Source organism: Anolis sagrei, chromosome 1, assembly GCF_037176765.1.
Source record: "Anolis sagrei isolate rAnoSag1 chromosome 1, rAnoSag1.mat, whole genome shotgun sequence".
NCBI lineage: Eukaryota > Metazoa > Chordata > Lepidosauria > Squamata > Dactyloidae > Anolis > Anolis sagrei.
The window spans coordinates 235,722,862-235,783,294 of record NC_090021.1 but is presented as its reverse complement, the minus strand read 5'-3'; the positions used below and the strand labels follow the sequence as shown (position 1 = coordinate 235,783,294).

The 60,433-nt window shown below is 42.8% G+C and overlaps 3 protein-coding genes across 3 annotated transcripts; 1 reads left to right on the top strand and 2 right to left on the bottom strand.

The window, feature by feature from the left end:
- Positions 1-13,515: 13,515 nt before the first annotated feature.
- On the bottom strand, positions 13,516-23,102 carry TMEM109 (transmembrane protein 109). Its single transcript, XM_060771129.2, has 4 exons — positions 22,860-23,102; positions 18,773-19,023; positions 16,797-16,899; positions 13,516-14,844 (listed from the first exon to the last, which is right to left on the bottom strand). Exons 2-4 carry the CDS (start codon positions 18,989-18,991, stop codon positions 14,462-14,464), a joined length of 705 nt encoding a protein of 234 aa, XP_060627112.2. The 5' UTR covers positions 18,992-19,023; positions 22,860-23,102; the 3' UTR covers positions 13,516-14,461.
- Positions 23,103-29,028: 5,926 nt separating this feature from the next.
- On the top strand, positions 29,029-42,885 carry PRPF19 (pre-mRNA processing factor 19). Its single transcript, XM_060771141.2, has 16 exons — positions 29,029-29,195; positions 34,093-34,242; positions 34,929-35,005; positions 35,709-35,850; positions 35,959-36,032; positions 36,119-36,181; positions 36,369-36,410; positions 36,578-36,652; positions 37,863-37,938; positions 39,433-39,542; positions 39,774-39,929; positions 40,331-40,400; positions 40,552-40,637; positions 41,757-41,927; positions 42,184-42,289; positions 42,421-42,885. Exons 1-16 carry the CDS (start codon positions 29,177-29,179, stop codon positions 42,516-42,518), a joined length of 1,515 nt encoding a protein of 504 aa, XP_060627124.1. The 5' UTR covers positions 29,029-29,176; the 3' UTR covers positions 42,519-42,885.
- A 6,835-nt stretch (positions 42,886-49,720) lies between these two features.
- On the bottom strand, positions 49,721-58,776 carry ZP1 (zona pellucida glycoprotein 1). The gene is made up of 10 exons (XM_060771155.2): positions 56,762-58,776; positions 55,617-55,760; positions 53,687-53,871; positions 53,493-53,590; positions 52,173-52,300; positions 51,896-52,085; positions 51,643-51,793; positions 51,098-51,182; positions 50,405-50,527; positions 49,721-49,990 (listed from the first exon to the last, which is right to left on the bottom strand). Exons 1-10 carry the CDS (start codon positions 58,509-58,511, stop codon positions 49,869-49,871), a joined length of 2,976 nt encoding a protein of 991 aa, XP_060627138.2. The 5' UTR covers positions 58,512-58,776; the 3' UTR covers positions 49,721-49,868.
- Positions 58,777-60,433: the final 1,657 nt, after the last annotated feature.

Sequence of the window (60,433 nt, the reverse complement as noted above, 5' to 3'; positions counted from 1 at the left end):
GCATTGCTTATTTAAAAATAGTTCCTTATCTCTTCTGGCTAACCTCTGGAATTGCGCATTTAACTGGGCATATCTCCCCTTACTATCACTGTTTCCTTTTGCTTTCCTCCTTTCTTGGGCTACTTCCAGTGTCTCAGCAGACAACCATTTTGCCTTCTTGGTTTTCTTTTTCTTTGGGACGTACTTTGTTGCCGCCTCCTGAACAATGTCTCGGACTTCTGTCCATAGTTCTTCTGGGACTCTGTTTACTAAATCTAGTCCTTCAAATCTGTTCTTCACTTCCACTGTATATTCGCTAGGAATGTTAGTGAGATCATATCTAACTGGTCTGTGTATTTTCCCTGATCTCTTTAGTTTTATTCTAAATTGGGCAATAAGAAGTTCGTGATCTGAGCTACAGTCAGCCCCAGGTCTTGTTTTCACCGACTGGATGGATGCCCGCCACCTTTGGCTGCAAAGGATGTAGTCAATCTGATTTCGGTGTTGACCATCTGGTGAGGTCCATGTATAAAGCCGTCTTTTAGGTTGTTGGAAGAGAGTATTCGTTATACACAGTGAGTTTTCCTGGCAAAATTCTATCAGCCTGCGTCCCGCTTCATTTTGTTCTCCCAGACCATGCCATGCTTGCCTGTGATCCCTGTTGTCATTTGACTTCCCACCTTGGCATTCCAGTCTCCTGTAATGAAAATAATGTCTCTTTTTGGTGTATTATCCAGTAGGTCCTGCAGATCCTCATAGAACTGATCTACTTCTGCTTCTTCAGCAGCTGTGGTTGGGGCGTATATTTGGATCACTGTAATGTTGAAAGGCTTTCCTTGCACTCGAATTGAGATCATTCTGTCATTTTTTGGGTTGTATCCAAGCACCGCTTTAGCTAATTTCTTATTAATTATGAAGGCTACTCCATTTCTCCGATGTTCCTCTTGTCCGCAGTAGTAGATCTGGTGGTCATCTGATGTGAAGTGGCCCATTCCAGTCCATTTCAGTTCGCTGACCCCCAGAATGTCTATCTTTAGTCTTGACATCTCACCAATAACAACATCCAATTTGCCCTGGCTCATAGATCTTACATTCCAGGTTCCTATGGTGTGTTGATCTTTAGAGCATCGGATTCGTCGTTCACCTCCAGTACCGTCGGCCGCTAGCCTTCCTTTCGGCTTTGAGCTAGCTGCGTCATCACATCTGGGGCTAGTTGAACTTATCCTCTGCTCCTCCCCAGTAGCATTTTGGCCATCTTCCGACCTGGGAGTCCCATCTTCCAATGGCATACCGACATATCTCTGGTTGTATTGGTCCATTTAGTTTTCTTGGCAAGGATACTGGAGTGGTTTGCCATTGCCTTCCCCAGGGATCACACTTGGTCTGACCTCTCTGCCACAACCGTCCCGTCTTGGGTGGCCCTTCACGGTTTCGCTCATGACATCATTGAGGTGCTCAAGCTCCAGCGCCCCGACAAGGCGGTGATCCTTTGCTGGAGCAGCAAGACTGACATGATGGGAATTAGGTGGCTCTCCAAATACATGGCCTCCAACAAGGGGACAGGAGAGAAGCCTCCCACAGGATGGTAACACATCCGGGTGTCCCCTGGGCAATGTCTCTGCAGGCGACCAAATCTCCCCCAAAAGAAGCAACTTATAGTTTCTTTCGTTGCTCCTGACATGATTTTTAAAAACCCTGTTGTATTCTATTTGGCAATGGCAGTGCCAATTTAGTCTCTATCATCCTACCTTCTCAGCTGCATCTTAACTATCCTAGTTTCTCCTTTTCCCCCTTTCCCCCTCTGCAGTCCATCATGGGAGGGCAGCATTGGACTGCACCAGGTGACACCATTTGGACAGGGGATGATATATCTATAACATTGTTGTGCAGTTTTGCATACATGTATTAGATTTTAATAAATCATCTATACATGGATGTAACTTTTTTTTTCATAATCTCAGCTCATAGTTACGGTAGCATAATTACTGTAGCATGTGTTCCTGTGAAAACTGTTATTATTACAGCAACACTTTGAATAATGTGCTTTTTTCTGCATGCACTTCAAGCTGGTTTTTGTGGTTGCTTATAGAGGGAGGGAGGGAGGGAGGGAGGGAGGGAGGGTGTGTTGCTGATTTGGGCAAATGTTCCAGTATTTTAGCTACATTATTGCAGCTTATCCTGGTATGGGAGGAGATCCATGACACTGACACCATGAGGTAACATGTTGGGTGACATTAATCCTAGTGAAGCCACTGCTCTTAATTTGGACTTATATTTTAAGAGATTCCTCCTAACTCTATCCTGCCACATGGAGTTGGAGCTACCACTTTATGAGAAAAATTGTTCCATGAGCACCTAAGAGTTGTTTTATTTTTGATCAGCACAGGCATGGTGATGGATCATCTCCATGTCACTGCCGCCATTCCTTGCTGGCAATGGAGCTGCCTGCAAGCACCTGGCCAACACCTTTGTGTCTACTGATATCAGAATGGGGCGCCTACAAAATAATTAAGAATGAAAGAACCCTTTCAACTTTATATCAGGTATGTAACAACTTCATTATAGTCAAGAAAGGTGAAGGTGCTGCAGAAGAAGGAGTAAGAGGACCGGAGAGTTATGAGAGATATACACTACATCAAAAATTGAACACCAGGGGACAGTGGATCCACATACATTAATGCGATTAAAAAGGAATCTGAAAAAAAAAAAGAGTGTGAGACTGAGTAGAGAAGATTAGAACATAAGCATCTTTTAAGATCAGAACATGCCAACAATTGCCTTTCCAGAAACTGTCTCCAGGGGTTAGGATGGCCCATATGAGGGATTGCTGAATGTAGAGGATATAAAGCTTTTCATCTGCGGAATGCTGGTTTAAATCCAACTAGGGCAAATCAATATCTAAAGTCATTTGTATATTCAGCACATTACTGTTGGGCATTTGTTGTTGTTGTTCTTGCCTCAAATTGCATTTGGAACCCATTTGAAAATGAATTTCACAAAAAGAGCTGTGACCTTTCATCTTCAGCCAGATGTTTGCCAATAATTGTTTATCTGAGGTTCAATAATGAGCCAGTTTCATAAAATGGGACTGGCTGTATATCATCACATGGTATATTATTTTATTTAACAGAGGAGTTAAAAACAGGAAAGGTTAATTAGGTCTCTTACATGAAACTGGAACAATTTGAATGTAGATGCTTTTCAAATCAAAAGATTGGCTCTGGTGCAATCATTTATGCACTAATTAATCCATTTACTAAAAATAGAACATCTGATTTGTTAAAGATTTAGCAAATATAAAATAATGTTTGACATTCAAACTGGTAGATCATGACTGGAAATGCATCTTCTGAATTCAAATGAGCTATTAATCCAAGGATGCAAGCAAGCAAAATTGGTTCCCATCCAGTAAGGGTCCTCTCGGCCACTTACAAACCCAATATTAAAAGCTACGCTATTGATAAATTAGGAGGTAAAGGTGAAGATTTTCCCCTGACATTAAGTCCAGTCGTGTCTGACTCTGGGGGAGGTGCTCATCTCCATTTCTAAGCCGAAGAGCCAGTGTTGTCAGTAGACACCTCCAAGGTTATGTGGCCAGCATGACTGCATGGAGCGACATTACCTTCCCACCGGAGCGACGTTACCTTCCCACCTATTGATCTACTCACATTTGCATGTTTTCAAACTGCTAGGTTGGCAGAAGCTGGGATTGACAGCGGAAGCTCACACCGCTCCCCGGATTCTTTTGGAAGGTCGCAGGTTCAGTACTACAATGCCTTTATAGAATTATCCTGAAAAAGCAATGAGGAACATGTGACCTGACAAATTTTGTTGGGCTACAACTCTCATTAGTCTTTGCTAATATGATCAATCATGGGGAATGATAGGATGTGAAACCCCACAACACATCACCTCCATCTCTGAACTGGAAAGTTCTATGCCCTGTTATGTCCTAACAGTAGGTAGCCTCTTGTTTTTTTGTTTACATAATTATGCTACGTCTTCCCATTCTGGTTGTGTAGCATTCCCACTCTTGTTTTAAAATTCCTTTTGATTTCTCAGATCTTGTAGATATGATTCTGATTCTTCCTTTTTATTTGAAGTCATTTTTTTCTTTCCATGCATTAATTATTATACAGTAGTTCTCTTGTCTCTGTGCACAAGTTACTGAACAGCTGCATTCAAGGTTCTGCCCCTGTTTCTGTCACATTTTATTTTTGCTTCACCTCATCCTTAACTGATTGAATTTTTATCTATCATGCATTAGGACTTCTCTTTCTTTTTAGCTGCATATAGTCTTTTTGCATTCCTCCCTAACAATGTTCCTGGCATCAGTCCAGAATTATTATTATTATTATTATTATTATTATTATTATTATTATTATTATTATTGTGTATCTGACTTGATAGTTCAAATCTATTTTTACATTATTTTTAAATTTTATGGGAATGGTCTTCAGGTTGTATTTTGGCATGATGGTTGGTTTAGTGTTCTTCTTAGTTTTACTCTAATTGTTGATATTAGCAGTGCATGGTCTGTGCCACAATCTGTTCCTGGCCTTACTTTTGCAGAGAGAATTGGGTTTTCCCATCTTCTGCTTCTAATTATATAATGCATTTAGTTTCTATATTGGCTACTAGGCAACAACTGTGTCCCTCTCCTGCTTCATTTCTTGATTCTAAGTCAAATTCTCCTAGAATTCTCCTGGTTGTGCTCTGTCTTCTACATTTGCATTCTAATAGCTTATGATCATATGCTTTTGTGGTGTGTGACCTGTTTCCTCTTGGATGCTCTTAGAATATCAGTTGTTTAGCTTGTTTGATGGGAGCATAAATATTGATTAGGATTGTAGTGGGTCCTTGGCATTCATGGGGGTTAAGGATGTAAACTCCTTTCACCTAGCTGGTCACTCCTTTTTTCTTATCTTTCAGCCTGAATTTAGCCTTCCCCACTTCTTTCCCACTCACTCCTTCTCATCCTCTTTCTTTCCATCTCCTCTCCCCCAGGATGTCCACAGACTCGATTGCCTATCGTTGCATCACAAGCCTCAGCCTGTGATGGAGAACCGAAGATGTCAGTGGGGGAAGAGGTGGATCAATGAATTCAGCTTTAAAGTCAGTCTGAGGCTTGTAGTGGGATGATGGGCAATGGAATGTGGGGAACGGAGAGATGAAGTAAGGAGTTGCAAATTTGGATTACACTTTATTGGGAAGTTGGGGAGAGGAGCAATGGGGAAAATGTTTAAAACCTGGAAGTTGCTTTGATTGCAAGATGGGGACTGCAGCTTTCACTTAGATTATCTCTTGTTGTCCGAGTGTGATGGCCTTCCAAGTGTAGTGTCTTGGCAGTCTAGGATATGTAGGTGTCTGTAGAGCCCTAATCTTGACCCGCATGTTCTTCCACAGTGAGGACATCGGTTTCCAGGTAGAAGGCAGTCCTGGTCAGGGTTGACTTGATGTGCCTTTCTCTTGGTACATTTTCCACCTTTACTCTCCATTTGAGCCTCTTCAAATTCCACAGCACTGCTGGTCATAGCTGTCCTCCAGCTAGAGCACTCAAGAGCCAGGGCTTCATTTGGAAAAATGCTGCACTCACAGAGCTCAGGTAGTGTTGTATTTCTGTGTCAATGCTGACTTTTGTGGAGCAGTAGCTGCCAAGGTAGCAGAAATTGTCAATGTTTTCTAATGTTACACCGTTAAGCTGTATTTCTGGCATTGCAGAGGGACTGGCTGGTGACTGCTGGAAGAGCACTTTGGTTTCTCAATGTTCAATGAAAGGCCAAGCTTTTTGTATGCTTCTGCAAAGGTGTTTAATGGCTTGTAGATCTTCTGAATGCACACCAGACTAAGTTATCATCGGCATATTGGAATTCTAGAACAGATGTTGTTGTGACCTTGGTTTTGGCTTTCAGTCTGCTGAGGTTAAATAGCTTGCCATCCGTCCGATAGACGATTTCATGGAGGAAGGAATTTAAAACCTAGATTTTGCTTTGAAGGGACGATGGTAAAGGAAGTGATAAAGGGAGGAGTTTAAAATCTTAACATAACTTAGATGGGAAGATGGGAAAGGGAGTGAGGGACTTGGGGTATTGGAGGTATTGGAGAGCTGGGGCAGCAGAAAAATTGGAGTAAGAAGGTGAAGCAAATTAAACTAAAAAAACTTGCGAATAATCAAATTCACAAAAGTTAAACCCATGAACCCTATATTAACACATTTTCCCTGGAGTCTTACTGATATTATTTAATCAAACTTCACAATATATCACTGTATAATTAAAAATCTGTTTGAAAATGTCCTATTCTTCATCACTTTACTTTGCTGAAACCAAGTATGATTATGTTTCTGCTTTATTTCTTGTTTTACAATTTCCACTTTGCCTTGATTCATGCTTCTGATGATTCCACTGCAGACTGAATATCTATATCTCTTATCCAAAATGGTTAGGACCAGACATGTTTTGGATCTCAGATTTTGGGATACTTCTATTTGCATGCATACACATACACTTACAAAGCCTTTGTAGCTGAGGAGCAAGGTAAAAATTATCTAAAGAAAGAAAGAAAACCCTATATGCATGTTTTTACACAACTTATATACATTGTAGTAAGGTAGTGTTATATACATTGTGTTCTCAAAGGCTTTCATGGTTGGAATCACTGGGTTGCTGTGTTTTTTGGGCTGTATGGTCATCTTCCAGCAGCATTCTCTCCTAACGTTTTGCCTGGATCTGTGACTGGCATCTTCTAACCTCTGAAGATGCCAGCCACAGATGCGGGTGAAACGTTAGGAGAGTATACTGCTGGAAGGTGGCCATACAGCCCGAAAAACTCACACCAACCCAGTTTATATACTGTTTTTAATCATGTTGTGCATGAATTAAAGTTTGTGCAATAAACCATCAGAAAGAAAGGTGTCACTTCCACAGTCACCTGACATGAGGCTGACATAAGGATTGCAGCAAATTAAGATGTGTGAAGGGCTCTAACACTTGAAAGGTAGGCATGGTACCGCCGGAATCTTCATAATTCAGAATAAAGTCAGAAAAATCACCTTTTTGAAGCAATTTTGAAGTTTTTAAGAAAACCGGAAGTCCCTTTGCCCTTCCGAAGCTTCTCTTGCCATTTTTCTTTCAATTCAGGAAGTGAGTCGGAAGTGACTCAGTGTTTGGAGGCAAGCAGCTTTTATGCTGGGATGCTTGCCTCCCAGCCAAAGAGGGCAGAAGTTCTGGGGAGGGGAGGGGCGTTTTGGCATGGCAGCCATTGCACTATATCAAGAGCAGCACATAGCCCAGAGACTCATTGCGAGCCTGAGAAGGGAAGGGGAAAGAGAAAGGGAAGGGAGGTTGGAAGAAGAGCGGTTGGAAGAGCAGGGCAAGCTAAGAAGGGCTGGGAGTAGGGCTGCCTGCCTGCCTTGCAGCCACTTGTGTGTTGTTGCTGTTGGGGGGGGGGGGCGGGGAGCAGGGCAGCAGAGAACCAGGGCAGGGAGAAGGGCTGTTGCCTGCCTGGCTAGCTGCCTTGCAGCCGCTTGTGTGTTTTTGCTGTTGGGGTTTGGGACGGGTGGGTGACTTGTGGGTGGGTAATATTGGGGTGTGAGGGTGCAGTTTGTTTCTTCAGTTTGCCTTGCATTGCCAAATAGTCAAAATATTATCCTTCCTAAAGTTGTGAAATCAACTTCAAAAAGCTCAAAGGCTTTTCTCTGCTCATGTCCTTAGGGGCTTTGCTACTGAGGAGACACTAGAAATCTCATACTTGTCAGGATTGGTCTAAAAATGAGGGAGAGAGAATCCCCTGAAGTTTGCTCAGTGCCATTTGCTGTTTTTCACTTATTGCGCAATTGCATCCGCCATTAACGAAGTGATTCGGAAATTTTGGAAAGTTCTGCATTTTTTTGGGAAAAATTCGCAATTCAATTCCAAATCGAACCACCAGCGCCCCCTACATCTGAAATGAGTTTTGAACCATTTTTTAAATCAACCAAGCCTATTGAAAGGATTTTTAAAGTACTCACAGCATGTGTTTTTGGAATAACACAGCACTGTCTTGTAATTTCAAATTACAATATCCCTTGTGAACTTTTCTATGAACATTCCCCCCTCCCAGGGAATTATGAAATGATCACTCTATGCAAGATTGCCAGCAACTGGGCAACTCACCAGTTTAGTTTCATTTAGACCAGAATTAAGAAAGTTGGCCCTCACAGATGCTTTGTGTTATTATTATTATTATTATTATTATTAACTTTATTTGTACCCCGCTAGCATCTCCCGGAGGACTCGATGCGGCTTACACAGGCCGAAGCCTCAAACACAATACAATAGAGAATATAACATCACAACAACAAGGCAAATCAAACAATAAGCAAAATAACAACTCTCAGAAGCACAAATCAGTCAGTGATAAAGTATGGGAGCTGCAGTCCCTACAGTAGATTTAGCAAGTAGAACAGTAGGAAAGAAAGAGTAAACCAAATAGCAGAGGGCAACAATTGCTTTTTCATCTCTCTCCAGAGGGACTAATAGATCAATTTTATCTGTAAAAGGGAGCCCCTGGTGGCAGAATGGGTTAAACCCTTGTGCCAGCAGGACTGCTGACCAAGATGTCAGTGGTTTGAATCCGCGGAGAAAGTGAGTTGAGCCTCCTGTGTCAGCTCTAGCTCCCCATGCAGGGGCATGAAAGAAGTCTCCCACATGGATGATAAAACATCAAACATCCAAGTGTCCCCTGGGCAACATCCTTGCAGACAGCCAATTCTCTCACTGTGCTGGTACAGTTGTACCAGGAGCTCCATTTCTGTTTGCTTTTGCATTTAATGTTTGTTGCAGTCCTAAGTTTCAGGGACTCTGAAACAGATAGGTGGCTTCTTTTGGCTGCAATCATAGGGCAAGCCACCTGTCAATTATAGTTAGGTTCCCTGGTCCCGCTCCTTTTTGAGTTTTAGTGGGAACAGGAGCCATTTTGAGTTAGTTCTCACAGAGAAGCGTTTCGCACAGGGCATAAAACGAAGTGGCTCCTGTAGAAAAGCTTCGTCTTCTATAGCTTGGCTGGGGTCATACAGCCCTACAGCTTGGCCGGGGTCATACAGCCCTACAGCTTGGCCGGGAGACATACAGCCACAGCTTGGCTGAGGGACTTCAGCCGGCCATCACAGCAACCTGAACTCCTTTTTCCCTGGAGGTCTACAAAGCTCTGTTGAGGCAAGGGTCGCTCGCAGAAGCCAGACGCAGTTGGTACCGGGTCAACAGAGGCAAGTACAGACTGCCCAGATTAGAAGTTAATTACAGTTAAGAAGACAGTGCCTGTTCCCAGTGAACAAGATTGCAAGAGCCAATAGACAGTTAAGAAACCTTTAAAGTACCTCTTTGTTTTTATCAATAAATAACTTTGTTGGACTTACTTTAAGCCTCTACAGAACTTTGTTTGGGGGAATCTAAGGGCCTTTAATCTGAGGCAGCCTTGGCGTCCCGTTGGGCACATGGAATTTATGTCCTGTCTACAGTCATGCGCACAGGCCCAGCGTGCGACAGCACACTCACACCAGAAGCAACTTGCAGTTTCTGACACACAAACCCCCCCTGTAAAAATAGACTTCCATGGAAAGCTGAGATGATGCAATAGATCTGAGGGGGAAATGGGAAACAGTATCCATGTCCTCTTCTCGTTCAGTTTAATCCCACATGGCCTTCTTTGGGAACAAGTTAAGCTTCAAGAACCCAATAAGCTCAGAACTATTTGCTAATGCAGCCATGTAAGCAGGATTGGATTTGTGGTTGTAGGTAGATTTTAATAGGAACTGGGTTAAATTTGATGATGAGGGAGAGATTGCTATACTCCATAGTGAGCACAGTGGTGGTACCTGAGATGCCACTGCACACATTTCTGTTTCCATTGCAAAAGCTAAAAACAGCCGTGTGGAACTGGCACTGCTCCAAAGAGATATCTTTGAAATGCCAACAGGCAGGGATAAGAAGTTCTTACATAACACTGAGAAGGGCTGGCATTAGAAATGAAAATGTTTAGAAGCCTTAGCATCTTTAGCTTACCCGAGAAGAACTGTGAATTGCGAGAATTAATCCCTCATTAGCAACATGAAATGCTAAGAGGAAAGAGCTCAATTTCTAGGCCAGGAGCTTTGACTGACTGATACTGTTATCAAATTCACTGGAGCTTTATATGAATGTGAAACAGGAATTCACTTCACTGAACATTTCCTCTTGAGGGCGGCAGAAGCCGTCAATTACACACCCGTCCAAATGAAACCCTTTTCTTTCATCCAAACAACCACACTGCCTCCTGTCTTGGATCACAGAAACCCTGCAATTGGAGCCGTTTGTATTCCATAAGCAGCTTTCTCAAACAGGGTGGCACCAGCAAGAAACTCAAGAGTCCAATTAAAAAGGAACCGTAACATGCAGTGCTTTGCAGAAGTATCCCCCTTCTGACACACACACTTTGACATTTTGTGGTATTACAGTCTGGAACTAAAACTGATTTAATTGATTCTGTTTCCACACAAGGTACAATGCTGTGAGGTTGCAAAATATTTTTATTTTGGTAGCAAAGTTAAGGAAATGAAAAAAAAAAACCTTTAAGTTCACAATTTGCAGAATCCCTCAGCTAATATGGCTAATGGGAGTTGTAGCCCAAAGTATAAGGTAACGGTAAAGGTTTTCCCCTGACATTAAGTCCAGTCGTGTCCAACTCTGGGGGTTGGTGCTCATCTCCATTTCTAAGCCAAAGAGCTGGCATTGTCCATAGACACCTCCAAGGTCATGTGGCCGGCATGGAGCACCCTTACCCTCCCACTAAAGCAATACCCATTGATCTACTCACATTTGCATTTTTTTTTTAACTGCTAGGTTGGCAGAAGCTGGGGCTGACTGTGGGGGGTCACGCCGCGCCCCAGCTTTGAACCTGTGATTTTTCGGTCAGCAAGTTTAGCAGCTCGGCGGTTTAACCCACTGCGCCACCGGGGCTCCAAAATACGTATGAGATAAACAGCCATAAAAAGAAGTGTGTGTCTGTGGGTTAGAGAGAGAGGCTTGTTGGCAAGCACCCTCCTTTAAAGTTATTTTCCAAATAAGTCTTGTTCGTAGATGCAGGCAAAATGTCAAAAGAGAATGCTTCTGGAACATGGCCATAGGTAAAGGTAAAGGTAGTCCCCTGACACTAAGTCCAGTCATGTCTGACTCTGGGGTGTGGTGCTCATCTCCATTTCTAAGCCGAAGAGCCGCCGTTGTCCGTAGACACCTCCAAGGTCATGTGGCCGGCATGACTGCATGGAGCGCTGTTACCTTCCCGCCGGAGCGGTACCTATTGATCTACTCACATTTGCATGTTTTCGAACTGCTAGGTTGGCAGAAGACATGGCCATACACTATGATTTTTTCGTGGAGGTGGTTTACATGGCCATACACCACAAAAAAATCACAACCCAGTGATTCCAGCCATGAAAGCCTTTGACAATACAAATCTTATTCATTTTGGTCAAAGTTTGTCTGTAAGTAAGGAAACTTCAGGCAACAGATTCCATAATCCATACTCACAGTAAACAATTCAATTATGGAAATCACAACCTGGACCCCTTTCTGCAAAGTGGGTCAACTAACAAGCTACAGGCCAGGTCTATCCATGTTTACTCAAGCACTGGTATTTTTATATGAACTTCCTTTCCAGCAAGCTTACTCCGGAACCATTATTTAATAGGGATTTCCTTCCAAGACTGCAGGAAAAACCTGCTAATCTGACCTCAACAGTTTCTCTCAACTTCAATATACCCAACTGGTTGAACTTTTTACAAATTGCTGGATAACCCTTTTCTCCTTTCAGAGTGGATATAACGCCCTGACAGAGGCAAAAAGACAATTAAAGACCAATGTTATTGCCTTTCCTGCTACAATCCACTGCTGTTTCATGAAAGAGTGAACATAACAGCCACAGTTCATGGAAAGAAAATTGTACAGGAAACCCCACAAAAACCAACAGGACAAACCAGTTGCAAGTAAACCTGTCCCTCTGGTTTAAAGACAAGTCTAGTTTAAGCAGCTTTTTGTGAATTTGAGCCTTAGAAAAACAATCTTTTGTTCCCATCATGAAAGAATAGGCATTCTACTGCTGTTTGCGTATCAAGAGCAAATGCTAGTTTTGAGGGCTGCTCCCACATTGCTTAGATGCCTTAAGCAAAGATTGTGCCTATGTCACATAGACAGGCAACTGGGCTGGGAGCCGAATCGTGCTTCCACAGCAGCACCATGAAAGCTTTCTCCATTGCACTAAAGCACTGCAGGAAGGCCAAAGGGAACAGATCAAGCTGTGTCACATGAGCCCCTATTTTCCCAACAGAAATGAATGACTGGTAGATTCCAGGCAAAACAATCTGGAGGCTGTTACTGCTTCCCTGTGCTTAGCACCTGCTGCCTGAGGCAGCTGCCTCATTCTGTTTCACAGTAAGATTAGCAATGTGGCTCTTGCATGTTTATAAACTTTTGTTTATAATGTCCTTCTATAGCTTGGTAAAAATACCGGAGGCACCTACTTCCACTGGACCACATATACTGGGCAGAGAGGAGGGAAATTTTTGTATGTTGCTTGTATCCATTGAACACAACTCCCCAAAAGGTGGAGGACAGGAGGCATGTGGACTAAACAAACAGGTGGCAAAGCAGCAATGCTGTTATTCCACCATCTTTAAATCTCAAAACAAAGTACCTAGTCATTTCAATGTTTTATATCCAAAGTTGCAGCAGTCACATGGTAGGGTCACAATAAAACCACATTTGAGAGACCTGGTGAAGTTGTTATAAGAGTCCTTCTACATTAACAGTCAGTATCAATTTCTGCTGTGTTATGAGTTGACTCTTGGTAAAAATCTACTCCACTTTGTGAAAACAATGGTTTTACACACACTGACTTAGAAACTGGGACTTGCAGACTAAGACAACCGGCACATGTATGTGGAAGCACACCACAGATGAAGCGATTTTTAAAACACTGTGAAAGTGATCAAACAGCTTCAACACCCACCCTTTTAAAAAGGTTGGGAAATGTCCAGAAATTTAACTGCAGTTGCCATCATCCCTCACCAGCCTAACCATCAGTATGTTGGTAAAAAGGTAACGGTTTCCCCTGACATTAAGTCGTCGTGTCATCTCATCTCCAGTTTTAAGCCGAAGAGCAAGCATTGTCCATAGAAACCTCCTAGGTCATGGGGCCAGCATGACCGCATGGAGCGCCGTTACCTTCCTACAGAAGCAGTACCTATTGATCTTCTCACAATTTGCACGTTTCAATCTGCTAGGTTGGCAGAAGCTGGGCCTAACAGTGGGAGCTCACCCCATTCCCTGGATTTGAGCCACCAATCTTTTGGTCAGCAAGTTCAGCAGCTCCTCTGCGCCACCTGGGGGCCTTGGAATGATGGCAATAGTACTAAAAAACTATTGCTATCTACTAAGTGACGCACACAAATGCCTTGTATCAGATATCCTATGTCTGCACCCATTTTCTTCAGAAAATAATGAAATGAAAGAAACCACTAAAAGCTAAGAAATGATCAAATAGCCTTTATTTGGAAGGTTATAACAAAATATTCCATTTGTTTAAAATGGACAGCTTAAAAATATATATATATTTGGCAACAGACATGAAGTTCACACCACTGAGTATGTTATGCCTCCTTCCCAAAATAGGCAGAAAAGGCAATTGAGTCTGGAGGTCTTATTCCATTTGCTAATGGCACAAATTCCGTTTGGAGGGAAGAGCTGTGGTACATTCACTTTGTCACCGGGCTATGGCTTATTTATATATACATGTACACACTACCTGTCATGACACTATTTAGCACCCCCTCCCAGAAAAGCTAGTTTGCATAGGGAAGAATCATGAGGTCTTTATTTTAAGGGCATCTCTGGCTCACGGGGAGGCAGGGCACACAATCCTGATTTGCTGTACTGTCACAAGCACAGCCATCTTCTTTAGTTTCAGAGAGGCACTTGGCTTTACTATCGATATGTTCTGGAGAAAAGGATAACCAATTTTTTCAAATAGGATCAGCACCTGGTCCCATCATCCTTAAAGACACAAAGTAGTCTACCATGAACCCGCTGGAAAAGAAGAACATTAAAGTTGGTAGGTCTAGACTCTAGTACAGAGATATTCGAAGGGGGTGGAAAAAAGACACCAGATGTGCTGAAATTGCTCACGGCAGCTCTGGAATAAGGGAAACTGAAGAACCCAAGAAGAAAGCAAACAAGGAATGAGAAATGTCTTTTGAGTAAGATACTAGAGCAGTGATTGGGAAGCTGAATTATCTCAGATGCATTCATTATCCTCTACAGAAGTTTGCTTTAGGGCTTACTTATTCCAGCATAGTGGTGGACAAAAAGCTACCTGAGAGCATCTATAGTCTAGAAAGCAGTCACATAATACAAGAGGGAAAAAGGGGTTGCCTTTTAGGAAAGATACACTGGCATCACAGACTCCTCTGAGCTCATTCGTCATCCAGATGCTTGGGCGATCGCCTCTGCCTGCGCTGCAGCTCCTCCACCTGGCGCTCCAAGCCGCGGATTTTGGCTTCCAGTCGTGTGCCAGAGTTGTGGGACCCGCTCAGCCAACCCAGGAGGACATAGAGTGTGAGCAGGGCCAACAGAAGAAGTGTCTGCACAGAGCGGTCAGGCACTGAGGAGACGATGAACATAAAGCAGGCCCCAAAGAGCACCACTTTAAGGCCCCACATGATGCGGCTCAAGATGGCAACCAAGAGGCTCAGCACCAGCGACAGCAGCCAATAACCGATCAGAGCAGCCAAGCCCCAAAGCAGCAGCGTCTGGACCTCATCCGGGCTCCGTTTCAGGAACTGGGTCAAATGGTCGCCTGGAAAACAATGCAAACAGCCAAGGGATTATATGGACTCAATTTAGATGGTGCCATTCCAATTCATGGCAGGTTGTGATGAAGTGTTACCAACAGCCAGAGCAAAACATCTCTCCTGTAATGAACTCCCTCTCTTACTATAGCACTACTATTGGCCAATACTAGAGCCTCACATCTTTCTTTCCAAGAAAAATTGTATGGTTACTTCAAATGCTAGACTGTCAAATGCAGGTGGGGAAAATGTCTTCATGGTTTACTAGATTATAGTTCCAGAAATAAGAAGCCATAGCAGCTGGGGAAGTCTGAGTGCAATAGATAAAAAAATAACTTTTCTAAGCTAGGCATAAAACCAATTCTGCTCATACAAATTTTGCTCTCCTTGATGCATAGCATAATATGTATGGAATCTGGGGCCCATTCATGTTACATAAATGTATTCCACTTTAATTGCCATGGGAACATCACGGGAAATCCCTGGGCTTGCAATTTGGTGAGACTCTAGAGTGCTATGGCTGGGAATTCTAAATACCAGCCCCTAAACCTCCAATCGCAGAATCCCATGAGATGTTCGCATAGCAGTAAAGAGGAATATATTACTATAATTGTATTGTATGAATGGGTCCCAGGGGCTTTCATACATTTTACAGCAGCAAATTCAAGTACAGTACTGAAACCACACACCTTTAAGTCCAGACCCTTTAGTGATCATATTAACTTGTGAGAAACACTTACTGGATGGTCACTATAACAACAACAATAACATTATTCTTATACAACAACAACAACAACAACAACATCATTATTCTTATATCCCGGCATTATCTCTCTGAAGGGACTCGGGGAAACTTACATAGGGACCAAGACCACTACACAGGCATATCTAAACTTACTGGATAATCACTACATGGGCATATGCTAAAATACATTGATTTTTTTTATATTCTCAAGGAAACAGGGCTATAATAAAGGAAGCAGTTGCAAGACTGAAATTAGCCCTGATAAACTAGAGGAAATTCCATTTAGAGAAATGTATTTAGCATTGGGACACAAACTGGAGAACAAGGGACACTTTTCTGCTGAAAAAAGGAAACATCAAGACTATCTTTGGGAGATCATAAAACAAAAACCGCTTCAGTACAAATCACTGACAATCATAATTATTTTCTAAGCCAAGGACATTATAACATGAAAGACAAACACTAATGCTGGATTAAAGAATGACCCTATCAACCTCTAAGGAAAACTTGTTGGGATGCATACAATTTGTACAGTAGATGTAATAGGCTAGGAGAAAGTGAGTACGAAGAGCTGTCCCCTCTTCTCTCACCTTGTTATCGAGAGAATCTGAGTGGTAGGAGAATCAGGACAGATAAAACAAAGCACTGCTTCACACTACACATAATCAAACCACACCGCACATAATTAAACTGTGGAGCTCTCTGCCACAATGTGTAGTGACAGAGCCATTAGTCGCTCTGAATCCCTCGGTGAGGGGAAAATGGTGGAATATAAAACAAAGTTAGTTAATTAATTAACCCAGCCAGCTTTAAAATGCGACAATGCATCAATCACTTCTAGTTATGATGGCTAAGTATTATCTCTGGGATTGGAGACAGTGTTCTTCTCCATGCCATTTACTGGGAAACATGAAGTGGAAAGACGGCACTGCACTCATGTCTTGCTTATGGGCTTCCCATCTGGTTGGCCACGGTATAAAATGGAGTACTAGACAGATTTTTGTCTGAGCCAGCATGGCTTTTCTTATAATCCTCATAGGATTATGTGGACACTCTGTTTTAAGCCTTGGTTACTTCCATGAGAATCTCCACTGAATTTAACAGGACAATTAGGAAGCATAGATTTATGACCTGATTTATGTTTGCAGTGTAGGTAAACAAGTGAGCAGGAAGTGTCTCATTCAACTCTTTTTTCCTATCTTCTTGGTGACTTACCTGCCATCCCAAAGGAAGTAAGGAACTGCCCTGAAACTCGAGCCACAACCAACAAAGCTGAAGAAATACCAGAGGACACTATCCAAAGGGCGGAAGAGAGATTCTGCAAGAAGATAGACACAGACACAGAAGAATACTGAATATAATTTTTAAATGTTTCATATGTATTATTTTTTATTCAATTGATTTTAAGCTTACTGTTTATATTTAAGTCATTGAAGAATTGCCATATGTAAGCTGCCTTGAGTCCCCTTTGGGGTAGAGAAAGGCGGGGTAGAAATAAGGTAAATAAAATAAATTCTTCATTAGTCTGCTCAGGGCCCTTCCACACAGCCATATAATCCAGAATATCAAGGCAGAAAATCCCACAATATCTGCTTTGAACTGGGTTATCTGAATCCTCACTGCCCTACATTCCAGTTCAAAGCAGAAAATGTGGGGTATTTTTTCAGCTGTGTGGAAGGGGCCTCAGTTACAAGCTCCCAGAACTCAAAGGGGTTTTCCCACACAATCATCTCTTTCTCCAGTACTAACCAGTTAGGGCAATCTGACTCTGCAGATGCTGAAAGTGAAGAAATTAAGGAAGAAGCTAAGATGAGAATGTACAGATCTAATGGGGAGATTTACCATGGTCTTGTAAGATAAATGGAAAGCATAAATGCTATAATATCATGATAAATGGAAAGCATTTTTGTTTAGGTAGGAACGTAATGTAAGTAGGTTGAACCAAGGGGTTTCTGGCTAGTACTGTAAAACTAGGAAGAGAATTAATTATGCAGCTGCCAAAAAGGACCAGTAAATGTATGTTCTATAATTTTTATCAAATGAGGTGGACTTCTGTAGCCAAACAATATCGTGTTATTGTTTCATATCATGTCACTGAATCCCATTTTAAAACATACCATTTGATACTTGATTTCAAAAAGAAATTTAACTCTACAAACCCCATCAACTTGATAGGTCTTACGCATTTTTTATTCTAGACTGGCATATGGATGTTATAGTACATCTCTGTCCTCTTCCTTCAGCCTTCCCCCCTGGAGCTTGGGCTGGCCATGCCAGAGTCAGATGATTAGATTAGAAAGTGAATCAACTGAGTGAAAGATTCTGACAAGATTATATATGTCGAAATATTTTCCCCTGTTATAATATCATGACACAGAAAACCAGCAAGCAAGGATTGAGGCTACAGTATTACTCCTATTTCATGGGCCCCCAGGTGGCGCAACGGGTTAAACCACTGAGCTGCTGAACTTGCTGACCAAAAGGTCGGTGGTTTGAGTCTGAGGAGTAGGGTGAATTCCTGCTGTTAGGCCCAGCTTCTGCCAATGTAGCCGTTTGAAAACATGCAAGTGTGAGTAGATCAATAGGTACCGCTTCTGCAGGAAGGTAATGGCGCTCTCCATGCAGTCATGTGGTCACATGACTTTGGAGGTGTCTACGGACAACGCCGGCTCTTCGGCTTAGAAATGGAGATGAGCATCACCCCCCAGAGTCGGATATGACTAGACTCAATGTCAAGGAAAAACCTGAGTGAAAGATTCTGACATGATTATGTATGTCGAAATATTTCCCTCTGCTATAATATCATGATATAGAAAACCATCAAGCAAGGATTAAGGCTAGAGTATTACTCTTAATGGTGTTCCATGCAGTCATGCTGGCCACATGACCTTGGAGGCGTCTATGGACAATGCCAGCTTTTTGGCTTAGAAATGGAGATGAGCACCAGAGTCAGATACAACTAGACTTAATGTCAGATGAAATATTTACTTTACTATTACTCTAATTTACTAGTTTTCTTGGGGTTGGCTTTATTTTGCAGGGAACGGCATCCAATCTGGCTGTATTCATGAACCTTCTGAAGGATCCCATGCATCATTGCCCTCTTTCCCCCTAAACATCTAACTCTAGCCATGCATGTACTACTGCTACTTATTGCCCTTCTCATGAAAGCAGATTAATATGGATCTTACCTCACTTAGAATCTGGAAGTTGTCTCTTCCAATTAAATCCTCCAGTGTCTTCCTTATGGTACGAGACATTTGGGCCAGAAAGTCAGGTTCCACTCGTTTCTCTCGCTTGGCCTCACTCCGCTGGTGCTGGGCACTGGTGACACCCACATAGGTGAGGAAAAGCACCATTACAAGGGCCAAGGCTGGTCTCAGCAGGGGTTTGTGGCTGTATCCAGACATCTCTTTAACTGCTGTCGCCACACTCAGATTATCTACAAACATAATTCAAAACAGTGAAAAAAGCAAAGGGGTAGGCTTATCTGCTATCAAACCCAGTTCTACCAACTAACAGGCTGATGACATTTAGGCAGTACAAAAATAACTGTACTATTTGTGATGATCACTACATCATCCATTACTTTAAAGAAATTATGTTAGCAAATGAAGTGCAAAACAAATAGCAAGCAATGAGGGCTAATGAGCTAATCTGCTAATGAGCTAATTTCTCTAAAATAATTAGTTTATTAAAACCGCTCTATATTCCAGATTTTTTCCTGCAAGGAGTTATTTAAAACATAATCTAGGATACTTTTACTATTGCCAAATGTATGCTCTAGCTTCCCCCTAGTTAGAACAAGGTATCATAGATAGTAGCTTGAGGGGTGGGTCGGCCTCAGGGACAATAATTGTCCCTGATTCATTCAGTGTTTTGCAAGGGACTTTGATCTGCCAAATTCTGTGTCAATACTCTAATTACTACGCTAGATTGTTCTACAGCCATGGTTATCAACATTTGGCCCTGTAGTTGTTTTGGGTTGTTTCCCATCTATAATGTCAACCCACAGAGATTCTGGGAGGTGAAGTCTAAAAAATCTGGAGGACCAAGGAAGCCTAAAGAATGGATTGCTGTGAGTTTTCCAGGCTGTATGGCCATGTTCCAGAAGCATTCCCTCCTGACATTTCACACACATCTATGGCTGGCATCCTCAGAGGTTGTGAGGTCTGTTGGAAACTAGGCAAATGAGGTTTATATATCTGTGGAATGTCCAGCGTGGAAGACAGAACTCTTGTCTGCTTGAGGCACTTGTGAATGTCGCAACTGATTAGCTTGATTAGCACTGAATAGCCTTGCAGCTTCAAAGCCTGACTGCTTCCTGCCTGGGGGAATCCTTTGCTGGGAGGTGTAAGCTGGTACTGATTGTTTCCTGTCTGGAATTTCCCTGTGTTTTGAGTGTTGTTCAGAATGATTTCTCACAATAACATCTCGCACATTTAAAAGGCAGAAATTAATAAAACCATCAAATACCAGTACAGTGGACTCTCAGTGAACCAGAATTCAGCCAACTGGCAAAAAACAAAAAATCCAAAAAAAACCCCCAAAGCAGTAACAGTTTCAATTTTTAAAAACCTGTTTGCATAATACAGTAAAAACTGTATCACATTCAGTTTTTTTCATTATTTGCTTTTAATTTCTGTTTTTTTTAATACTGCTGGAGAAATTACGGTATACTGTTCAGCCGGCATTGCACCACCTGATATCTGCTAGGGAGTAGCAGCCACTATTGAAAGATATCGTTGGCCCATTCTCTGTTTGGATATCAGCCAGCATGCCAACCACTTAAAGCAAGAAACAGCTTCCTAAGATCTACAGAGATACTAGCAGGAACACCTAAGCAAGCGAGAGCCCAAAAGTGGCAGACTAAAACCTGGAATGTCCATCAGTGGCTGATACTGGATGAGAAACTCCCTCCTGGACACACAGAAAATTGGGCGACTTGGAAGACACTGAACAGGCCATGCTTTGGCACCACAAGATGCAGAGCCAACCTTAAGAAATGGAGCTACAAAGTGGAGTCCACAACATACGAGTGTGGAGAAGAGCAAAGAACAGACTACCTACTACAATGCAACCTGAGCACTGCCACATGCACAATGGAGGACCTTATTACAGCAACACCAGAGGCATTTTAAGTGACCAGCTTCTGGTCAAAGGAAATTTACCATAATGCCAAGTTTTTAACTTTGTTTGTGGATTATTAAACATTATAACTGTGTTCTTGATTTGCTTCTGACATGATAAATAAACAAACTGTATTTTAATATCAATAATAATAATAAACTTTATTTATACAATGCCACCATCTCCCCAAAGGGATTTGGGGTGGCTAACATGAGGCCAAGCCCAAATAATTAAAATAAAGCAAAATAGAGTACATACAAAACAGACGATAACATCAAATAAAAATGCTGAACAATAACATAGTAATGCAATAAAATAAAAAACATAATAAAACAAAGTATAAAATGCTAAAAGAATTAAACAAGGGCAAGTTGAGCCAAATGCGAAGGGTAAAAAAATTGTAAATATATCAATATCAAGTCAATACAAAGCTTATGCTATAGTTTAGAGGTATAGTACAAGGGTTGAATGAAAAGTAATGCCTCCACCTCCGTTACTTGGGTTTGAATGGGAATATTTTAATAAATCAGACGCAGAAATAATCCTTATAATGTGCTCTTTACCTACCACTATTCACTTTTTCACATAATCACCAGACAATTGGATACATTTCTGCCAACAATGAACAAGTTTTCTGAAGTCGACACTCTTTGTTTCCACAACCAGTGTCTCACAGTTCTCTCAACGTCTTCATCAACCCAACGACGCACAGTACTCACATCAACACAATCACCATAAACAGCTTGCATTCTCTGATGAATCCTTTGGGGTGACACCTTCTGTTCTCAAGAATTCAATGACTGCACGTTGCTTAAGTCGCATTGACCAACCATCTGTGCAGGGTTCCATACTGCACACTTTAACAACACAAACGTTCAATGCTAAGGCTTCCCGCCAAAATGGAACTGTAGAGAAGAGTCTACTGAACAAGGCTGTACCTGCCGCATACCAGTACTGCCATCTGTTGAGGAGTTACGAGGCATTACTTTTCACTCGGCCCTTGTATTTGCTAGGCCTATTTTCAATAGTACCTCTCAAGCAGCCAGAAACTACATTTATAGACGTTTAACTATCCCCATTGGGTGCCGGTTAACTGAAAATCTACAATATTAAAAAAAACGTGCAGTCCAGAGACTATTAAGCTGTAAAACATATAGAAATATATCCCAACAGTCTGTGTTGAAAAGGGGTTGCGAATTATACGGAGAAGAAGAAAAGCCAACACCCATGTACATGTCTAAGTAGAAACCATATGAAGCAACACTGTCTTTAAAACATTTGCCTAGCCACACAATTACACTGCCAAGTAGTTTTTTTCAGAGACAGAAGAGCAGGAACACGTGGCTCTTTGGAAAGCTTATCACTGCAACTGCAAGCAAGCATTTAGCCAGTGAGAAAGAGGCTGTGGCATGGCAGCAACATCTGCAAGGGTACATGTCTGCCTTTTTGAAAAAATCAAAGCATGCAGAGATTACAAAACAAGGAAAAAAACCAAGAGTATCTTTCACTAAGAGCTAGGAAAAGTTACTTCTTTGGATACATTGTCAAACTTGGGCCCTCCAGGTGTTTTGGACTTCAACTCCAATTCCTGGCCTCAGGCCCCTTCCTTTCCCCCCTCAGCCGCTTAAGCGGCTGGGGGGGGGGGGGGGGAGGAAAGGGCCTGAGGCCAAGAATTGTGGGAGTTAAAGTCCAAAACACCTGGAGGGCCCAAGTTTGACCATGCCTAAGTTACACTATAGAGTGAATGCACTTTGGAATTATGGGAGTTGTAGTTTTGCAGGGTCTTTTCTGCCTCATTAAGCTACAAACCCCAGGAATCCCACAGCACTGAGCCAGGAGAGTCAAAGTGGTGCAAAAATGCATCAATTCGACAGTGTGGATGCACCCCAAGAGCCTCTTTTGCCAAAAGTCACACCTAAGATAGGGAAAAGTTACTCCTTGGTCTACAACTGGCAGAACCCACCAGCCTGTGAGTTATGCAGCCCCCAAAATATAACTTTTTGCAGCCCCCAAAATGTAACTTTCCCAAGCTCTTTTCTCTCCCCATAGAAGAGCACCAACCACACCCACCATTCCTTTTTACCCCTACAGAGAAAATAAAAAAGATACAAAAGTGCTGTCCCAACTTTTTAAAGTCCCAAAAATTACCCAAAGTTCAAGCTGGTGCACGAGGTGAAGTCTCAAGACAAAGCTTGAAGTCTCCCAATGGCTCAAAAGTAGGGATTCCTCTTCCAAACCCCAGAGGATGCGCACTAAGAGGACTCCCAGCACCCAGTGCGGATCCCACGCCGGAGGGGATTAAGCAGCCTTGACGCAGGACTGAGGCGGAGCGGCGATTGGCCAGAGGCGAAGCGAGAAGCAAGCGGGCGCCTCCCTCGCTTTCTGCCAGGAAGGAAGGGGTTAACCCTCGCCGTGGACGAACGTTCGAATCCGACTCCGAGTTCCGATGCATCACGGGAAATGAAGTCCGAGCGGGGATGCGTTTCATGCTTTATCTTTGGGTCCTCCCACTTCTTGGACTTCAAATCCCAGGCGCCTCAAGAAAGCTTGGAAGCACAGCCGGGAATGCTGGAGCTCGAAAGGCCGAAGCACTTGCAGTGTGGACCCATTGAATGAACGATATGCTAACCATATAATGACAATTGTTGTTGTTCATTCGTTCAGTCGTCTCCGACTCTTCGTGACCTCATGGACCAGCCCATGCCAGAGCTCCCTGTCGGGCGTCACCACCCCCAGCTCCTTCAAGGTCAGTCCAGGCACTTCAAGGATGCCATCCATCCATCTTGCCCTTGGTCGGCCCCTCTTCCTTTTTATATATAATATATATATAACAATTATAAAATTGTTATATAATGACAATATAATGAACCATTTAGAACCATGGATTGCCAAGGCCTAATATATATATGTTTGTGTGTGTGTGTGTGTATGTGTATTAGGCCTGGGCAATCCATGGTTCTAAAGTACTTACAAAACTAAAGTTCTGGTGGTGAAAATTTCAAAACTCTAACAAAACTTTCAAAATTTAATTATTATTTCATTATTGGCAACTTTTACAACAGAACCAATTAGGAACTGCCATTTATAATGAAATTTTGAGAGTTTTTGAGTTTTGAAAACTCTGGTATAGACACTGAGAACTGGGAAGCCTTGGCCCTTAAGAGCTCCAGTTGGAGGTCAGCTGTGACCAGCAGTGCTATAGAATTTGAAGAGGCACGAATGGAGGGCAAAAGAGAGAAACGTGCCAAGAGGAAGGCGTATCAAGCCAACACCGACCAGGACCGCCTTCCACCTGGAAACCGATGCCCTCACTGTGGGAGAAGATGCAGATCAACAATAGGGCTCCACAGTCACCTACGGACCCACCGCCAGAACACCGAACTTGGAGGACCATCATCCTTGGACTATGAGGGATCACCTAACAATATATATATAGTAATGGCGTTCCGTGCAGTCATGCTGGCCACATGACCTAGGAAGGGTCTACGGACAACGCCGGCTCTTCTGCTTAGAAATGGAGATGAGCACTACACCCCAGAGTTGGACATGACTGCACTTCATGTCAGGGGAAAACCTTTACCTTTTACCTATATAAATAAAAATGTAATGTTCATTTGTGGGATTAACATAACAAAAAACACTGGATGAATTGACACCAAATTTGGACAAAATACACCTATCAGGCCAACGAGTGACCAACACTCATAAAGACACTGGAAACACAGTGGAAGAGACTTAAAATGCCAAAAAAATAAAAATATAATGCACACACAAAACCACATATACACAGACTGGGCCTCAGCAATGCATGGCAGGGGATGGCTAGTGTAATAATAATAATAATAATAATAATAATAATAATAATTACAATAAATCTTTATACCACGCCACCATCTCCCCAAGGGGACTCAGGGCGGCTTACATGAGGCCAAGCCCAGCAATACAGTGAAACAATATAACACAGTAACACAGCAAAAAATAAAGAAAAAGAAAAAATGAAGTACAAGAACCAATATAAATAAACACATCAGACAATATAAAATCAGAACATTCGAACATAGAAAATTGATCACAGTGGGCAGGGCCAATTGCAAAAGATAAAAAAATTTTAAAACTCTGGGTGAGAGATCAATGTAATGTATCAGGACAGGGGATCCGGAGGACAAAGTAGGGTTTGATTGCACTAGATGCAGTCTCAGTTCTTCCTCTCAATTCCCCAAGTTTTGCTTTTTTGTGTTGTCAAAGGCTTTCATGGCCATAATCACTGAGTTGCCGTGGGTTTTCCGGGCTGTATGGCCATGTTCCAGAAGCATTCTCACCTGACATTTCACCCACATCTATGGCAAGCATCCTCAGAGGTTGTGAGGTCTGTTGGAAACTAGGCAAGTGGAGTTTATATATCTGTGGAATGTCCAGGGTGGGAGAAAGAACTCTTGTCCGCTTGAGACAAGTGTGAATGTTGCAATAGTCTTGCAGCTTCAAAGCCTAGCTATTTCCTGCCTGGGGGAATCCTTTGTTGGGAGATGTTAGCTGGCCCCAATTGTTTCCTGTCTGGATTTCCAGCTATGTCTCTGTGTGATAGGTAATGCTGTTTTATGTATTGTGTTTAATAATGTTTATTTTTTTATTAGAGGAGGGCCAGTTTTAATGTTTTATACTGTTTTTATCGATGGCATTGAATTGTTGCCAACACACAACCGCCCTGAATCCCCTTCGGGATTGTGAAGGGCGGTATACAAATATCACAAATAATAAATAAATAATATCCCCTGGTTTTTTTAGTGTTTTGCCCACATCTGTGGCAGCTAACACAGGCAAGGGCAAACTTCTGCCCTCCAGGTGTTTTGGACTTCAATTCCTACAATCCCTAACAGCCGGGGGGGGGGGGGGGAGTTGAACCAGCTGTGGGAGTTGAAGTCCAAAACACCTGGAGGGTTGAAGTTTGCCCATGCCTGAGTGGATTCCTCCAGGCAGGAAGCAGCCAGGCTTTGAAGCTGGAAGGCTATTCAATGCTAATGAAACTGGCCAGTTGCAACATTCACACTTGCCTCAAACAGACAAGAGTTTTTTCTCCTACCCTGTACATTCCATAGATCTATAAATCCCACTTGCCTAGTTTCCAACAGACCTCGCAACCTCTGATGCCTGCCATAGATATGAGCGAAATGTCAGACCATGCTTCTGGAACATGGTCATACAGCTCAGAAAATTCACAGCAACCAACACTTTGCAAGAAAAAATTTGCAAGAAAGAAATTGCAAGAAGGGAGTGGAAAGCAAATATAAAAATGTAAACACTGTGCATTTGTTTTATTTACTTATTTTGTTTTTTATCCTGCCTTTCTCCTGATATATAATGATAAATAGGGTACAATGCAAGTTAAATAAATGTAAATGAATTAAAATATAAGTATATAAAAACACGATTAAACCCTTTGTGTCATCAAATATAAAAACATTAAAATACATTACAAACTAAATCCCAGTCACCTTACACCCAGCAGTCCACCTTTAATCATTTCTTATAGAGTCAGATTTATTTAATTTATTTTTTTTTAAAAAAATCTGCTCTAATCCTTTCCCTCCACTACGTTGTGCATTTGATGAATTTTGAGGAAACTCTGATCCATATAATCTTAAGAGATTGTCTCTATGTATAAGTGCTCTGTGGTTTGTGTCATCACCATCCGGGCTCAAAATTGGTTACAGGACTTCCTATGTAATCGTCTGCACAGCAAAACCAGTTTGTTTGTTTTTTCTTCTTTTAAAAATCTTTTTGCTTTTTTATTGTAATGTATTCATAAATTACTCATCCACAATCCTTCTTGGACGTTTGGTGGTTTAAATTCGCCATTGCTTTTACACATGAAACTAATAAATGGTTTCCAGGTTTTATCAAATAGATTTTCTTTCAATTCACTTTTTTGCTAATCTTAATTTATATATCTTAATTTATAAATTAACTTTTCTTATAGAGTTATCACCCACATCCCGTTTAACCAGCTCTTTATTGTCAGATCCTCTAACTTTTTTCCAGGTTTTCACAATTTTGAGTCTTGTGACACATAACAGGAGTAGTATTTTTTTATTATTTACCACAGAACCTTATTCTCACTTTTGAATACCCAAATCGGTACTGTTCCATTATCCAGACAAAGGCCACCAGGGGGCAGTAGAGAGAGAAGGATAGTCTATTTTATGGGGAGGGGGGAGTTGAAGGAGGAAAACCACTTCCCCCATTTTGCTGGTTATTCCCCCTCTCTCTTTCCCCACTCCTCCCCCCAAATGGACTATCCTTCTCTCTCTAGTGCCCCCTGCTGGCCCCCGCGTGCATAATGAAACAATACCCAGAAATCATTTATAGAGCTCCCCTGAAGTGAAGTTTCCCCACTACTTGGCTTATGCATGATAGCACTTCCTCCCAGAATCTCCATACTTTATGCACATTAGCCACATGTGGCTCCAATCCCATATTACTCTCCAGTATGGGATCCCATATTACTCTCCAGTATGGGATCCAATATTATTCTCTGATCCCATATTACTCTCCAAGTAAAGATTCTATTGATTTTATGTAGTTTGAGTGGATAATGGTACCATCTATGCATAATTTTCAGAGTATTTTCTTTCAGTTGTGCTGAAATTGATATATAAGATTGGATTTTCCAAACTGAGTTCCATTTTCTCCTCTATTTAAACCCTAAATCTAATTCCCATATTAATCTCAATCCATTCAATGATCCAATTTTGCTTCCTGAATTGTCTGACATATTTTTGAGACTTGACCTTTGGTTTATCATTGCAGATTTATTCAAATTACAGTGCACTTGGGGGTGGGGACTTCATTTCTGATTATTGCAAGCATTTTCTTCAATACCAGTTTGACACTGCATTAAATGGTAAGTGTACTTGGGACCCCCAGTTCATTTAAGAAGGGTGACATTAGTTGGTTGCTGGGCTTGTAGTTTAGGGGAGGGGGCCTTTAAATGCTCAGCCAGAGAGGTCCTGGGTCTCACTGAACTACAACTCCCTGTGTATGTAAGCCTCCTTGAGTCCCCTATGGGGTTGAGAAGGTGTATAAATGGGACAAATAAATAAATAACGCCTGGAATTCTGCAGGAGGCAGCACAAGATTTCAGATGCTTTGCCTACTCTTTAAGCTCTAGTAATGCCATATACATAGGGCCACCATAAGTCGAACTCAACTTGACAGCAGCCAATTCCCCATGCAGACCTCTCCTGATTGTTGTTGTTCATTCGTTGTCGTTTCTGACTCTTCGTGACCTCATGGAACAGCCCACGCCAGAGCTCCCTGTCGGCCGTCACCACCCTCAGCTCCTTCAAGGTCAATCCAGTCACTTCAAGGATCCCATCCATCCATCTTGCCCTTGGTCAGCCCCTCTTCCTTTTTCTTTCCATTTTCCCCAGCATCGTCTTCTGTATGCTTTCCTTTCTTCTCATGATGTGGCCAAAGTACTTCATCTTTGCCTCTACTATCCTTCCCTCCAATGAGCAGTTGGGCTTTATTTCCTGAAGTATGGACTCCTCAGATCACAACTGTGAATTATAGAGTGCAGCTGCATGTAGAAATTTCATGTTTTGTAGTCTAGAATGCTGAGAAGCTGTAATTTTAGACCTCGAGTTAGGGCAAACAAGCTCTTTCTACCTTCTACATCTGGATGGGATCCTTATTATCCAAACACAATTTCAACTAAAATTCTACCCTTCTTCCTTTGTTTCCTTAATGCCTCTGTAAAAAGGGGGAAGGAAGATTCAAGAGGCAACTGAAGACATAGGCCTAATGTTTAAATCCATGCATGTACGCGCCTTCAAACCACCTCATAGATTTCGCAGGTTTCTTCTTGGTTTGGCCAGTTCTTTCCTCTGAGATATAACCTACGGTGCCTGGTATTCCTCGGCGGTCTCCCATCCAAGCACTAACCAGGGCTGTCCCTGCTTAACTTCAAAGAGGTTGCTCCCTCTGGTGTATTATTTGGCTCTCTGCAGGATAATGATAATAACTGCCTTGGCTAAAAGCTATAGGTATCTGGGCTTTGTCTTTTTGTGAGAAATCCACTCTTCTCTGCCAGAGAGCTTCTTTGCCACAACAAACTTCAAATCCCAGAATTCTACGGGATTGAGCAATTTCAGTCAAACCCGTGTCAAGCGCTACAATTCGGTCGTGCGGCTCCCCTCTAAGAGGCGCTCTGTGTCCGCGGTGCATGCTGGGAGCTGTAGTTGACGGAACGCTCAGCCCAAACCGGAAGTACTCGCGTGGGACCGTTAGGCCTTGCGGCTTTGGCAGCGCACGTGACGAGGAAAGTCGGAGGGGTCCATTTCCGGCCGGGGCAACCTTCTCCCGCGCGCGCTGCAGCTCGAGTTGAAAGGCGACCGGAAGCAGAACCTTCCCCTTCGCTCTAGTGGCCCGGAAGCAGCCGTAAGGCCCATGTCGAGGAGGCGCTCGCCATGTCCCTCATATGCTCCAGTGAGTGAACCGCTTTCATTCCCCTTTCGGCCCCACTCTGTGTCTTGTCTCCCCTTCATAAAGTCGGCCGAGAAAAGAGTGCCAGGCAGGGCTATTCTGGTTTAAGAAGAGTGATGGGAAGGCAAAGCGGGCGCACTTGGGGTGCATTTCCATAGAGACTTGTGAAAAGGTTACGCGGTTTGCCTCGTTCTTTGTGTCCGTTTCTATGGAGGCCGAGCTCCCAGGCACTTCGGCTGCTTTGCTGCAGCAAATGGGAGGTTTGCTCTGGAATTCCCGCCTGAATGGATGAAGGGCTCCGTACATTGGTCGAAAAGGGATCAAGGCAACTCGAATTGTTGATTTGGGGCAATGAAAGGCTTATACTTGCGTCGGGTTTTCTGCTCTTTCCACTCCATAGCCCTTAATGGGCATTGCTCTGTTTTAAGCCCTGTATTTCCGAGGGGGTTTTGTTAAAAAGAGCAGCTTTTCTCAGGTCTCCACGTGCATTTGTGGTAAACATGAAATTTGAATTAGGGATTTCTATATTGGGCTTCTATTTGCAATGCTTCTCCTATTCTCATCTACATTGTAGAATTAATGTATTTTGAGACTGCTTTAACTGCTATGGTTCAGTGCCAAGGAATCCTGGGAGTTGTAGTTTGGTGAGGCAGCATCACTTTGGCAGAGAAGGGCAAAGGCCTTGTAAAACTACAACTCCCGTGATTCCATAGCATTGAGCCATTGCAGGTAAAGTGGGGTCAGACTGCATTACTTCTTCGGTTTAGACCAGTGTTTGCCAGTCTTTAGTCCTCCAGGTGTTTTGGACTTTAGCTCCCACAATTCCTAAAAGCCAGTAAACTGGCTGGGATTTCTGAGAGTTGAAGTCCAAAAAACCTGGAGGACCAAAAGTTTGGGAAACACTGGTCTAGATGCAGTCAAAGTTTCTTTGGGATTTCTCTGACTAGTATTGGGTTCTTTTATAATCCTGCACATGGTTTTTCTGAGGTCCTGCTGTGTCTACATACGTATCTCTCTGTGTATATATACACATGCACACACATAAACTTGGACTATGACTCTGGAGACCAGGGTTCGAATCCATGAAAACCCACTGGGTTATCCTGAGCCAAGCACACACTTTCAGCCGACTGACCTTTGTGATACGGGCCTCTTCCACACAGCTGCTTTGAACTGGGATATATAGCAGTGTGGACTCAGATCACTCAATTCAAAACAAATATTGTAGGGTATTCCGCCTTGTTATTCTAGTTTATTTGGCTGCGTGGAAGGCCCACAGTCACAGAAAATGACTTGAAGACACACAATAACAAAACTTTAGCCATAATGATCTAGGTTTTAAGCCTAAATAGTTTACTAGTCCTGTTGAAGCTATGGAGCTGTTACAAAAGAGAGGATGGATACTTGTTTTCTGGTCCCTCCAGGACAGGACAATCTAGTCCACATAAGTTGCAGGAGGGAAGTTTTCAAACTTGACTCTTGGGGAAACTTCTCACTGATAAGAGCAGTTTGATAATGAGAATGATTTCCTAGATTTCTGGGGTGATACTATTAGTTGTGCCAGGCAGCAAGGAGCCATACAGTCCTAGCATGTTTTTTCTAGTTCTTGTAGCCTGCAACCACAGTAGATAAAAAAATACTTATGCTGAATGATATCATCTTATTAGTGAAACAAAATCAGTAAGATGAGGGACTCTTTTTTGCTGGCAGTCCTCACCGAACTGGAGAGCTATTTTTGAGGATGCTTTAGCTCTAGAATTCCTACATGAGTGAATTTAGTGAGGAACTGGGTAGCCCATAAGATTCCCTTCCATTGTTATAAACAAGAATATCCTTGGTATTGGTCTTAATTGTCTGGTTGATGCTTAAATAGCTTGCTGATTGTCATCTTGCAAGCATTGTCCTTCTTACCTTTCACTTCATTAAAAATCCACATTTTTCTCTGATTTTCAGACATAGAGATGCCATGGGACAAGATAGCTTTCTTTGTCAAAGGTTCATTTGAAGAGGATTTTTTTCATCTGTTTATTTTATTTTTTCCTACCTTTCTACCAATATAAGGACATAAGGTGGTTAACAATAAATATAAAATCATACCAATAAAACAGTTCTAACCCATAAATAAAAAGTATAAACATAAAATTAAAGAAACAACAAGATTCATGTTACTACAATAATTCCCATTAAAATATTAAAATGTGTGTGTGTAAATATAGTTCTTTATGTATTTTCAACTATTAACTAATTAATAACTAGCATGGTGTAGTAGTGGTTTGAGTGTTAGACTAGGACCAGGGTTCAAATTCCTGCTGGGCGATGGAACCTAACTAGATGACTTTGGGCAAGGTTTATTCTTTCAGACAAAGAGAGAGTAGAAAGGGTTTGGCACTTCTTTTAGGTTATCCCGGGACAGACTACATTCTTACCTTTTGCCACTACTGAGAGAAAAGGATGCTCCCCCCCTTTTAAATTGCATTTAAGGTACAGTGTTTATGTTGACTTATATGTATGTCAACTCAGTTTTGGGGGGATTCATCTTTTTAAGTAAAGTTTTTAGACTTATGTGTGTGTATATGTTATAAAGCAACATTGTCTGAACAGCTGTGCTGGCATGATTTCTTACAGATAGAGATTGATGACTTACCCCAAATGGGCAGATCAGTGCATTGCTGTTTTAGAGTGTTGAATGAATACTTGAAAGGGACTTTGTAGTGTAGTTCCATACATTGTTGTTTTCATATGCCCTTATTAAATATCTGTTGTTCATCAAAAAGCTCCAATATATGAGGAAGGACCATTGCCTTCAAATGAACCTCAAATAGCTATTCAGGGATGTGTGGCAATATTACCTGGTGATAGTTACGTGTAAGAATAGCCTATGGGCCCCCTGCATTCATTGTGTGGAAATAGATTGTGTGAACCTCCTTTATCTCAAAACTAAGCTCAACAGTTACTAGAACACATTTGATCTGAATGAGTTATAAACTGATCTTACTGAAATTTAAAGCATGCAATATGACAAGGATCTCAAGATTATGTAGGCATTATTTTTTTCTTTTCAACTTGCATCAGCTTTTGATTTCCCATCTTAATCAGCCTGTTCATCAGACTTTACTCTCAGGTGATTGCCATAATGGAAATGCCTTTTTATGATAATGTATTGTGAAATACGTCTTCAGGAATGCACCTATTTTTTATTTTAGATTCTGTTTAAATGTATAACTGTCCCAATTAAATTTATAACTTTACCATCTGATCATGAAAGCCTTATTATAATTTCTTACCTTGTACTGTATGTCGTCCCTTAAAAGATCCCATGATGAAACATAAGTTTTAAGATTTCCGAACTGTGTATCTTTATGCATTTCTTTAAGTTAAATAGATTCTTTGCAGACCATACTGAAAACCTAGTGATCATCTCTATGTGTTGCTAAAGAAGGAATAAAATATGCCACAAAGCTGTGGAGTTATGCAAAATTAGCAAGTACAGTGAAGTAGCACAGATGTTATGTTCACTACTATATCTTCAGTTCCAGCTGAGTGGATCTAGAAAACAGGCTTGCTGAGCTGAAAAAATAATCTTTCAGTTGCAGTCTAGGCTGTCCTGAATGTATCTATAATTGGGGAAATGTTCCAATATGTGATTGTGCTTCAAATACTGCATTTTGAGGCTATAAGAATAATCTGTGGGTGTAATTACAAACATTACATATGTCTCTTAAGACTGCAGCCTTTGTAAATTGCTTCAGTCAGGTAGTGTATTCTCTTTTGTGATTATGACAATCTGAAGTGTTTGCTAATCACAACTCTGCACTGTACAGATACAGCGTGGCAAATATCAAAAGCAATTGTTTCATGATAGTGAAAATAGGGAATAGCTTTTCTCTTGTTTTTGATTATTCATATACAGTAAAGGATTTTCCTAGGCAAGGATTATTCAGATGATTTCAGCAGTCCCTTCCTCTGAAATATTGCCTATCCTAAAGTACCTGGTATTCATTTGTGGTCTTCAAGCCAAGTGCTAATCAGGGCGGATCCTCCTCAGTTTCCAAGCTCAGAGCTCGTGCCTTTATAATATTTACCCTAAATACCCTAATTAATGCCCTAATCAATCATCTTTGCTTTGAGGCACCACTGATAGTTTTCCAAGGTGCCTTAGGACTTTCTTGGAACTTACTTTGAAACCTACTGCATTAAATAATGTATTTTAGACATCCAATTGAGCCAGAGTAAGTTAGTTCAAGTCCAGTTGACATCATAACAGATCATTGTGACTAAAGACCCACTCATTTCAACAATTACATTAACATTCAGTCAAAAATATATTAATATAGAGATTTATGGTATGTCTAGTGTATGTTTGGTAGATGTCCAGACATCTGAAAAGGATATTTTAATAGGCATTTTGTTCAGTCCGGTTGAAGGCTTATTCATGCTTCAGTGCACAAAGTGAGGATGTGATTTTCCTAATGCCAGGATCTGGAGAAGGCTCCTTCCAGATTGTCTGGAAAGTTGTCCAATTTAGACCATAGTGTTGGGAATCATGTCTGCTTATGTGAGGATTAACAAGCAGCATGTGATTACACTCATGAAAGATATTTTTCAGGGTTTATACAGTTGTTCCCAGAATGCCAAAACCAAAATAATTTGGCAGTAAGTTTAGTTTTGTGAGTAAGACTTCAAGCTCATGTTTTTATACAAGTATATATGGCAGACAATTGAATATCATGTGCATTGAAAGGTTATTGGACATCAGTGTGTGTTTACTTTGAGTTCTTGTGAATTGCAATGTTAGATTTTCTTTGGCACATTAATATTTTCATCTCTCTGAAACTACTGTGACAGATGTGGTCTTCTATGTGACTTGTCTGTTGTTAGCTGTATTTTCTTTTTCTTGCAGTTTCAAATGAGGTGCCTGAGCATCCCTGTGTATCTCCAGTCTCAAACCATGTTTATGAGCGAAGACTGATTGAAAAGTATATTGCAGAGAATGGAACTGATCCAGTGAACAACCAGCCACTGTCTGAAGAACAGCTCATAGATATCAAAGGTGAAGAGAGCCACAAAAACTAGAATCAAGTCTCTCATGGATTTGATATGTGGAATATGGAATTCTTGATCTTACTTTTCCCCCCTGAAGACTTGGAGTGAATATTTGAAACCTGATGCCTAGTGGAAGCATAAATACAGAAAGCTACTTAAACCAAAACTTTATAAGACAATATCCTTTGTTTCATTGTTTCAAAAAACAGTATGACCCACATATCAGTTGGACCAATATCCGTCATTTCATTTATCCACATTCGACAAACCATCTAGGCATTTCCTAGGTTATCCAGTGTGACTTTATGGTATTCTTGGTCCAGAGGTCCTTCACCGGACTTAATGGTATTCTTGGTCCAGAGCCATATCAAATTCTCTTCCCTCTTTAGAAACTTTAGCTATTTTTCTTCCTTTCTGCCTGCATCCTCTTACCACCTTTTTAAAGGTTCATATGCACCCAGCTCTGCATTTTATCCTTTTGCTCCCTCTGTTTGATTTGTATCCTGCCTGCCTAGTATGAAAGGAGTTGATAGGGACAAGTGTTCACTGCAACAGTAGGTGGTGCTAATTGGCTTACAAGATCCTGATATGTGTCAGGCATTCTGCTCTTAACAGTCTTGTGGTAGGCTTATGAAACAAGAAAATTGATGTGGAGAATTATTTCTAATACTTTCCTTTGCATGTCACTTACAGTTGCCCACCCAATTCGGCCTAAGCCACCATCTGCCACTAGTATCCCAGCCATCCTTAAAGCACTTCAGGATGAATGGGTGAGTATTTTTCTTTTTATCCCTTCAGTATTATGTGGCAAAACCCCTTTCTCTATTTACAAAAATGAAGTAACTGAAAAGTTCTCTGTGCCTTAAACCACTTCTCCTTAGCTTCAGGTGTGCTGAGCTCCTGATTTGCTTAGAGTGATAGAAAGTAAGACCCTACTGAGTTGGGAAACTTCAGTAGCAAGGAAGGAAGCTCCTGGATTAGGAGTAGCTTGTCTCTAAAGTAAAATTGATTGTCTTACTATGCAAATGTTAAAGAAACAACTCCAACTTTAGCGAAATATGATCTGCTTGTCAGGTGGCCACATTTATTCATAATAAACCAGGATCATTATCCTGGCTTGATATAATGTGAGCAACACGTGACCATTCCTGCAGCTCATTTGCTTTGGTTCTCCGTGTCACATGAGCAGGATAGTCATTAAGCCAGGGTCTGTAATGTAACAAGAATTGAGAATTTAGTGTCAGCTTGTACGTTCTGTTATATTAAAAAATAACTCGGAATTCCACGTCCAGATAATCACATGAAGGTTTCAGCTTCTAGTTTCTGTTCCATTTGTCCAAACATGAGAACAAAAAAGTAATTGTGCTGCTTAAACAAGCATACTATTTGATGATGAATCCTGATAGATAATTTTAATGTGGGAACATGACCAGTGTACTGTAAATACACTAATATACTAATTACCTGTTTCAGGATGCTGTCATGCTCCACAGTTTCACCCTGCGCCAGCAGCTGCAGACCACCCGCCAGGAACTGTCTCATGCCCTCTACCAGCATGATGCTGCTTGCCGTGTCATTGCCCGTCTCACCAAAGAAGTCACTGCTGCGAGAGAAGGTAAAACCTCAATGGATGGTATGCTTTTTGGGTAATTTGCAGAGAAAGGAGTTTGTTGTGACAGCTGTCTTTTTAACCATCCAAATTATGTTGTGTGTTCCTTCACAGCTTTGGCAACTCTGAAGCCCCAGGCTGGTCTCATTGTTCCCCAGGCTGTACCTTCAGCACAGCCCAATGCAGTGGTAAGTTACAAGTATGTTTCTGTTGAGCCCTTGCTTCATTTTCTCCTTCTTTTTATCTGGACTAACAGGCTCCTTTCCATTTTTAGGGGGCTGGTGAACCAATGGATCTAGGAGAGCTGGCAGGAATGACTCCAGAAATTATCCAGAAGGTACAAAAACCTATGGCTCAGGATTTTCCATCCAGTTCTTTCTCCATAGATTGCCTTAAGTTGGCTATGTTTATAAAAACATTTCTGACATTTCTACAGTATTCTGCCTTTCTACCTAACGTTACCACCTGTCTGCTAAAATACTAATTTTTGAATTGGCTTCTTCTAATGCTGTTCTCTCTTGCAGCTTCAAGACAAAGCCACAGTGTTGACCACGGAGCGTAAAAAGGTGAGTGCTTCTTTAAAAAACTTATCGTCCAGAAAGAGAGTGTCAAGTGATTCTGGGGTGTTCATTTGTGTGTAGGTACTTTGTTTTAATGAAAACTACAGAGTTGCAGCTTAGTGTACTGAGCTGATCGGACTCTAAGACTGAATATTGTCTTATCCTTCTGACAGAGAGGAAAGACTGTGCCAGAGGAACTGGTAAAGCCAGAAGAACTAAGCAGATACCGCCAGGTGGCCTCACATGTGGTGAGTAAATGGTGACCATGATCTGGAAACCTGTTTTGTGTTGTGCTGTTCTGGTGGGATCCATGGCCAGATTGGACCCAGAGTTCCACCCCTTCAGTTCCTATTACTCATCATACTCTTTTACCCCAAGGATCTTCATTCACTGCTCTAGGATGCTTCTAGGTTTTAATGCGTCCCTCGCCATAGGCTTTCACAACATCCCATAATCTACTGATTGTCTGGTTCTACTCAGGCTTGCTCAGCCTTTTCCATCGTAGCTGTCAAGTCATCTTGATTTGGAGCCCCCGGTGGCACAATGGGTTAAACCCTTGTGCCTGCAGTACTGAAGACTGACAGGTTGGAGGTTCGAATCCGCTGGAGCTCCCTCTATCAGCTCTAGCGCCCCATGCGGGGACATGAGAGAAGTCTCGCACAAGGATGGTAAAACATCCGGGTGCCCCTGGGTAACGTCCTTGCAGACAGCTAATTCTCTCACACCAGAATTGACTTGCAGTTTCTCAAGTCACTTCTGACACAGAAAAAAAATCTTAGATTTAAAGTGACGTTATATGAGACTTCCAAGTTAGCAACTGCTGTACTTAAATATTGCATAATAATAATAATAATAATAATAATAATCTCCAATACATCACACAGTCCTAGACGCTTGGGAAGTGTCTGATGTGTGATCCAATATAACAGCAAGCAAAGTGATCTTGTTTGCTGTGTACTAATCTTGTTCTGTTTCAAGTAATGCTTTATTTACATCTCTCCCCCTCTCCCCAAAGGGACTCAGGGCCATGGTCCTCTTTGCTAGAGCAACCCAATCAACCATGAGTACATTGATGTTTCTTTGTCCAAGGTTACAGTTTTGGTGACTTTCTCCCATGGTCCTTAGTTGTGAAATCACTTCACATTTGCTTACACTACTTCATTATTGGGGGAAGGTGTCATGACCTTGCTTTGATACTAGGATTCCTAATGGTTTTCTTGCAGGGGTTGGGGATTGCATGAGACTGCAGACTTGAGTATTCAGTGATATATCTCTTTCAGATTCTTGCCAAGTAAAAAAAAAAGCTTGTTCTTTTAGGGGCAAGAAAGAGATAAAGCTAACTGCCTAGATAAACCCCTTTTTGTAAGAGCTTCTCTTCCCTTAATGATGACATTAAGCAGCAGAGTTTCTCTTGTCAAGCTTGCTAGTACTAATGCCAACACTGTTGCTTTTGAACAGGGACTACACAGTGCCAGCATCCCTGGTATCCTGGCTCTCGACTTATGTCCTTCCGACACCAACAAGATCCTCACAGGTATGTGTAGGCTTCTTGATCAACGACTTTCTGGAGTATCTCTTTCTTGGTCTAATTTCAGCTGTTTGGACCTATGGTCTCTGTGGAAAACACCTCTTCTGTTTACTCCATGATTAGATGGAAAGAACAATAGTCTGGGACAGCAGCAACCCTCCCCCCATATTTTGGGGAAAATTCTCTTAGAACCATCTAAAATAGGCCCTGTGAATCAATGGGATTTCCATGAATTTACCAAATTCACTCTGATGTTTAATCATAGAATATAGAATTGGAAGAGACCACGTGGGCCATCCAATCCAGTCTCCTGCCATTCAGGAATAGCCTAATCAAAGCACCCCAGACAGATGTCCAAAAGCTTCCAAGGAAGGAGCTTCCACAACACTCTGAGGCAGAGAGTTCCACTGCTGAACAGCTCTTATAGTCAAGTAGTTCTTCCTAATGTTCAGGTGGAATCTCCTTTCCTGTAATTTGAACCCATTCCTCAGAGTCCAGCAGAAAAAAACCTGCTCTCTTTTCTTTATTACATCTTTTCAGATATTTGAACATGGCTATCATGTCTCCTCCCACCCCTCTCTTCTGCAGGTTAAACATACCCGACTATTTAATCCACTCTTCAAAGGGCATGGTTTCCAAACCTTTGATGATTATAGTCAGGCTCTCTCCTGCATGGGCCCACAATTGAATTTCACTCACAGATGGCCTGATAACCTAAGATTTGGCAAAAAAGAAATTGCCCCTTGTCAGAATTAGAACGGTCAGGTTCCCCATTGCTCCCTGCTACTGAATTTTCTAAAACGTAAACACATAAGTTCAAATGTCCCCCCCCCCCCCTCTTTCTATATATTATGAGAGACTTTTTAAAAATCATCTCTGCCCCAGGTGTTTAAGGTCCGAAACTAGGAAGTAAGCCAAAAATTGCTTCTCTTCTTGAATATCAAGCCTTTACCCCAATGCAGCTGGTGGGGTCAGGGATGAGACAGGACATGGTGAAATTGTCCGTCTTCATCCATTAATAAGTGAAGTATTTTCAAAACGTTGCCTACGCATCCTCAGAATTGGTCAGGTTTGGTGTTTTACAGGCCAAGGATGACATTATTCCACATTCAGCCTCTCCTTTTTTTCTGGATGCTGTGAAACAGAGAAAGTGGTCTGATTAGTTAGTACTGGCCCTGAAGGTAGCAAAGATAATGCAGCTGAAGGTGTTTGGGTGGTAGGAAGTGTGAGTGGAACAGCCTGCAGTGAGAGGTGTGTCAGTTAGGATAAAGCTACTCTTCTGGTTCTGAAGCAGCTTCCTTTTCTTGCAGTTGTTTCCTGCCTTCTCTAAAGGTTGTTATCCACTGCTTCAGGAAGTGTTTACCATGGCATAAGGGGCACTTGCATCTGCATGAGTCAGGACCAGATTCCTGGCTGTATTTTGCCATTAGACCACAAGGACTGAAAGCATACAGGTCCTTTCTTGGTTCTTGAATGCTCTGTTCCTGCTTTGTTTTCCAGGTGGAGCGGACAAAAATGTTGTTGTCTTTGACAAGAGCTCAGAACAGATCCTGGCAACTCTTAAAGGCCACACTAAAAAGGTCACCAGCGTAGTGTTCCATCCATCCCAGGTAGGGACCATAGTTTATTAACCAGCATTGGCTAATACTTACTCTGTGTGCATGGTATCTTTGACTGTTTGTCCCTTTACTTCTCTCAAATAATTTCCGGAGGGAATCAATGTGTGTGTTGTCCTTTGAAATGGCTTTAGGTCGTGGGTGCTAATTTGCTTCTGAATTCCGTAGAAATACACCTGGCTTCATTCTAATTCTCGGGCTGACTGTCTTCTCTTCCTCCTTTAGGAACTAGTGTTCTCCGCTTCTCCAGATGCTACTATCCGGATCTGGTCAGTCCCTGGTGTGTCATGCGTGCAGGTTGTGCGTGCCCATGAGAGTGCTGTGACAGGGCTGAGTCTCCATGCAACAGGAGATTACCTGCTGAGCTCTTCTGATGACCAGGTGAGATTGGAACCACAGGTTCAGACTGTGTCATTATTAAACTCATGGTGCTCAGGATATATTAAAGAGGAGCACCTGGAAATGGATGGGGGATTGCCACTTTCTTTTTTCATTTTATTGTACATACAGTATATCAGTGTTCCCTGCAAAATGAGAGGGAAGATTACTGCTTATTTAATTTTAATTGTAGATATCCTGCCTTGCTTCTTAAAAAAATACTTTCCAAGCGTCTCTCACACCAGAGATAGGAAATTGCAATAAAATAAAGAAAGTGAAGAAAACAAATATTAGCATTTTAAAAAGTCAAAGAGGTCAACACTGAAATAAGTCAAAAATTGCTTGAACAGATTTTGGCAAGGAGGCCTACATAAACCTAAAACTCAGCCTATCCTCTCTTTCAGTATTGGGCTTTCTCTGATATCCAGACTGGCCGTGTTCTCACCAAGGTCACAGATGAAACCTCTGGCTGTGGTAAGGATTCTGCATTTCGTATCTAAATTTGGTGCTTTGTGAGAGATAAATGAGAGAGTGCAGAATTCAATGTGTTAGTGGTTCATGCTGAGTCAGATTCTGTATTCTGCTTCTCAGCACTGTGGTGATCCAGTATTATCTCTCTTTGCAGCTCTCACCTGTGCACAGTTCCATCCTGATGGGCTCATTTTTGGGACTGGAACTATGGACTCTCAGATTAAGATCTGGGACTTGAAGGTAAGAGGAAACACATGCAGGTTCTTAAACTGTTCTACAACTTTGGTTGTAAGGATTACAGACATTAATGTGTGTGTGTGTGTGTATTTCATATCTTTACTGTATAAGCAAGGTTTGGACATTTTTCCTTTACACTTATGTACTAAACTTGTTTTGTGTGTAGCTTCCTGTATAGCCGCTCTGTGTGGTTCATCGCAAACATAATAGTCAACAGATTTTCTTTTAATTAGAAGCTAATCCATTTTAGTGATAATTACTGCAATTCAATCAATAAATTGTGCAAATTATAAAAGTTATAGCAGTACCCACACTTAAACTACACCAGTGTTTCACTTCTTTAGTGATGAAACATCTCTGGAGGTTTTTAAACAAGCAGGATGGCCATACATGAGTGCTTTGACTGTGACTTCCTGCCTGATGGAAGGGAGTTGCACTAGATGACAACCACCTTTGGGAGTCTCCCCCCCCCCCCCCCCCATTCCTGCACTGTGGTGAGCCGAGGAGGATGAGAAGATGGTGGTGATTGTGGGGCCTCGGGCTTGGAGCAGCCCAAGTGGCTACTGTTGCTGCTCCCGCTGGGTCTTCTAGGGATGACCAATGTGCATTTTGACTTGTGGGATGGGGAGCATTTTTTAATGTGGGACACTGGCAGACAACAGCTAACACATCCTTGTGTTGCGACCAACACACAGTTAGGAAAGCTCTGGTTTAGAATGTAGTTTATACTGCCATATGGAAAGAGAATACACAAGAGCTACTGCAAGAATACTTGCTATTGTATTCTTCAATTGAAAAAGATGTTGACACTACTTTTTAACTGTCAGCTGCAGCCTCTAGGCCACTAGATACAATTGTTTTATGTGCTATTGGCTGCAGCTTTGCTGTTTCACGCAAAGTGAAACCCTGCTGTGTGTTACCCACTCTGGGCAAGAGGGAGAATTATAGAATGCTAGCAACCTCCTTTGCACAGTCAGAGGTGAATCAAGGGTAAATGTCAAAGGAGATTTTATTAATTATGTGCACTCTCCAGTGCAACAAGGTATCGTGACTGCAAGTTGTACATAATTTCAAAAGTTTGGTAGGCTTATTGCATCTAATGGAGGTGACTGACTTTTTCAGGAACGGACCAATGTAGCAAACTTCCCTGGACATTCAGGCCCTATTACCAGCATTGCCTTCTCGGAAAATGGCTACTACTTGGCCACTGCTGCTGATGACTCCTCTGTCAAACTCTGGGATCTGCGCAAACTGAAGAACTTCAAGACGCTGCAGTTGGACAATAACTTTGAGGTTTGTGTGATGTTCCTTGCACCAGTATCCTGGGGTCCCATCCTCTCTTTGGTTTGCATAAAGCCTTTGAAATCTGCACAGGTTTGTATCTTGGGTCCTTTACCCTGCTTTGGATCCTTGTGATTGAGTACCTTCTTGATTGTTAGCTGAGCAATTTTTAGCTATTGACCCAGGTATGAGGGCAGAGGTGGCTGCACGCTGCAGATGCTTTCACCTACATCTGAATATCTTCATCTCAAAAATGTCTTCTCTTTAGGTGAAGTCTCTCATATTCGATCAGAGCGGCACATACCTGGCCCTGGGTGGCACTGATGTCCAGGTATACATCTGTAAGCAGTGGACAGAGGTTCTCCATTTCACAGGTAAGGGAGAAGTGCTCTTTGTGACATTCCTGAGAGGACCTTTATTGGAACTAGTGGTTGATAATATCTTCCTGAGGGTTGGGTTCTTTTGTGTTTGTCTCTTTCCTAACTGTCTCATCTCCTTTCTGCAGAGCATAGCGGCTTGACAACAGGAGTCGCCTTTGGCCATCATGCCAAGTTCCTTGCTTCGACAGGCATGGACAGAAGCCTGAAGTTCTACAGCCTGTAGCTTCTCTTTTGGAATGTTAAAGGGAGTGGGGGCTATTGCAGTAGTGTTACAATGTCATGGTAACCATGGGGCATATGGGGGTGGGGGTGGGAAATAGGGAACATCATAGCTTTTAATCTCAGTTCAGTCTGCCTGTAGGTTGGAAATTTGAGTCCTGTGCTGGATGGATTGTTTTTCCTCTTCCATGTTTGTTCTTTTTCAGCGTTGTCCGTGCCGTGATTGTAGCCATATTGAGCCAAATCCATCCAAGTGTTGACCATCTATTGAGGGGTGGTGGCAGGGATGAGGATCAAGAAATAGATGGGGAGATGTGCAGGTTTTTTGTATGCAGCTCTCTAGTTTGATTAAAAAAGACTATTCAACTATACATTTGTGTGGTGCTGAGTAGTATCTGTTCATTTGAAACATTTATTATTGCACTTCAGTTTGCCAGAACTTCCAGGTATCTGGAATATGCATGTTATATGTCTAAAAGCATTTGAGCCTCACTGAGGGAGGTATTGCTTGTTCTCAGGTCCCAAATAATGGAAAGATCCATTTTTAAAGAATTTGTCAGTGACGTTGTCAAGACAGTTAATCAAAAAGTCACATGAATATGGGAGAAGCAGAGCTGTTTGGTTAAGGTCTTGCCCGCTTTTTGGAGAAGCAAGAAATAAATTTTCATCTTTTTCATGCCATTTGGAATTATACCACAATCTGTTTCTAGAGAGATGTAAGTGAACCTTCTTTTCCAGATCACCTTTGGACCTACAGCTGTTAGATCCCTTCTCTCCACACATAGCCAGGATATTCTGATAGCTTTTAAAATGGAGAGTATAAAATATGGCTTTAAAATGACTAGAGAGCTTCCACCTAAAAAGGTGAATTTTTTACACATGTATTATTATGATGATTATTATTGCACCTTTTCCCCAGTTCAGAATGTAAAAATGACCAAACAATCAGAAATTTAAAAAAAGATTAAAATGTATGACATTAAACATACACAAATACCAGCACATAAGTTAGCAAGATTCAGTGTAATGTTTAGGTAGGACAGGCCCTATGAAATCATTGATCTAAATAGAAAAAGTTTTACTTATGTGTGAAAAGAAAGCTGGGAAGGTTGTAATTTAACTTAATCTGGGAATGGAACTCCGAAACCTGGGTACAGCGACTTACAAAGCCTTCTCCTATGTTTATTTATAACTTGCCCTCAGAGAGATAGGGCATGTTATAAAGCATTATTATTATTATTATTATTATTATTTCCATCACATGCACCTGTGGGGAATTTGAGACAGAGAAGTACCTCCCCAGTACATCTCAAAGCAGGGGTTGGTTCATAAAGGAGAATACCATATTTCTGGACCTGAGCTGTATAGGGTCTTATAGGTCAAAACCAGAACTTTGAATTGTGCCCAGAAACAGGTCAGCAGCCAATAAAGCTGTTGCAACAAGGAAATTGTGTATTCCCTGTGACAAGCCTCAGTTAGAATCCAGCACCTCTTTGGACCAGCTGGTTTCCATGCACTCTTCAAAAGCAGCCTCGCATAGGGCATGTTACAGTGATCCAAGCAAGATATAACAAAAGCACGCATCACCATGACCATATTTCAAGTTCCAAGGAAGGGGTGCATCTGGTGCACAAGCATTAATTGCAAATACAGTGTCTTTATCTGCAAAGTGCTGGGCAAGTTGCTCACCATACAGGCTGTCATATGGTATGAATTTTCATCTGCTTGTGTATCAACATGTCAACTTAGGGGCTTCGAGTACTTAGAGGTCTTTTACACACAAGTCCAAGGATGGGGAACTGACAATACCAGGTCTGTAGGCTATTTCAGAGGATGGATCTGGTAAAACCACTTCTGAATATTCCTTGCTTAAGAAAACTTGTGGAATCCGTTGGGTTGCTTACTCCTTGCAAACACAGTTGAGGCAAAGACGTTTGCTTTTGCTGCCTTGGTTGCCACCGAGCAGGCCCACAGATAAGCTTTGTGTTCGACTGAGTGCACATGTTTTATGTCAATGTCACTCTAGTTGTCTGCTCACTTATTTCATTACTACCAGCTCCCTTGAAAACGAAGGTGCTGGTTGGGCTCCACTCCACCAAAGGGAATGCTGAGGAGCAATTGTGTCCACTGCCCTAGCAAGGACGTTGACGCAATCATTTATCAAGGCATCAGAGAACTCTTAGAACCATCAGGAATCTATCCAGATCCATAAGCTTCCAGAGATTGTGTTTTTCAGGGGTCTCCCACCACTGCAAAGATTTTGAGTCCCAGCAAGTATAAACCCCACCAAGTGATGATCTGTCAATGACAATGGAACTGTTGAAAGTTCCTCCATTTCAAGAGCAGAGAACATGGGAGATTGAATGATAACAGTTGATCAAACATATTTTGTCAATGCATTGAGAAGCAACATACCATCTGATGTGCTACAGAAATTGAGATGCTGCTCTTAATTTTACTGCATATCATCTATCATAATAGCAGCTAATCTGTTTTATAAGAGCACATGTAAGCCTTAAAGCCAAGGTAAGATTTTGTGTTTAAAACCTGACAAATAGATAATAAAGGTAAATAAAGTAAATAGCACTCATTGGCTACACATTATCAACTGGTGCCAAGATATATTCCATTGTTGCTTAATATACAAAAAAAAAATCACAGGCATTTTGAAATCTTTTATAAGCAAACAGCACTCAGGAATTGTAGTAATTAGTGGTAGAAGATGCAGTAGTAGAGAAAGAAAAGTGTTTGTGAAACTAATGAGTAGCCTTGCACCTGGAACAGAGGCCCTTCAGGGATCATGTCAGAAGTGCCAGATTCGGGCTGAGGAGAAAAATGCCTAGTTCTTGAGATCTTTCTGGTCATATAATCATAGAGTTGGAAGAGACCTCATGGGCCATCCAGTCCAACCCCCTGCCAATAAGCAGGAACATTGCATTCAAAGCATCCTCGACAGATGGCTATCCAGCCTCTGTTTAAAAGCCTCTAAAGAAGGAGCCTCCACCACACTCCAGAGCAGAGAGTTCCACTGCTGAACAGATCTCTCGGTCAGAAAGTTCTTCCTCATCACAAAAAGAGAGTCTTCAACCTCAGCAAGATGGAGTGGATGAGGGATTGGAGGACATCCAACCCCAAATTGGGAAAGAAGTCGTCCAGGAATACCTGGCCGCTCTTAATGAGTTCAAGTCCCCAGGGCCAGATCAACTACACCCCAGAATATTGAAGGAACTAGCAGAAGTCATTTCGGAACCATTGGCAACCATCTTTGAGAGTTCTTGGAGAACGGGAGAAGTTCCAGCAGATTGGAGGAGGGCCAATGTGGTCCCAATCTTCAAGAAGGGAAAAAAGGATGACCCAAACAACTACCGTCCGGTCAGCCTCACATCGATACCGGGCAAGATTCTGGAAAAGATTGTTAAGGAAGCGGTCTGCAAACACTTAGAAACAAATGCAGTCATCGCTAATAGTCAACATGGATTTATCAAAAACAAGTCATGCCAGACTAATCTGATCTCTTTCTTCGATAGAGCTACAAGCTGGGTAGATGCGGGGAATGCCGTGGATGCAGGGTACCTAGATTTCAGTAAGGCCTTCGACAAGGTCCCCCATGACCTTCTGGCAAGGAAACTAGTCCAATGTGGGCTAGGCAAAACTACGGTGACGTGGATCTGTAATTGGTTAAGTGAACGAACACAGAGAGTGCTCACTAATGCTTCCTCCTCATCTTGGAAAGAAGTGACAAGTGGAGTGCCGCAGGGTTCCGTCCTGGGCCCGGTCCTGTTCAACATCTTTATTAATGACTTAGATGAAGGGCTAGAAGGCATGATCATCAAGTTTGCAGACGACACCAAATTGGGAGGGATAGCCAATAGTCCAGAGGACAGGAGCAGAATTCAAAACGATCTTGACAGATTAGAGAGATGGGCCAAAACTAACAAAATGAAGTTCAACAGTGACAAATGTAAGATACTCCACTTTGGCAGTAAAAATGAAATGCAAAGATACAGAATGGGGGACGCCTGGCTCGAGAGCAGTACGTGTGAAAAAGATCTTGGAGTCCTCGTGGACAACAAGTTAAACATGAGCCAACAATGTGATGTGGCGGCAAAAAAAGCCAATGGGATTTTGGCCTGCATCAATAGGAGCATAGTGTCTAGATCTAAGGAAGTAATGCTACCCCTCTATTCTGCTTTGGTTAGACCACATCTGGAATATTGTGTCCAATTCTGGGCACCACAATTCAAGAGAGATATTGACAAGCTGGAATGTGTCCAGAGGAGGGCGACTAAAATGATCAAGGGTCTGGAGAACAAGCCCTATGAGGAGCGGCTTAGGGAACTGGGCATGTTTAGCCTGAAGAAGAGAAAGCTGAGAGGAGATATGATAGCCATGTATAAATATGTGAGAGGAAGCCACAGGGAGGAGGGAGCAAGCTTGTTTTCTGCTTCCTTGGAGACTAGGACGCGGAACAATGGCTTCAAACTACAAGAGAGGAGATTCCATCTGAACATGAGGAAGAACGTCCTGACTGTGAGAGCCGTTCAGCAGTGGAACTCTCTGCCCCAGAGTGTGGTGGAGGCTCCTTCTTTGGAAGCTTTTAAGCAGAGGCTGGATGGCCATTTGTCAGGGGTGATTTGAATGCAATATTCCTGCTTCTTGGCAGGGGGTTGGACTGGATGGCCCATGAGGTCTCTTCCAACTCTTTGATTCTATGATTCTATGTTCAGGTGGAATCTCCTTTCTTGTAGTTTGAAGCCATTGTTCCATGTCCTAGTCTCCAGGGCAGCAGAAAACAAGCTTGCTCCCTCCTCCTTATGACTTGCCCTCACATATTTATACATGGCCATCATGTCTCCTTTCAGCCTTTTCTTCTGAAGGCTAAACATGCCCAGTTCTTGAAGCCACTCCTCATAGGGCTTGTTCAACAGACCCCTGATCATTTTAGTCACCCTCCCCTGGACACATTCCGGCTTGTCAACATCTCCCTTCAATTGTGGTGCCCAGAATTGGACACAGTATTCCAGTTGTGGGGTCTGACCGAGGCAGAATAGAGACTTTCCTGGATCTAGACACTATATTCCAATTTATGCAGGCCAAAATCCCATTGACTTTTTTTTTCTGCTGCATGACATAGTTTGCTCATGTTTAACTTGTTGTCCACGAGGATTTCAAGATCTTTTTCACGTGTACTACTCTCGAGCCAGACGTCCCCCATTCTGTATCTTTGCATTTCATTTTTTCTGCCTAAGTGGAGTGTCTTGCATTTGTCCCTGCTGAATTTCATTTTGTCAGTTTTGGACCATTTCTCTTATCGGTTAAGATCGTTTTGAATTCTGCTCCTGTCTTCTGGAGTATTGGCTCTCCCTCCCAATTTGGTGTTGTCTGCAAACTTGATGATTATGGTGGTTCTCTGCATATTCATTATTTTCTTCCACTCCCTACTTACTTTTATCCTTTGTTTCTCAGTAACTATTTTGTTTTCAATCCCTCTCTCATCTTTCTATCCTCTCTAGGATGTGCTGAGAGCTAAAACGTGATCCAAAGAATCCACAACTTTATGCACCCTGTTTTGTCATGTCAAGATGGAAGATTACTGTGAAACCCAAGTGAAACAAAATATCTAAAGGGAAGAACTGAGAATTTTGTCTTTCCTTGGTTAAGTGTCCTAGGTTCCTTCTTTCTTTTTCAAGGATGTGTCTCATCCAGGAGTCACAGAATTACATCTGTGGTATGTTATGAATCCCCCTGTGTTTGAGTGTTGTTTTTTATTTATTGTTATCATTTTAGAGTTTTTTAATACTGGTAGCCAGATTTTGTTCATTTTCATGGTTTCTTCCTTTCTGTTGAAATGGTCCACATGCTTGTGGGTTTCAATGGCTTGTGGATTCATGGTTCATGAAAATGAACAAAATCTGGCTGCCTGTATTAAAAAAAAACCCTCTAAAATTATTATAACAGTAAATAAAAAACAATACTCAAACACAGGGGAGCCCCAGACAAGAAACAACCAGGGACAGCTAATCACCTCTCAACAAAGGATTCCCCCAGGCAGTAACAAGTCACACCAAAAAACTGTCAGGCCATCAAATGCTAATCAAGGTGGCCAATTGCAACATTCACACTTGCCTCCAGCAGACAAGAGTTCTTTCTCCCACCCTGGACTTTCTACAAATATATAAACCACACTTGTCCAGTTTCCAACAGACCTCACAACCTCTGAGGATGCCTGCCATAGATGTGGGTGAAAGATCAGGGGAAAATGCTTCTGGAACATGGCCATACTGCCTGAAAAACCTACAACAACCCAGTGATTCCGGCCATGAACTACCACCTTCCTGTAACAGGTTTGCAATTCACTATAACTTTTTATATAGTGAAAGGTTTTATTCATTGTATTTGCCATCTTTTTTTTTCTATCCTAAAAATACCTGCTGTTAAGATGGGTATTTTTAGCTTATTCCTAATTCATAGTTACTGCTTCCTTGTCCCCAACACAGTGTCAGAAGGGACAGTGTTTAGAACTGAATTTCATTATTAACAATTTGAACTTTTTTCTATCAAAAATATTAAGCACAGATCATTTCTGTAAATCTTTTTTTACAAGTAAATCCCAGGGACCAGCTTCCTGGGCAGCAAAACACAATTCAGTTTCATGCAACAGACGGACCCTTTTCCTCTTGCCTTGTCCTCTTAATCACTTTAGACCAAAGGTGCACTGATGTAGTGGAGACTCTAGGAGAAAAATACATGAGTTGCTTGACAGGATCTGCTAGAGGCAGTGTCTTCTGAGGCAATTAACCAGATCACCTGGGCAACAGGATTGGTGTCTAGAACATCTAATGCAGTAAATTTTAGAAATGGCTTGAATATTTAGCAGACTGCATGCTCCAGGACAGTGGTTCTCAACCTGTGGGTCCCCAGGTGTTTTGGCCTATAACTCCCAAAAATCCCAGGCAGTTTACCAGATGTTAGGATTTCTTGGAGTTGAAGGCCAAAACATCTGGGGATCCACAGGTTGAGAACCACTGATCTAATGCATTAGGTCTATATAAGGTGTTTGATTTATTTCCCCTTTCTCCTTTTGCAATAGAACCTTTTGTTATTACCCTTCCTTACCTACAACAACATACACTCTTTAAAAAAAAAACCCTTGTGGTATATATTGTGTTGCCAGAAATAATATCTTTACATTTAACTGTGGGCAGCCTGATATTAAATACCTTCTGTGTGATAGAACTTAAATGGATTTGCCACGTGGTCAACAAAGTTATTGGTATGCTACTAGTTATGTCAAAAGTTCTACTGAAAACCATTTAATTTTGTTACTTTATTTTTACATTTTCTTCCAAGAGTATTATAACTTTGTTGCCCTGCTTTTCTTTTTCCAGAGCACCAATGCAGTAACAAATAAGATAATACCCGCCAAGGGTAATGCCACCAAAAGTGTCCATGTCAAGTCTTCACTTGAGGTCATGCCTGTGAAAGAGAGAAGAAAGGCTAAGAAGCAGTCTGGGATCCATGATTTCCCTGACCAAAATTTTGTCGGTGTATTACTGGTATCCTATAAGGACAAAGGCAGTTGTCACCTCTGCATACAACACACCTACAAAACAGTATCCACATTATCCCCATAATTGTCAGGGATCTAAATTAAATTAATTAATTAAAAGGCAACTCATCTTAAGAGGGCAGGTTTGTGACCTTGTTAGCAGCAATTTTCAGTTCAAGTCCTTCATATTGCATTTGCATGTTTCCAAATCAAGGTTTGTAGAGACAGATTTGTGTTTAAGTATTTGGCAGAGATAGTAAACTATATAAAATGAAGGGCAACAGACACAATGTTCATATTCCTAACTACAAATGGACTTCAGTATTGCAATAGCCACTTACTTTTGTCCTCTTTGACTTCTTTTTCATAAGGCTGGCTGCTCTCTTGAAAGATCACAGCTCCGTAAGTGCTTACTAAGTCCAAAGATTCAGTCCCATTGCTCATCTCCAAAAATCGACGGTATCCTATGAGACAAATGGGTAAGAGGAAATGACTATGATCTATTAGTAGACCATACTGGGTGCCATATATGACTGGGGCAAGTACGAAAAGGAGAGATGCAAACCATTAGCCATCTAAGTGTTGTGGCTGAAAAACAGCAATCAACAGTCTGGCCAAGAAATAAACGTATATGCCTAGTGACTAGAAATGTAATAATAGCACTAATATAAAACATAACTGCAGTACTAACATAAAATACTGCTTTGGAGAACCCCTTTTCTTAATGTTGTCATCAAAGGTATGCTTCAACAATCTACTTATGTATTTGGCTCATTTTTTAAAATGCAGTACACTGCTTGAAAAGAAGTGTTTGGGAGCCACTTTGCATTCATACACAGTCCTCACATGTAGTTCCTTAGATGTTAATACTATACATTTTAATCCCATCCCTTAATTCCAAGTAGTTACTACCAAGTTTTGTGTTTTCTAGTTGTGAAGCATTAGAGCCGCTTGGTTGTGCAGCATGTCATATTGCAAGCCCGAACAGACTCAAAAGCCCTTAAAAACATAATAGCAAAGCCATTCCAACTTACTTGCAGCCACTGGCATTTGGCATGGGGCCCTGCAAGGTTCTAGCTGTGAGGGGTGGCAGACAGACACACTACAGAAGAGATACACCTGGGAAGAGATCATGTTGTTTTTCTTAGAAGAGCATGCGAGCAAAGGCATAGACCACTCACAATATTGCAAGACCTTATTTCCCTAGAATCCTTACAACACAGTGATTTTAAAGTGACATAATATTTAGGTTGTCCAAGAATAATCATTAGTGTGTTTTCTTAGTACTGTAATGAAGTAGGAAAATTGAGACCAGTCATGTCCTAAAGTTATTTTTCTGGTGCCCCAACCTCTCCCGATTCCTTCTCCTACATTTATTTACCACATCATGGAAGCAAATTTGATTGATCTAGTTCAGATGGTGATGACTACGGCCCTCTAGATATTTGCTCCTTGCATTTCCCATGAGCCCTAGTATGGTTAATGGTGAAGTATTAGAAGAGCTGCAGTCAAGAAATCATCTGATCGGCATAGTTACTCTGGCACGACTAACATTAAAACATCTTCTCTAAAGTCTTACCAATCCATCCAGCACCAACTGGGAGGAAGAATCCACAAATGTGAATGTGGAAATGATGAAGCGCTGGTAGTGGGTTGGAAAGGGCAGGGCAGATGTGGCAGGACCCATGGGCAGCAGCTGGGTTCGGTAATTGTCTCCTTCAAATGGGCACCTGGGAAAGAGAGACACTGCTCATGTTCTGTGGCTTGGATGGCAAACAGAAGTACTCTGTCCTCTCTCAATAGGACTAACCCTTCTCTTCCACTCAACTCACCCATTCACCAAGATTGGCCACTGCAGCTGCTCTAGGGGATTAGTGCTGGGAGTAGCCCAGCACTCATGCAGAACCAGAACAAGGGATGGGTCCATCCTTTGCAGGAGGCGAACCTCCACATGCACAGGCTCCCTCAGCACTTTCAGGACGGGATAGTCTGTATCCGAATAGTAGTATGTGTAACTCGAGTCTAGGGAAAGAGACAAAAGCAAGAGATGAATAGCCTTTCAATGTAAGGGTCCACATAGCAGACCTGGCAGAAGAAAAGCACACCCACCTGTAGCAATGCGCAACTCCAGTCGGAGAGGTCCCACCTGCAAAACTGGAGCTGGGGTGGGAAGTGGGAAGACTTCAACCTGAACAGGCAAGAAGTCAGTGGCATTGTAGATGCAGCGAGCATTGAGGCTGCAAAGGGACAAAAGGAGGGAGGGATGATGGCAATGATGCAGAATATAGCTCTAGTCATTACCCTTATTTACAGGTCAGAGTCTCCTGAAATAATCATTATTGTGGTTTCTGAAATAATCCTTATTTTTTGCTGAACACCTACGTAGGCATTTCCTTTTTATACAAACAAACAAAAAATAGATTCCATAAACAGCACTATCATTTTATGGCCTGTTTCAAAACAAAGGAAGGAGGTCAGCAATTATGGCAGGTCTTGGGAGCCACCAGGGGCTACCTGAACTACCAAAAACAAATAAAACAGTGACCAGAACATTTTTTAAGATGTTAGCCAGTATGCAAAGACTTGCAACCTATTTCAGTTGCTGCACCCATAGGTATAAAAAAATAGCTATTCACTCTCTTATCTGGCTTGAAAAAAGTTGGTCTGAAAAATCTGAAGGAGTTGAGAGATACAAAACCATCCTGGGAGAGAACACATGGTCTCAGAGCTGCAGTTTGCCCACTCCTGGGCACTCTGTGTATATATTCCTTCAAGTTACCTGTCAACATGAGGTGACTTTTACTCAGAGGTGGTTTTGCCAGTTCTGCACTCTGAAACATAGTCTACAGCATTTGGCATTTGGTGGTGATCACCCATCAGGGATGTACTAACAGTACTATTCAGGGATGTACTAACAGTACTAATAGCTTCCAATATAAGACAGAATCTAGTTCCCAAACTTTTTTTGACCAGGGACCACTTTGACCAGGGACCACTCTCACACATTAGGACCAAAAGGGTTACGAATCAGTATTTAGGCCCCAAAGCTATGGTGACCGAACAGTTCCAAGGGTTTTAACATTTCTGAAATAACTCCTGCTTTGCATACCTTCTTTTTTAGAGTGAGTTGCAAAACTTGAGCACCTGCTGAAGAATTTTTTGAACACTTCAAAAGCAAAATTTACTTCCTAGGACAGGTGGCACTCCAAGGAATATTGGCCTACCATTGGCCCCACTCAATGGCCAGGATTGATAGGAGAAAAATTTCCACTACCTCTGGAGAGCCACATGTTTCCTTTCCCTGCTACAGTAGTATGTAATTTGTTTGGGAATACTGACCACATGCAGCTCTCCTAATTAAGGGCCAGCAGATTACCTTATAGAACTAAAAGATAACAACAGTCTCACCAAAACTGAAACTGAGCTTACATGAAAGTGCTGTCTCGTGTGATAGAACCATCTGGTCCGCTTAAAATGTCAATGCCAGAAACCAGCTGGTTTTCATATATCAGTCTACCACCAGCCACCTAGGAAATTAACACACACACACACACACACACAAATTAATTAGTAATGTTCATCTTGACACCCTCTCCTCCCAGCAGCAAGGCCCCCATCCTCACCTGAACGGTTGTGCCACACTGTGTGAGGGGGAAGCGGAAGACCAGGAAAGACTCTGTTTTCCTAACAGGGTCACATCCAGCTTGGGCATAGGAGAGCTTGACACTGTCCAGGATGATGGGGTAGTCCAACATGTCCCTGGAGACAACCAAGATGAAGTGGCCATCTCGAAGACATTGAACAGTGACTGCAAGCAGAAGAGAAAACAAGGGTTACAACTGGAGGGTGCTGCCATTCAAGGCAGAAGCTGAGAACCTCAAGCTCCCAGTTTTGTGCAGGTGAGGAGAGAAGGAAGCTCAGCTTTCAGTGAAAAGTGTACACAATCTCTAGAGATGTGGAAGAAAGATAAACTCTCCATTGTTTTGAAAGCGAGGTGAAAAAGAAAGTCAAGTGGCACTACCTAGCATGACAGATAAAGTTCTGTCTCTTGAGTAAGCCCCTTGAAGCAACAAGCAGTTTTTTAAACTATAGTATAATAAAGGTTAATGCTGTAGCTAGTTTGTTGATAGAAGTGATATCAACAAAAGGGATAAAATATTGCAACGGGTATGAATATATGAAACATCTTCTTTTATTTCTCTGTGTTATAATCTGTTTAGTTTGTCAGCTGCAGTGTGAAGGTGTATCATGTGAAGATAACAAGTAACCTCTGCATCTATGTGGTATAAGCAATACCACTGTAACATGGAAGCTTTAAAATGTTTGATGATGAATTGCAAATGTCTTTATCTAATATCCCACCAAATATTCAAAGGCGGTGTTTACCTCATCAACCTCATACACCTCTTTAAAAGGATAAGTAGTTGTTTTATTAGTGCTGTTTATTTTATATAATTCTTGCACATGTTTACATATTGTTACTCATAAATGACAAAAATCTTGGAAATGTACGGTATGTTATTATTTTACAAATCATATCTTTTGAAAATATATACATGAAAGGTTTTCATGAGATATGCTGTGTCTCCATACTTTTTATTAGTATAATTTATTAGTATAATTTATAAGTGATGGTCCTCCGCCATGTCCAGATGCCTGACCACCGTCTCCCAAAGCAGTTGTTCTACTCTGAACTCAAGAATGGAAAACGGAATGTTGGAGGACAGGGAAAGAGATTTAAAGATGGGCTCAAAGCCAACCTTAAAAACTCTGGCATGGACACTGAGAACTGGGAAGCCCTGCCCCTAGAGTGCTCCAGCTGGAGGTCAGCTGTGACCAGCAGTGTGTAGAATATGAAGAGGCACGAATGGAGGGCGAAAAAGAGAAATGTGTCAAGAGGAAGGTGAGTCAAGCCAACCCGAACCGGGACCACCTTCCACCTGGAAACCAATGTCCTCACTGCAGGAGAAGATGCAGATCAAGAATAGGGCTCCACTGTCACCTACGGACCCACCACCAGGACATTGACCCTGAAAGACTATCCTACTTGGACAATGAGGGATCGCCTAAGTAAAGTAGTAAGTAAAAAAAGTAAACTTATGTATGTATCCATACCTCTTATGAGGGGTTGGTTTAACCTCTGGTTTGCTAGTTGAGATTACGCAAAATGATGCATGTCTTAAAAAGTGTGTCACCAACATGAAATATTTGCAAACCTCTGGTCCAGAAGCTACTAAGATCAACCAGCATCGCATGTGACAGAGCTATTGAATCTATATATAGGCGGCTATATGGTTTACAGTCCTATAGTGCCTAGACTCCCTAAAATAAGCATAGGCAGCTGCTGGCATACTGGTGCCATTTCCCTCCCTTGTGGCCTGTCATCAGAACATCACTTCAGGCTGCCATTCTAATTTATTGGCTTATTATGACTGAAAGACTGTATTTCTTGATCTGTCTATTATAGACACAGCAACTAGATGTCACCATCATTTCACAGCACAACCCAGGAGAAATCAGTAGAAATGAGCTGAAGTTCTTTAACCCATTTACCTGTGTTCCCATAATAACATGGGGTTGTTCGATCCTGGTCATCATAACAGCATCCGGTCTGGTAGCAAGCTGCTGGCCCCTGAGCATCTGCACAGGGAATCCTTCCAGAAGAAACTTGGCATTGCTCCAGGGTTAGTGAGGAACCTAAGGCAATAAAAGAAGTGCTCCAGAATTACCTATTTCATCACATAATAGTCACCCCACTGAATAATAGTCGCAGCCATTTTTTAGATACCAAAAGTGATATGGGTGCACCCCCTTTTGGGGCTGATTTTTATTTTCTTTCTTCTTTATCTGAAGTCAAGGCAGTTTAAGAATTACAATATAGAAGTCTTTGGAGCTCCACTCCTCTCTCCTTCTTCTAAGACAAGGGAGCTTACAAAACCTGGAATTGAGTTTTTTGGAGGAAGGAGGGAAAATTTGAGTTCCAGGGACCTCCATTTCAGGTTTTTAAAACTGCTTTACCTCAGGGGAAGGAGAAAAGAGGGAAGAGTGGAGCTTCAGACATCTCCATTTTATCGTTTCTAAACTGCCTTGCCTTCAGGGAAATAAGGAAGGAGCTCTGCAGTTAAAAAACCAGAGCCAAAGTTGTTTGAGGCTGGATCATCCCTTCTTCTTCTCCCCTTTTGGAGGTTAGGCATTTTATTTTTACAACCCTAGAAACCAGGAAATAAAAGGCAGATTCCCCCCCCCCTTGTGTAATAGTTGCACCCTCCCCAAAGGGAGGAAAAGTGTGACTATTATGCAATGAAATACAGTATCTGGAGATGGCCAAGTTTTACTTTTACATCACAAAACATGGCAAGATGCTACTGGAGCTAAACAAGCTCTTCTAATCAATGGTAAAAGCAGGCAACATTCTTAACATAACAAAAATGAGAGAGTCTTTCTCTTTCCCATTGATCTTCCTAAAGGTCTATTGCAGTGATTCCCAAATTACTATACATTAGGCATTCTTAAACAATTGTGGCTTCTCAAATTCCAATCACATGGCCATTCTTCATATTTTGACAATTCTTATTGTGCATATTTCTCATATGACCACATAAATGGTAGACAATACCAGTTTCTACTTAGTGAGTGAGGAATCTATCCCATGCATAAACATCATTCATATACACTAAAAGCAATTAAGGATTACATACCTATACTATGTGCAGCCAGCATACCAGTCTGAAGATCTGGGCGCACTAGGTCAGGCACAGGCCAGGGCTGAGGCTGTAGACCAGGTACAGGACGAGGCTGAAGATGTGGCCGCACTAGGTTGGGCACAGGCTGGGGCTGGGACTCTGGGCGCACTAAACCAGGCTGATGCTGAACTGCTGGGCGAACTTGGCTAGGTCTTGGCTGAGGCTGAACTTCTGGCCTCACTAAGCCAGGCTGAACATCTGGGCGAACTAGACCAGGTCTTGGCTGGGGCTGAACTTGTGGGCGCACTAGATCAGGCACAGGTTGTGGTTGAACTTCTTCATGCACTAAGCCAGGCCTGGGCTGAGGCTGAATTTCTGGACGCACTACGCCAGGCCAAGGCTGAACTTCTGGCCTCACTAAGCCAGGCTGAACATCTGGGCGAACTAGACCAGGTCTTGGCTGGGGCTGAACTTGAGGGCGCACTAGGCCAGGCACAGGTTGTGGCTGAATTTCTGGCCACACTAAGCCAGGCTGAGGCTGAACTTCTGGGCGTACTAGTCCAGGTCTCGGCTGAGGCTGAACTTGAGGGCGCACTAGGTCAGGCACAGGTTGTGGCTGAATTTCTGGCCACACTAAGCCAGGCTGAGGCTGAACTTCTGGGCGTACTAGGCCAGGTCTTGGCTGAGGCTGAACTTGAGGGTGCACTAGGCCAGGCACAGGTTCTGGCTGAATTTCTGGCCACACTAAACCAGGCTGAGGCTGAACTTCTGGGTGTACTAGGCCAGGTCTCGGCTGAGGCTGAACTTGAGGGCGCACTAGGCCAGGCACAGGTTGTGGCTGAACTTCTGGGTGCACTAGGCCAGGTCTCTGCTGAGGCTGAGCTTCTGGATGTACTAAGCCAGGTCTCGGCTGAGGCCTTGGCTGAGGCTGAGTGTCTGGATGCACTAGGCCAGGCACAGGTTGTGGCTGAACTTCTGGGCGCACTAGGCCTGGTCTGGGCTGAGGCTGAACCTCTGGATATACTAGGCCAGGCCTGGGCTGAGGCTGAACCTCTGGATATACTAGGCCTGGTCTGGACTGAGGCTGAACTTCTGGGTGCACTAGACCAGGCCTGGGCTGAGGCTGAACCTGTGGGCGCACTAGGCCTGGTCTGGGCTGAGGTTGAACCTGTGGGTGCACTAGGACCGGTCTGGGCTGAGGCTGAACCTCTGGGCGCACTAGGACCGGTCTGGGCTGAGGCTGAACCTCTGGATACACTAGACCAGGCCTGGGCTGAGGCTGAACCTCTGGGCGCACTAGGCCTGGTCTGGGCTGAGGTTGAACCTGTGGGCGCACTAGGACCGGTCTGGGCTGAGGCTGAACCTCTGGGCGCACTAGGACCGGTCTGGGCTGAGGCTGAACCTCTGGGTGCACTAGGCCCGGTCTGGGCTGAGGCTGAACCTCTGGGCGCACTAGGCCCGGTCTGGGCTGAGGCTGAATCTCTGGGTACAGTAGACCAGGCCTGGGCTGAGCCTGAACATCTGGGCGCACTCGGCCTGGTCTGGGCTGAGGCTGAAGTTCTGGGATCATTAGGCCCGGTCTGGGCTGAGGCTGAACCTCTGGGCGTACTAGACCCGGTACTGGCTGAGGCTGAACTTCTGAGATCATTAGGCCTGGTCTGGGCTGAGGCTGAAAATCTGGGCGCACCAAGCCAGGCTGAGGCTGAACTTCTGGGTGTACTAGGCCAGGTCTAGTCTGAATGTCTGGGCTCACTAGGCCAGGCATGGGCTGCGGCTGAACTTCTGGGTGCACTAAGCCAGGCTGAACCTCAGGTCTCAACTGAGGCTGTACTTGTGGGCGCACTATAGCAGGCACAGGTTGCAGGTGACCTTGGGGAGGCACTAAGCCAGGCCTGGGCTGAGGCTGAATTTCTGGTTGCACTAGGCCAGGCCTGGGCTGAGGCTGAACTTCTGGGTGCACTAGGCCTGGCACAGGTTGTGGCTGAACTTCTGGGTGCACTAGGCCAGGTCTGGACTGAGGCTGAACTTGAGGGCGCACTAGGCCAGGCCAAGGCTGAACCTCTGGGCGCACTAAGCCAGGCTGAACCTCAGGTCTCAATTGAGGCTGTACTTGTGGGCGCACTATAGCAGGCACAGGTTGCAGGTGACCTTGGGGAGGCACTAAGCCAGGCCTGGGCTGAGGCTGAATTTCTGGTTGCACTAGGCCAGGCCTGGGCTGAGGCTGAACTTCTGAGTGCACTAGGCCTGGCACAGGTTGTGGCTGAACTTCTGGGTGCACTAGGCCAGGTCTGGACTGAGGCTGAACTTGAGGGCGCACTAGGCCAGGCCAAGGCTGAACCTCTGGGCGCACTAGGCTTGGTCTGGGCTGAACTTCTGGATGCATTAGGCCAGGCCTGGGCTGAGGCTGAACCTCTGGGTGCACTAGGCCTGGTACAGGTTGTGGCTGAACGTCTGGGCGCACTAGCCCAGGTCTGGGCCGAACATCTGGGTATACTATGCCAGGCCTGGGCTGAGGCTGAACCTCTGGGCGCACTAGGCCTGGTCTGGGCTGAGGCTGAACTTCTGGATGCATTAGGCCAGGCCTGGGCTGAGGCTGAACATCCGGGCGCACTAAGCCAGACTGAGGTGCAACTTCTGGGCGTACAAGGCCAGGTCTTGGCTGAGGCTGAATTTGTGGGTGGACTAAGCCAGGTACAGGTGGTGGGTGAAATTCTGGGAGCACAAGGTCAGGTCTGGGCTGAGGCTGAACATCTGGTTGCACTAGGCCAGGCCTTGGCTGAGGCTGAATTTCTGGGTACACTATGCCGGGTGCAGGATGGACCTGGTCCTCTGGGTGCACTAGGCCAGGCAAAGGCCGAGGCTGTGCCTCTGGGTGCTCTAAGCTGGGCACATGCCAAGGTGGAGACGGAGCTCCTGGGCGCACTTGTCCCTGGACGGGACGTTGCTGAGATTCTGGGCGCCCTAGATTGGTCTGAATCTCGGGTTGTACTAGGTCAGGCAAGGGCCAGGGCTGAGGTGGTGGGTTCATTGTATTGGGCACAAGCCGAGCCTGAGATTCTAGGTGCGTTAGACCAGGTTGGAGGTTGGGATGTACTATGCCAGGCTCAGGTGGGGGTGGAGGCCCAAGGCGCATGTTGATCTCTGGTACATATTCTTGTAGCTTGGGACACGCCATGTTGATGTCATGAGCAGCAGCTACTCTGTTTCTTGTTAGTTCCTCCAGACGGACCTTTAAGTGGTTCCTGCCATCCTACAAAGACATTGAGTTAGATTAATAATATAGGCATGAACATTTATTATAGACACAATTCACATCAAAGGCAGGAATTGGAATACAGTTTTTAAGAAATCAGAGATCACAATGTTTAGAATATGGGATTGTCATAACCTCAGTATAATCCTATGAAATCTAGTTTTAGTAATCTTTTTTAAAAACATAGGTGGAGAGTATTGCTCAACCTACTGGGCCCGATAGTTTGTTCCATGTTGGAGGGAGCCTCCTAACATGTTATTCCCAGCTTTGTGCCCTCTTAATATAGGTGGACTACAGCTGTTGGGGAAGACTGGAGCACGGGTCCTTAAATTTTTTAAACAGGGCCCGGTCACAGTCCCCCAAACTCTTGGAGGCCCAGATTATAATTTGAAAAAAACATGGATGAATTCCTATGCACACTGCATATATCTTAT

Bases quoted from the DNA above. Each gene is read 5' to 3' on its own strand.
- ZP1 (XM_060771155.2), bottom strand. From the start codon at position 58,511: ATGCCTGGCCTAGTGAGCCCAGACATTCAGACTAGACCTGGCCTAGTA. The intron at 53,591-53,686 runs GTGAGGATGGGG...TTAATTTCCTAG, and splicing joins AGTGTGGCACAACCGTTCAG to GTGGCTGGTGGTAGACTGAT. The intron at 50,528-51,097 runs GTAAGTTGGAAT...TTTGTCTCATAG, and splicing joins CCAAATGCCAGTGGCTGCAA to GATACCGTCGATTTTTGGAG.
- TMEM109 (XM_060771129.2), bottom strand. From the start codon at position 18,991: ATGTCTGGATACAGCCACAAACCCCTGCTGAGACCAGCCTTGGCCCTT. The intron at 16,900-18,772 runs GTAAGATCCATA...ATCTTCTTGCAG, and splicing joins ACTTCCAGATTCTAAGTGAG to AATCTCTCTTCCGCCCTTTG. The intron at 14,845-16,796 runs GTAAGTCACCAA...ATTGTTTTCCAG, and splicing joins TACTTCCTTTGGGATGGCAG to GCGACCATTTGACCCAGTTC.
- PRPF19 (XM_060771141.2), top strand. The intron at 40,638-41,756 runs GTAAGAGGAAAC...TGACTTTTTCAG, and splicing joins TTAAGATCTGGGACTTGAAG to GAACGGACCAATGTAGCAAA. The intron at 41,928-42,183 runs GTTTGTGTGATG...TCTTCTCTTTAG, and splicing joins AGTTGGACAATAACTTTGAG to GTGAAGTCTCTCATATTCGA.